General features: G+C 45.0%; 3 protein-coding genes across 3 annotated transcripts in view; 2 read left to right on the top strand and 1 right to left on the bottom strand.

Annotated features, from left to right (window-relative positions):
• gsap (gamma-secretase activating protein) overlaps window positions 1–12,588 on the top strand; it is a 36,234-nt gene extending 23,646 nt beyond the window's left edge. Inside the window, exons 25-33 of the mRNA XM_080022373.1 lie at window positions 779–874; window positions 3,982–4,052; window positions 5,036–5,130; window positions 5,670–5,789; window positions 7,090–7,151; window positions 7,662–7,739; window positions 9,619–9,723; window positions 12,015–12,111; window positions 12,415–12,588. Of these exons, the coding sequence (XP_079878499.1) occupies window positions 779–874; window positions 3,982–4,052; window positions 5,036–5,130; window positions 5,670–5,789; window positions 7,090–7,151; window positions 7,662–7,739; window positions 9,619–9,723; window positions 12,015–12,111; window positions 12,415–12,521 (831 nt within the window). The 3' untranslated portion in view covers window positions 12,522–12,588. The remainder of the gene's footprint in view (window positions 1–778; window positions 875–3,981; window positions 4,053–5,035; window positions 5,131–5,669; window positions 5,790–7,089; window positions 7,152–7,661; window positions 7,740–9,618; window positions 9,724–12,014; window positions 12,112–12,414) is intronic.
• A 6,255-nt stretch (window positions 12,589–18,843) lies between these two features.
• Window positions 18,844–51,598, bottom strand: ccdc146 (coiled-coil domain containing 146; the record flags this gene model as incomplete). Its single annotated transcript, XM_080022372.1, has 19 exons — window positions 18,844–19,044; window positions 21,718–21,840; window positions 22,936–23,030; window positions 23,366–23,402; window positions 24,150–24,278; window positions 33,893–34,121; window positions 35,146–35,294; window positions 36,778–36,904; window positions 37,527–37,615; window positions 37,765–37,929; window positions 38,477–38,572; window positions 40,045–40,141; window positions 40,579–40,668; window positions 40,803–41,030; window positions 44,692–44,765; window positions 46,309–46,390; window positions 47,295–47,377; window positions 48,237–48,294; window positions 51,369–51,598. The coding sequence occupies 19 exons, from the start codon at window positions 51,596–51,598 to the stop codon at window positions 18,844–18,846; spliced, it is 2,382 nt and encodes a 793-aa protein (XP_079878498.1).
• Window positions 51,599–59,775: 8,177 nt separating this feature from the next.
• On the top strand, window positions 59,776–71,729 carry fgl2a (fibrinogen-like 2a). The gene is made up of 5 exons (XM_080022371.1): window positions 59,776–60,682; window positions 61,464–61,668; window positions 67,313–67,532; window positions 68,564–68,734; window positions 69,310–71,729. The coding sequence occupies exons 1-5, from the start codon at window positions 59,894–59,896 to the stop codon at window positions 69,623–69,625; spliced, it is 1,701 nt and encodes a 566-aa protein (XP_079878497.1). The 5' UTR covers window positions 59,776–59,893; the 3' UTR covers window positions 69,626–71,729.
• Window positions 71,730–72,089: the final 360 nt, after the last annotated feature.

The following is a 72,089-nucleotide window of genomic DNA, read 5'->3' as shown; positions in this document are numbered from 1 at the left end:
TCTCATGTCCTTGGCGCCATCCCTCCTTCCGCTGCATCACTCCTGTTCTCTTCACTCCTTCCCTCCCACTCCTCTCTCTCGCTCCCTCTCTCATTTGTGCCGCTGCCTCTTCTCCTCTCCCTCCTCCGTCCTTCTTTCTTTCCTTCACCCTTTCCCACCCCTTTTCACAGCCTCTCTCCCTCACCCATTTTGTCTGTTATTTTGGTAGCTTCTATCACTCCATCACACATTGTCTTCTTCTCTCCTCCCCTTCATCTCTCTCCTCCTCCTCCTCCTCCTCCCTTCTCTTCTCCTCCTCCCCTGTCTTCCCCCATAGTCCACAGTTAATCTAATTTGGGACACGGTAGTCGAGGGAACCGTTGAGGTGGACCGGTTTTGACCTTGCTGAGTGCACTCAAGTGTTCCGTTAAACAGACACACACACACACACACAGACACACGCAAGCCTACAGTATGTGCATGTACACCACCCCAATTTTCACCTAAAGTGTCAGTTTACTCTCCACAGGGAGAAAGTATATAAAGTGTGTGTGTGTGTGTGTGTGTGTGTGTGTGTGTGTGTGTGTGTGTATGTATGTGTGTGTGTGTGTGTGTGTGTCTGCAGAACAACAAAAACTCTCCAGTATATACAAACTTTCATTTTCTGCTGATGAGATTCAAACACACACACACACACGATACACACACGCGCACACACACACACACACACACACACACACACACACACACACACACACACACACACACACACAATTAATGTTGTTGTCCAATGTTGTAGATGGTCGACAAACTGAGAGAGCATCTGAAAATACACCTTCCTCGCCTGGGAAAGAAGAAGATCGACTCTCTGGTGGTCAACTATGTGGCCAAACTGGTTGGTGTGCCATGTTTATGTGTGCGTGTGGGTGTGTTTTTGTTTGTGTGTGTGTGTGCAAACTGACAGCAGTTTATGTACATTTAACATAACAAATGTGGAAATGCAATGATTTACTCGTTTTATGTACAGACCTCTATTATAAATTCCCGTGCAGCAAAAAGACTCTACTAGAGGCCCTACTAAAGAGGCCCTACGAAAGAGAGGCCATTCATTAAGCCGATATTGAAAGAAATGTGATGTTTTAGCAGATTAAAGTGTCACCTTGTGGCATGATGGCTAAGGATGGTTAAGGAGGGCGCGTGGGTTTTCTTGTTTGATTCCGAAAGTTAATGAGCGGTCTCTGGAGCGAGGCAGACCATCTGACATCTGACAGGAGGAATCGGAGCTGGCTCTGTCTGTTGGGCTTTTCTATCAGATGGAGACATTAAGGTTACTGTCAAACTGTTATTTATTTAATTATTTTACTTAATTATTATTATTTTTTTCTTTACTTTATTTTTCAATCATTGGGAGTCGCCGGGAGCAATCGCGACCACGTAGGGTCAAATTAAAAATCTGATGCCAAACACTGGGGTTGACTCCCAACGATCAAATAATAAGGTCTAGGTAAAAAAAAAAAAAAGAGTGATTCAGCGCTTTAGTCCAGTGCCCTGAACTGAGCAGACACTAAAATACTGAATTTTGCTTGATTCATATTGGTGTTGCAAATGGTTGCATACCGATGTGCCAATGTGGCCATTCTGCTCCCGGCTTCCTCGCTCGAGGAGTTACCTCTGGTACATATGAAAGGCACGCGTGCTTTTCCTTTTCTTCCCACACTTTGATAAACGTCACACGGGTTTAAAAAGTGTGGGAAATTAAATGAAATGAGTTGAGCGTTCAATGGGAGCGGTGAGAGCGGCGTAGACACTCTTGTCAGAGTCGATTATGCCCCGGCACCGCGTAATCGCCGATGACTCCGGTTATTGTTGCCGAGCTCTTTATCCCCTTTTTGTGTCATTCCGAGAGGAACGTTCATTAAGACATTTCAGTCCACTGGAGCGGCTCGTCTGCGTTGTGTGTGCCGGCGCGGCGACCCCGTCCGCGCGTCACGCCGACTCACGCCGAGGCAACTCCGGGGCGGTTCTGTTTCAGAGGAAGGTTCGCTTGCTTTCCACAAACACCCAGAACATTTCTCCCTCCCCCTCCTCCTGCCCTTGTCGGTGCTCATTGAGACGGATGGTTGTGTTGACTCGGGGGAAGGGTTATGGCTAAAATAGATTACCGATTTTTTTAAGGAGCCGAGGAATTTGCGCTGCGATGGATCGCGTCTCCTAAGTGCGTTACCATCACAGCTATTTATTTCCTTCTCCCCCCCGGGGCTGTAGAGAAAGGGAGACGCTCTCTCTTTTCCCACACCCCAGCCAATGTCAGGGAGACGAGCGGAATGTGAATTATTATAAACGAGGGGCTGATATCGAAAGTGGAGAATTGACCGAAACAGTTTCTCGTCGTGCGGCGGAAGAAGTTAGGGCTGCGCCCAAGGTTGTTTGAACTCGTTCAGCCGGGGGATCCACGTTAAGCAAATTTTCTCCCGCCGCGGCGTGGGCCCCGAGCTCATTACGACGACTTGCCGGTGCCCACCTCCGCTTGTGGCGGAGGGTTGTGTGACGGTCTTGCTGCTCACGCTTTGAAAGCTCCCCCCGTCTGCCTCGCGTGTTTTATGTTTTTATATTTATTCCAGTCGCGCCTTTAGTTTTTGTCCTCCCTTCACCTGGGTTGTATCAGTGGGGACATAAACAGGAAACGGGGGCAGTTGAATGGGATACAAAACTGTTTATTTTGAACGGTGTGGTAACAAAACTAAACAATCTTCTGGTTTTACTTTTAGAAAAAAAGGGTGGGCAGGTGAGGGAAAAAGAACAAAAAAAAAACAAAAAACTTCCCGGGAGGTTATTTGTTATGTCTTTGTATTTTTAGGGATTGCGAGTTATGTAAGTGGGGCTAATTGAAATTCCCACTCTCGGGTCACCAGAGGACGTTATTGCAGTCAGTGAGAGGTTGGAGGGGGGCGGGGGGGCTGGCTAACGGAGGGTTTCCCGCTCGACCCGCTGAGCAGGATGGGAACGACGCAGATCCCCTTCCTGTTGTTCCACAGCTGAAAGGAAATGAGAGCGTAGTCATGCATGGAGTGTGTGTGTGTGTGTTTGTGTGTGTGTGTGTGTGTGTGTGCAGTGTCAGTTCCCCTACCCAGCAGGGCAGTTCATCGGAATCGACAGTATTCATTTTTAAATAAGCCAGTTGTAGTTAAGTGACGGATACAATATATCCTGCATGTGGTCAAATGACGTGTGTGTGTGTGTGTGTGTGTGTGTGTGTGTGTGTGTGTGTGTGTGAGAAAGTCTGCTCGCACATGCGTGAGCGGCGCACCGCTTACGTTGGACTTGTAAAGTAGAAACGAGAACTGAAAGTGAGTGAGAGGGGAAGTTGAGAGAGTTCGAAGCTGATATGTGCACAGTCAAGCCACAAATGACGACTGGTTCCCAGCAGTCGTACTTGTAAGAGTAAACCTGGAGTCGAGTGTTAGCCCTGCTAACCCTTCAAGATTCAAGAGGTTTATCTGTCACATGCATATACTGCACATACTTTCATACATACAGTATATGCAACATAATAGCTAACTTAATTGCTACCGAGCTGACTCACTGAAACCAGCTGATTACTAAAGCATAATGCAGTGAGTGAGTTGAATAATATAAAATAAAATAGAATAAAAGTAAAATAAGACTCAAAAAGGTAATACAGAGTGGGGGTACAAAATAGAAGTGAAGGGAATAGAGTTATGTATATGGGTTAGGCTATTTTTATATCCAGATACGTGCAGTAGAGAGCATGTGAATAAAGTGTGTGTGCAGATATGCAGTACAGTGTACGACAGTACGACACTAACACCGAACAACCAAGTTATCTGGTGTTGCGTCAGGAATGATTTCATGAAATCGTTTGAAAAGATTCCTGAGGCAACGCGAGATTGAGATGAATCGCAGCGCCCGTGTTCTAAGCAAGTTAGAATGTCAATTCTAAGCGCTAATGTACTTTGTCCGTGTGCGTGTGTGTGTGTGTAGCTGGAACTCATCAGACACTTGTTGGAGTACGTCTGGCTGAAGTACAATCTGGGCCCCTGCGTCTTGTGCCTGTGAGTAACACTCGCTCTCCTACTGTAAGTGTGGGTAATGTGTTATGACTTTATTCCCCTTTTTGTATTTTTTAATGCCCTTAACCCATAACCTGTGTGTTCCTCAGTTTCTCTATCATTAGTCAGTGTTTGAGATTGCGGTGATGGTGTCTGAGAACGTGAGCTGGGTGCCGATGCACTTTCACGTTGGTGAAAACAAGACTGTCCCTGACCCGTCGCTACGTTTTTTTTGTCAACGTTTCAAAGGAAAAAAATCCAAAATTTCTTAACTTGAACCTCTTTTTTGTTGTTGTTTTTTTTTTCAATCATTGGGAGTCAACCAGAGCGATCCGATTATTTTTAAATGGATCCAGTGTGGACTCTCATCGCATGAGTGCGGTGAGAGAATAGCGTCAGACGATTTGAAGCCTCAAGTTTGGGGTTGACGCTCTCCTGCATTGAGGTAGCGAGAGAAACTCACTAACCTCAACGCCCGAGAGGATGGGCGGAACACGCCCACCTGTCCGTCAAGGCAACCGCGCCCTGAAACGTATATAGCCCTCTAAGCCCTAACGTCCCCTTTACGGAACGATGCTTTTTATCAAAATCACAGCCAAGACATCCAGTCGGAACAGAAGTAACCGTAGACACTGAGACCCTAACGGCCATCATCTCAGCTGCAGTTTAAGTCAAGTCAAGTCAGTTCCACCTTAAAATTTGACGAGGCAGATCTAAGACACATCGTGTGAGCGTGTGCGCGCGTGTGCGCGCGTGTGCGCGCGTGCGCGCGTGTGAGATTAATCCGTGGTGTCAGTTGCGATGACCCTCACTGCAGAGTGGAAGCACTGACACGATGTGCGTCCGTCTTTTTCCGCATGTGTGCCCACCCTCCCCACACGCACTGCTGTGTGAGTGCACACATGTACGGATAGCAACAGATGTCTTCACACTCCTATTGCGTAACATTCCTATTCAACCCCTGCGTATGTGTGTGTGTGTTCCAGCACTCAGCGGGGCAGTCCGGCAGAGTGGACAGCGTTTTACTTCATGTGTCGGATCTTGGAAGCCACAAGGTGTCTCTGTTTGCCCTTACCATGTGGTAGGGAATGCGCACCCACGCACGCACGCACACGCACTCTTTTTACCTTTAACAAATATGCCATCTATCTATGCTTTTGCTTTTTTAGATGCATTAAATGCAGACACGCAAATGCATTTTTGACTGGCGGACACAAAGTCAGTTCTTCGTGCAGTATTATTAAATAGAGTGCAGGGCCTCCAGGGCCACGGGAATTGCGGCCCGCACTCTGAACCCCTGCTCCGTGCTCTCTCTCAAAAACAGAGATGACGTCAGTCCGGAGCTCTGCTAAAAGAACAGAGGTCACGGAGGGAGGGCAAAGCTCTCGATTCGCTTCCCGATCTGTCGACGCGAACACCCCCCACCTCCCTTATCTGTATCTCTCCTCTCACCATATTGGCAGGACATTTTCGCTTTCATAGAACAATAAATCAAGCGAGAGGAAAGACATGATATAACGATATGATAAACACATTGCACACCCCGACAGTATGTACAGTGTAAATGTCAAAAGGGCAATATTCATTCTCTCTCTCTCGCTCTCTCTCTCTCATATCCAGGCTTCCACACTCTGTTAGCGGTGTTGGGTGTGCGCTGTCTTCCTCAACACACCTTCCTCCAGTACTTAGACCACGGCCTCCTGCAGCTCACTGAGACCTTTGTGAGGCGGCTCATGGCAGGTACGCGCACGCACGCAAGCACACACACACTCACCAACTGCTCTTCAATTGTGTATAAATGGTGCTCGACGAGGGAGGAGCGATATATAAATATGATATCGGTGTCGTGATATGACACTAGATATCGTCTGGGATTTTGGTGATGGATATAATCACCAAATACCACCAGTCTAGTTATAGTTGTGTTCTACCTGCTTGGTCATTATATCCTTAATTACTAATAATTGATTCTCAAATATTTTTTGTGTGTAAATGTTTTGAAAGCATCGATAGTCATCGCAGAAATATCGTGAAATTATCAATGCCGAAGTATTGCTGAGAAAATAGTAATATTTGAGTTTGTCAATATCGCGCATCCCTAAGCTCGACTACTTTAGAGCTACACCCGAGATTTATCTAGTTTTGCGCAAGTGATTTTGATACGGAAGGGATTTTTGTGTCCTTTCTTGAATAATTCTTATATTGGGTTATTTTAATTCCAGGATGTGGTTTATAAATGAAAATCCTCTAATGTTACTTTCAAATGCCTCGCTGAATCCAAGCAGGAAACATTGTTCAAAAGGTCTTATATTTCCGACTCGGCAAACAATCGGAACCGAAATAGACCCCACCCGCCTCCCATGCGACTTCACCCCGCGTAAACATGTTTGTTTCGTGTCCTCCCCGAACCCGAGCGGGCCGCAATCTTCTCGATATGTAAAGGGGGATTTGGAAGAGCGCGGTGGAAACGCTTTGAGACTTCAAAGTGCGGGAGAAGGATGCTTGAGACTTTGAAGTCGGAGGCTGAGTGCGTCATTTTGCCCCGGGTATTAATCAAGCACCTATCTGGCTCCGCAAAAAAGAAAAAAAAAAAAAAATCCAACAGTACCTTTTTTATTTTTTATTTTTATTAACGTTGTCGTATTTTTCCGCCGAACCTCGGAGCTCGGCACGTCTTTCAGTGATGTTCGGTAGCGCGCTCGTACGTGCCGCCGACCCGAAGGGCGGCTTCAGTCGAGTAACAGCTCGATCGCTCACTTCCCCCCCGTCGGCGCTTTGGTGAAATCCCTCCGGTGCCTTGCTTCAAACAAGTTTGCGGTGGCGAGGCGATCGCATTGTAACCCCGGTTTCTTCTCGAATAATCTGGATGTCGTAACCAACAGCCAACAAACTAACCAACTAACCAATCTCAACATCACCTTCAAAGGTGTTTCAGTGAGGTGAAAGAGTATTTTAAAACCCGTGCGTCGTTTTGTTCTGTTTTTTTTTTTATTTTTATTTTTTATTAAAGTATAGTGTCCATATCTGTTTCACCGCTCAGATTTGGACAACAGTGACGTCAACGAGAAACTGAAGTTCAGCGTTTTGACGAGGCTCTCCGAGGTAAGACCTTAATGCCCGGGTCACCAAGGGGTGTGTAAATGACACTGGCGAGTGAAAGTCTTGGTGGAGAAGATGCAATTTAGTGGAGCGTGGTTGTCTCTCGTTTCTAAAATTCCCAACCTTGTTTGCAAGGAATTAAACAACATGACATGTGTTTAACAGTCGGAATTCTCCGGCGATTGTAAGAAAGTTTTATTTTCATGCTCCGTACTCCGTGTCTTGGCCTAGTTGAACTGAATTCAGGTTATTTATTTATTTATTTATTTATTTATTTATTTATTTATTTTTAACCACCTAACCGAAACCAGCCTATGGAAGATCAGCCTCCACGTTCTACAAAAAGCCAACGCCCGTTAATTATTGGTCGTTCAGCAGTTCAACCTCCCTCCTTTCCTCCCACCTGACCGATGCCTTCGATTTCAGAAATCCGTCAAATCATGGATGTTTGGGCGCTCTAAGCGTGGTTTCACGGTGTCTTCATGTGGATTTTCTCCCCAAACTCCCAATTAGGAGCTGGAAGTTATTTTAGGTTTCATCTCCCTCAAGCTTCCCTCAAGGCAAATCGCGCACGGCTCGTGTAACTGGCCGGTGAGCAGGCCCGTGCCCGTGTGTGTGTGTGTGCGCGCGTGTGTGTGTGTGTGTGCACATGTGTATTGTTAGAGCAGGAATGTTGTGTGTTTCGCATCTCTGCCTGCCAGCCACAGCACAGTCGGGTCAGTTTGGCAGGACAAACCAGGTACAATTAAAACACACACACACACACACACACACACACACACACACACACACACACACACACACACACACACACACACACACACACACACACACACACACAAACACACACACACACACACACGCGCTGTTTAGAGGACAAGGACACAGAACACGGTGATACCTGTGCACGAGGAGACCTCAACAACGACGGTTTAATAGAGTATATTTACGAGCCGCCGTAAAGCCAATCGGCATCCAAATGTCTAATAAACCATTTTTGTCTGATGCCGGCTGTGCTGTGTGTTTGTCCCGGCTCGCCGCCCTCTCTCCGTTGCACGTGCCCCGCCCCCGCTCTCGAATTTAAAAAGAGAAAGGGCAGAACACACGGCGGAGGTCGGCGAGGCGGCGCACTCCCCCATCGCAATGTGACCCACATTTTGTCCCTTGGACCAAGGTGTCTGCAGGTCCCTTAAAAAGACTTAAACTCAGTTTAACGCATATTAGGCCTTGAAAATCGTTAAGTAGTCTTAATTCTGTCTGTTTTATTTATCCATATATTTATTTTTCGGCAAAATAAGTCAAGTCCACATTTCGGTTGTTATAAAGCCTGAAACCTAGAATCGCCTCGCTCATAATCTTCCCTATTTCTACCGAATGCTTACTAACCATACCTTCTATTTACCTATTTTCTCTTATTTCCAAAGTGCTGTTGATCATTTAGCCATCCGGTCGCACAAAATTATTATTATTATGATTATACTATTAACCTTGGATAATAGTTTACTATAGGTGATATGACGTGATGTAGAAATGGTCATACATGTTCCCTCCTTCTGAGTCCTTCTGGATCAAAGCCTCAAATGTGATTTTGTTGTTTGCTTCCTTCCGACTGGCCGCAGCGACAGGAGATGAAGAAGTCAAGATGTGGACACAAAGTTACAAAAAAACGATCAATACAATTCCCCCCCCGTCCCGCGCTCCTAGCAAATCCTTTAGGCTTGGACGGCCAATCGATAACCGGCATCACCGCTCTGTGGTCTGAGGCTCGGGGAAGATCATTTAAGCTTTGCCGTTTATCTCGCCGGCCCCGCTGTTTGTAAAAATAAAAAATAAAAAATTGTGTAATGAGTTGAAGAATGAAACCCCTGCCGCTGCCCGATGTAAGCCATGTGTCTTGTAGTGCCTGTGTGTGTGTGTGTGTGTGTGTGCGCATGCGTGTGCGCGCGTGCCCAGGCCCCATTTATATTGTTACATATTTAATGGAAAGATGATTAAACTGCCCCTGCCAGAATTCTATTCAGGAAATTTTTTTGGGTGGAGATGGGGTGGGGGGGAAGAGACTAATTTAGAACCTCCTTGTTGATTTGCAGCCACCCTGCCAGACGCAGGGCTGCAGAGTGAACCGCTCTGATAGGCGGCTGGAGGACTTCCTTTCAGTGTGAGACCTGCACCGTGCGCTAATAAGCGCACGTCGTTTAGTGCACCGTGCATCGGGTAGCGGCGAACCAGAATGGTGGGTGGGGGGGGGGGGGTTCCGAAAATCCCCCTCCCTGTATGAGTCACACTTTCAAAAAAAAAATAAAAATAAAAAAATAAATAAAGTTCTGAATTCCATTTGGAAAAATTTAATCAGACAGATGTTATCACTCTCCAGGGATGGTCTGTCCTCGCTCTAAATGGCTCGAGATAACAGAGATATGTCTAAGATGGGGTGTGTGTGCGCGTGTGTGTGTGTGTGTGTGTGTGTTAGCCTATGGAACAGAGGATCTACCAGCTGTGGGACCACCCTGTCACGTCGGCGTCCATCTCCAGAGACTATGTGAAGACGGTGTTTGAAAAACTCAACAAAAAGAAGGTAAATCACACGCGCCCGCACCCACACAGACACTGCAGTGAGGAGCGTTTAAAGTAGCATCCTCGAAGACCTAAGTCCAGTAAAAATATAAGACCTGGCTCTGTTTTCTCCATTTCTTTCTGCATGTATGCAGTTTTCAATTGATTTGAAATTACTGGACAGAACCAGATTGTTTTAACCTTTCCTCCCACCTATGCCAGTCCTTCTTCCAGGTAATGGTGTCTGCAAAGCATTAAATGGTTCAATTACTTTTATACCTTTTATCTCAGCGTTTTGTTAAATGCCGATCTTAAATGACTCTCCTTCGGTTTTAACTATTTTTCTTATGACTGGTTTGACTTGTAACTCCAGGAGAACTCAGAACATTGTTAACAATGGCATTAAATCGATCTCCTGAAAGATCTTTGAAGGTGTCTCTCAAGGTTCTTTACTCGATCCATTATTATTAACATACACAATATATTTCCTTTCAAACCCAGCATTGTAAGATCTATTTCTATGCTGATGACACACCGGCTCCACCCTAAAATCAGGCCTCCTCCAGATAACATGGACTTAAACGAGCTACAGACCTTCTTTATCCCTCGTTAAATTCGTTTTTTAAACAGAAAAAGCTGTATGACATTTACAAGAGCTTGCACTGCAGACACTCCCACTCCCAGCCACGCTCTAAACGACGTTCAGATTCAGATCAGATTCAGTCTTATAAATACCTGGATGCAGACCGCCTTTAAAGCTCATGTGGAACACCTTGCCCATAAAATAGAAAATTAAATGTGGTTTATATACCAGAAATAAACCTTCCAGCTTGTCCTTCGAGCACAGAAAAAAAAAAAAGTCCAATCCGATGCTTTCCACTGTCTTCACTCTATATCACCGCATCGCTTTGTGGATCTTACTCAGGCCCACCATGAGGGTTATGTAGAAACGTCTGATTAATACCATCCAGAAGAAAACTGAATAACTCTGTGTTCATGAGGCCTACTGAACATTCTCAAGTTCAAAACAAACAAGCGTGTATTGTGAACATTTATTCTATAACGTGACCTGATTTGCTGCGTTTGAGATACCAGTGCATGCCCGTTCAAAATGTGAGACATTCTAAGACGTGTTAATAACGCAGTTTAAACAAAATGTCAGTGACTGAGTCCTCTGTTCCCCGACGGAAGATGAAACCGCTGGTTAAAGTGGTACACCGGGGGAAAGACGCTCTCTGTGACTCGGCCCCGCCCGCCGCCGGCTCGCTGTTCGCCGTTTATTGAAAGTTTATTAATATCACCCGTGTCGCTAGTCCAAATTGCACCAAATTCAACACGGCACGTCCTTGGGTCCCCAGCAACACGCCCGACAAGTGTGAAGTAGAGCGGATGGCCGGTTGTCGAGATAATCGAAGGACAGGCAGAGATTCCTTCCTTTATAGTTAGACAGAGAGACAGACAGACAGACAGATAGATATGCAGGCAGACAGATAGATTGATAAATAGATAGACAGGCAGGTTGCTTTATTCTTAAAAATGCCACTCAGACACTTGACGTGTCTTTTACAGTTTGGGATGCGGGGACATCGGTAGCGGGCGGACGGGGAGGACGAGAACGGGTGGAGAACGTTCCTTCTCCAGAGGCAGAGAGTGTAGGACAGGTCGAAAACGATCACAGTGATTTAATAACTTTGGGTCGAGGGTTATCGCGTCCGGGGGACGGGGGGCTCTGTCGGCGGAGGCAGGCGAGACCGTCCGGGAGGGGCAGGGAGACAGGGAGTGTAGCGCTGGTCGAAAAACAGATTCCGTTTCTCCCACGTGATATTAGATTCGCGCGAGCCTTGTGTAATGTATCCGTAACGGTTATTTATGTGGGAACAGACTCCATACGGAACTTCTCCATAAAGGAGGCCAATGTGGGAATGAGTACATGCTGCTTTTTCCGGATATTTTCCAGGCAATGTTACAGATTCCATGTGAGAAAGGGGCTAGACAGACCCCTTCCTTTAGATTAGAAGATTATATACAGTATGTATAGCAAAATGTCAAGGACATGCTGGATATGTGACATTTTGGTTTCACACTGAACTTCTCTCACAAAAGAGACAAACAAGAGGAAATGTGATGCCAGCGGTCGCCATTGACAAGCATCAGTCTGATGCACACATTCAGATATTCAGAAACTGTTTCCCTGGGCTGCTGCCGGTGTCGGCGCATGATCCGACTGTATATCGACTGCATCGTGTGCGTCATACATACACAAGTCTGCGGAATACAGACTTTGTGTTTTTCAAATCTTTTCTTTTCCACCAGGGATTTGTTTTCACCGGCAAAGAAAAGCCAGGCTTCAGACCCGACTTTCTGCCTCTCACCTACCTGACACAAATACTCTCTGATGTCGAGCAACAAGGTAGTGACCGTGTGTGTGTGTGTGTGTGTGTGTGTGTGTGTGTGTGTGTGTGTGTGTGTGTGTGTGTGTGTGTGTGTGTGTGTGCGTGCGCGTGTGTCTCCGTGTCTCCTTCCTGGTTAAGCTGCATGGATATTTGACGTGGGGTATCTGGAGTATCAGCAGGAATGTAGCCTTGTAGTGTGTGTACATGTGCACGATTGTATTTCTGATTTCTTTCACTCCGTTTGTGTGTGTGTGTGTGTGTGTGTGTGTGTGTGTGTGTGTCAGTCACACAGGAAAAAAACAGGCATATTTTTCTTTAAGTTTCAGCTCTGAACCCCTTCGAGGAGCAGGAGAACGTGGACGCCAGGTTTGTGGAGGAAACAGCTCTCAAACAGACACTCATCCTACTGGGCATCCAGGAGAAATGAAGGGGTTGATGGCTGCTGTGTAGAGCCTAAGAAGGTGTGTGTGTGTGTGTGTGTGTGTGTGTGTGTGCGTGTGAAGTTTATAGAAAATGTTTTCGAAAGGACGGGGGGGGGGGGGGGATCTAATTTTGCCGGGGTTTGAGGACGAGCGAGGGATGGATAGACGGATGGATGACCGTGGGGGCCATGAGTGGGAGCGGCGGGAGGGAAACGAGTCGGGAGAGAGAGAGAGAGAGAGAGAGAGAACTCCGGGGATGGAACTCATAAACGAGTTGCCCCCGCGAGTCACTCGGGACGAGAAAATGACGGATGATGGAGAGGAAAGCGGAGAGAGGAGGAGTGGAGGAAACGGCTGCGGGGACATAAACGTGGCAGGTGGGGAAATGAGGAGTCAAATTGCGGCGCCCCAGCCCCGCTCCGGGTTGGATGGTTACGGCCTCACCTGTGGTTAAAACGCACACCAGTCAGCAGCAATCGCTGTCTGTTTGTCAGAGAAATGACCGTCGGGAAGAAGTATTGCTAATTATAAAGAGACAAAAAAAAAAGGGTCTAATGTCTGGCAGATAATTTTGAAGATTTATTTTCCTGCACCTGATATAAACGATGCAATCATTTTTGGTCGTATTAGATATTGTGTTGAATTAGTACATATGCATCATAAAAAGGTTATGACACCCACAGTGAGTAATAACCACCGTGTTATGTAATACGTTATTACAAATGGAGGAAAAACGTATTAAGTGTTATCATTATTACATAATAAAGGTCACATTTATTACATTTTGGGAAGTTATCACACGTTATGATGTAATGTGTTGTCATACTTTGAGAAAATGTATATAAATGCTGAGAGCTATCGCTCCGCCCGAGTGGCAGTACTCTGCGACGACATCACACGCGCGCGCGCCCTTGTCTCCCACGTGAACACGGATCTCCACAATGTCAGACGATATGTAGAAATCAAAGCATCTACTTCATCCGGCCCCTGCGTCTGGTGATACGGTGCCACGTCCTGAGTACATGAAGAATTATGGGATGATGGGCGGGGGAATTATGAAGAATTCCCTCCCACTCGACTGGATTACAGGGACTGTACACGGAGGATGTGGCCGGCCGAGGTAAAGCGTGGCGTAACAAGTGATCTGTCGCCAGCAATTTGGCCGGATTGATGGTGATCCAAATGAGTCCTAATAAATTGCTTTGCGTATTGTTTCCCCGTTAAACACTCGGCGTAAGTTCACCGCGTCTTCGCCGGTGACGCCTCAGGCACCTTCGGCGTGAAACTTTTTCAATGCTCCCCACTTCTGTTGATGGAGAGAGCCAAGCCGAAGAAAAACAACGCGGGATCCACGAAAGCGTGCGGAGGGAAGGGTGAACCGGTTGTCTTCGCGTACGTCGATGCCTCGCCAGCGCCGTAAAAAAAAAAAGCTGTAGACACTTAAGGGCCGTGTGCAAATGCACCGTAAAAAGGGAACGGAACCTCGCACACGCCTCTTCCCCTTTGGTGGAGACGTTCGACGCGACACCTGGCGATCCGCAGCCGGTCGTACGTGTTTTCGCAAGCGTATCCGGTTGCGGTCGAACGCCGCCGCCTCTGTATATACCGCGGGATTTGAGGATTGACCAACATCGCGAGGGGACGTCTTTGGCCTCCCGCTGGGTTTCACGCGATGGAGGAGTTAAATAATCCTGATCGACGTTATGGAAACAGTGGTGGCTGAAGGCGGCGGGAAATAAGCACCAAAGCTGAAACGTCGAGGCATTTCATGTTGCTGGTATCAAATGGACACATTTCCAGATAACCATGATTCATTTCGGGGGACGGGACGGCGCACCTTATTCATTTCTTGGCTAGTTTCCCCGCACGCCGTTCGGCCGACAGACAGGCAGCTGGTTTGAATCCTCTCCCCTCCCTCTAATCCCACTGGTTCTGCAGCAGCGTGGGGCGTGATGAACGCCACACAAATTGTTTTCACAATTTTTTCCGGCTTCCACCGAACCCTCAACGCCCGACGGGGCTTCACACTGGGTCTGATTGGGTTCTGGCGGTACGCTTTGAATCCGGGAATTATTTGCTCCGCGGTTATTCACGGACGTTTGTGACTAACACAATGGTAGCGCCTAATCGTTACCGCACTCGTGGAAATAGGAACACTTTCCCAAAAAGTTAATTATGGATGCTGGTTCTGTAAAACGGCCATTATTAGAAGTATCGATGGCCTCCTACTACTCCTCAGAACCACATGGGATTCCAAATGTGTGACTGTCAGGGATTTTGAGGGACTCGCCCGGCTCTGAAAAAGGGATTTTTCTACCAGCTATGTTTGTGATTATCACCCGTGTTTTGTATGATGAATTGTAAATAAAGTTTTGTTTTCTTGATAAACAGCATCAACGCACTCTGTTCTTACTTTGGCTCCCTCTCGGGCCTTGATGTTTGGAGTAACTTACCATACCAAATACAACAGTCGGGTATTTCTCCATCGTAAACATATACTGTCGTAGAGTATCGAAAATATGTTATTTTAAACTTTTATTTTAACTTTTGATGATGAAATGAATAATAAATTGCGTCACAATTCCGTCACTTTCAATCATAAGGTTGGTCGATTCGATTTTCAATTTAAACATGTATTTTTTTCAGCACCGATGGCGATGCCGTCGTTAGACTATCAAGTCTTGATTTGTAAAGAAAATCATGTGTTTCTCAATAAGTAACTTTTATTTGAATAATGACAATTATAAATAAAACTAAAATATGAGAATTAAACAACACACTTCAACTGTTAAAAACTTAAAAAACAAAAACAAAACTAGACTTTAGAATAATAAACAATAAGTTACTTGTTACGCTACTTTTAAGCTACCCACTGAAATCAGCGTAGAAAAACGGATGCTGTTTTTGCCAGAGGGGAACACTGGTAGTAACAGGAAAATGGCTCCCTGCCTCTGGTCTTCTACGTGCACTACAACGCCATGGGCTCCGTCGTCAACGCTTGACTTGTGCGTCGGTAGAGATCAAGCAGGCGGGCGCGGCGCCGACCGCAGCTCAGCTCCCAATCAAATTTCGTGAAAGTCGGGTTTTCGTAGCCGGGCGGGCCCCAGCATGGCGACCATATCGGACAATAATTCCCCATTACACAAAAACACGGGGACCATCGTGAACCTGCTCGTGATTTCCAAGTTCGAAGTCGAACGCTCATTTCGATCGAGTATCGATTTCGAATCCGAATCGTGACACCCCTAATAAATTAATATTACACATTTTGTGTGCTGAGTCTACATCTTGACATTCATTTCAATATCAAATTAATTCAATAGAAATACTAATGTCAAGATTGACTCAGTCAGCGGAACGCTATTTTATTCGTTTCTGGACAAGGATTTTAATGAAATTGTCCCTCAGTGATAAATACTGTAAGTCATTACTGTTTCCAATTCATCACCAACTGATGAACTTTAAGGGATGTGAGCAGATCTTCAAGTGTAAGCCCTAATTCTAAAATAAATCAGACAGAGTGGGGACAGTGTGCGTCGCCCAAAACACTTTGTTCGATGGATTTTTGGGAGATAATTTGATTTCTTTTCATTTCCGGTCGACCCTAAATCTATTCGAATCGTGTCAGAGTGGTATAGTCTGATGACGATGTGTTGATTTAAAGGTTTGGCGTGAACCAACGCCGAACCCAGAGAGTGTATTTCGGCCAAAGAACTCGATCCGGCGGCTAAAGGAATCTGCGCTGTCAAGCTGCCCACAGAAGGAGCCGATTAGAGAAGCCACGGTGCCGGTTCCAGAGAAGGAAGGGAAATGAGCATTCGAGCCCGCTCTGCAGAATGTCTGATGTCAGAGCTTTTGGACAAAACCTCGGGCCGAGTAACAAGTGGAGGGTTTCAGCCGCTTCTCGGAAACGGCCGAGATCGTACAGGCACAAAATAATGGGATTCCGGAACACGTGGACGTTCCAGGACGCTTCAAATTGTTTCCATTCACTTCCACACACTGGAACCCTATACCTCAGCACACGGAAAAGGATTTAGAGGCAAACCTGACCCTAGATTATATACTGTGATAAATCATATGTATACAGATTTTACTACTTTGTACATTTATTTTACAAGTTAAATGTACACTTGACGCATTTTGGGACAAAGTCCATCACAGACATATCCATATTTCCATTGGTTATATAAAAACCGGGGTAAGCTCCGGGGGTAATTCCCTACTCAAATGTGGAAGAAGCGTCAGCCGTCTCCTTCAAATGGTTATGCAGTTAGTGCTGTGGTTTTGGCTAATCGGCGGCTGGTTAATCGGCCCTGAACAGTCAAGAGGCAAAGTCGAAGTGACAGCTCTCAGCGTAAGCCGACGACGGATGATCGCACACTCGGCGCACACCGGGAGCAACAGGTACACACTGTGCTCAACACTTTGAAAAGCATTTTCAAGGCAAAAAACTAAAAAAAACACCCACACGGGAGCACGTACCCACACTGTCCTACGGCAGAGCAGAGTACTCGGCATACCCTGAACTGAGGACACACACACACACACACACACACACACACACACACACACACACACACACACACACACACACACACACACACACACACACACACACACACACACACACACACACACACACACACAGTTTCTGGGCAACTGCAAACAATTAACCTGCACCGACCCCCCGGATCGGGGGGACGTCGGGTGTTCCGGTAACGCTTTGTTTTTCCACCTTCGGTTTCAAACCTCAACCTCCTCTCGAGCCCATGAGCTGCTCAGGTCTTCTCGCAGCCCTCCCGGCACAGCGCTCCTCTGTATTCGTCCCCCTTCTCTCTCTCTCTCTCTCTTTCTCCCCCCTCCCCCCCTCCCTCCCTCCCTCCCTCGTGGTACTAACGTTCCAGGAGATATTTCCTATCAAGACCGAAAAGTGTCAACTTTTTTTTACCTTGAATATCTCACTGGCGCCCACAGCTCGCAGTGTGATACCGTCGGCCCATTTCCCAAAAGGTTAGATTAGTCGTTTTTTTTTGGTTTTTTTTAGCTTTTCAACCTCCACACACCGTTCAAGGTTTCCGTCAGGCTTACTGAACCATCTTGAAGACGCATCCGTGGCCTAATGCGTATCGAATGGACATCAATATGAAAGGTATGAAGACTGAGATAGAGTGACACATGAAGATCCAAATTATTCCCGACCATTTAAAACAAGAGTGTTTATTTCATCTTAAATAATCCAGATTTGATTCCAACCTTCATCAGCGTTACAATACGCCCGGGTGGCATCGATGCCCCAAAATGTTGCTTCGTTGACGGAGGAGGAAGCCAACACAGAGTCTGGGACCAGAATGTGCCGGGAAAGCGGGTGAAGATTATTATTATTTTAAGAAAAATGCGGTGCCTCTTTCTCCTTCCCCCTGTTCCCCATTCCTCTTTCCTCCCGTCCCTCTCTTCAGTATTACTGCAGGTGAACTGCAAACAACCTTTGTTTAAAAAAAAAAAAAAAAAAAAAAAGGAGTAAATTACAACCAGACGCGGTGACACGCTCCACAAGCCGCCATCACGTGTGCACGCTGACACACATACAGATATTTACGACGAAACAACAAAGGCTCAATGCAACGTGCGCAGGCACGCACACAGGCACGCACGCACGCACGCAGGCAGGCAGGCGCACACACACACACACACACACACACACACACACACACACACACACACACACACACACACACACACACACACACACACACACACACACACACACACACACACACACACACACACACACACACAGACACACAGACACAAACCGGGGGGAAAAGGCATTGAAAAGGAATACTGATGAGAGCCTTGTTAAGCGCCAAGCTGCTTTTTAATGAGAATACCTTGTTTCCGTGTAGAATCACAATCTAATTCAGCGGTAAATAAACATCCGCCTGTCGGAGAGTGTTCGCACTTTAAGACGTCCTGTAATCGCAGGCGCGGTTTTAATTTTGTGTGCGACCGCGGAAACGCACCTCGTACGCTGTGTAGAGACATTTCTTTAATAACAGCGGTGTGGTGCGACAAAGTACAGTACAAGATGAATTAAACACAGACTATTTTAGATCTATGGCTGGATCAATTGACACATGTACATTTGCTATGCACTGGGAATCAAGTTAAAAGGGTTATAAATCATTTTTTATATATATATATATATATATATTATATAAGTGTGTGTGTGTGTGTGTGTGTGTCTTAAGGGTTTGAGTCTCGATGTTTGTCTATCTTTATTTGCACTCGTCTGGGTTTGCGTCTGCACCTGCGTTTCTCACATATCTAGACCTCCGTGGGCTTGGCTTTTGGCTTGCGGATGTGCCTGATGTTGGCGCCAGGCTCCGAGGGCTTGAACGGAGCCAGGGCACCGTAGGGTTTGGGCAGCGGCAGCGGGTCGTCCTGGGGGATGTAGGCGACGGGACGCGCCTCCGCCGTGGTGTGCACGCCGTTGGGCAACTGGCTCCACTCCTGCTCCTCGGCCAGCTGGGAGCGCACCAACAAACAAAAGGGTATCGACGGGTCAGCATTTGCACAACACCACCTTACTGTATACTTGGAGGAGATTCCCCGATTTGCTTGGGCTTTATGCGGTTAAAAAGGCGATCAACTAGTTTAGCTGGAGGACAAATGCTGGCGTATAAACTTAAAAAAAGACGGTCAAATAAGGAGTACATTGAATTGAATGAAGCTCTAAAAAGGCAATACTGTACCTCAGTCGACTGGTTCCCATGCCAGGGGCCGTTATTTTTATTTTGTTGTTTTTTTTTTTGTTGTTTTTTTTTTTTCTTTTACACGCAGTGACATGTTCCAGATTAACGTACGCCCTATTAGACCCTAGACGAGACTCAATTCCAGAGTGAGGAATTTAATGAGTTTAATTAGTATATTGATGTCAGATCAACCAGAGGGACCTGGAGGGTTGTTGGAGGTTTTGTACGCTATACCGCGAGCCACCTGTTCCGATTCTCCTTCCCTCGTCTTCTGCGTTTCAACCCCGCCGAGGCCCTCTTTTCAGGGCGCTTCCATCGCCTGCATTGCCCCCGACTCGGTTCCTTGTACCAGGTCACGTACATAGATAGGAGAGACCATGCGGTCTCAACGCTGGTGTCTGCAAGGAGACACCTTCTTCACTTACTTTCTGGCTTTGGCCGGTCTGTGGGTTCGGTTTATTCGATGAGCCGATTTTAATTTGAAGGGTCTTTTTTTCACAACCAAATCCCCGTTTTGGTTGGTGAAGCAGAAAATTGGTGGGTGGATGCCAGATTTGGCAAAAAGGTTCATCTACTGCAGTGTAGAATATGGAAGAAATATTGAAAAAAGAAAACAACATGGTTCCTCTGGAGTGAACATCTTCACTCCAGAGGATTCACAGGTGTCACACTCACCCCCTCCGACCTTCAAACGCCGCCTGACACGGCCTTCGCCAGTATGACAACACCTCAAAGACATTTGGAATTTCCTCATGAGTTTCGGCTGTTTATCCTCTGGCAGGTGATCAGAGCGATGCATAAATAATAACACAAATAAAGCTCAGAAAGACATGAGCCGCCAATGTAAACGACTTCTTCAAAAAGAAAACAAAATCAAAATGGAATTTGAAAGATTGCGTACTTGTCGTCCACAGCAATTTTTTATTTCTTCCTTTTGTGTTCCTACAAATAGTCGGTTTCTGAACACGTGAGGGGCGCGGCGGTCAAAAACACTGTCCTCCAATGAACCTTTTTCGGCTGCTTTCTTTGACTTTACATTTCCGTGCACCGTCGCCATTCGTCTATTTATAAGTCAGGTTGGGTAAGTGTGTGTCTGCAGCCTGCATATCCACGCGGTGTGGTGTCTTTCAGGCTAAGGACTGGGAAGAGACACAAACCTGCCGGAGAGAATACAGATCAGCCAGACAATGGCAAACTTTCCGATGGACGGATCCCATCCCTGTGCAAGAGAAAATGTGCGTGCGTGTGTGCGTGTGTGTGTGTGTGTGTGTGTGTGTGTGTGTGTGTGTGTGTGCGTGTGTGCGTATGAAAATAGCTTCTGCCTATCTGATTTGTACAGTATGGACAAAAAAAAATAGATTCCATCATTGGTTCCGCTTAAACATATATATTAAACCTAGGTTTCTTCCGATTTAAAATGCATTGTTATTTCTCAATTTTAGGTTGAAGAAACCTAAAATTGTAGATTTTGTGGAATCAATGACCAATTCTTTTCCAGGGTGGAGCTCTATCTCTCCTCTACTTTTCAGCCTGTACACCCATCAGCCACAATATTAAAACCACCACTAATAACCACTAACCCCTCGTGCCAAAACAGCTCTGACCCATCGAGGCATGGACTCCACAAGACCTCTGAAGGTGTCCTGTGGTGTCTGGCACCAAGACGTTAGCGGCAGATCCTTTAAGTCCTGTAAGATACGAGGTGGGGCCCCCATGGATCGGGCTTGTTGTTCCGGCACATCCCACAGATGCTCCATCGGATCTGACCCTAACCCCGCCCATCCACATGATGTAGAAGAAAACATGATTCATCAGACCAGGCCACCTTCCTCCATTGCTCCATGGTCCAGTTTTGATGCTCACGTGTCCATTGTAGGTGCTTTCAGTGGTGGTGGTGCAGAATGGGCACTCGCCGGTCCGCAGCTACGCAGCCCCATACACAGCAAGCTGTGATGTGTATGGGGATGTGTTCTGACACCTTTCTATCATAATGGGCACCCATGACCCTGTCGCCACTTTACCAGTTGTCCTTCCTTGGACCACCTTTGGTAGTTACTAACTACTGCATACTGGAAACACCCCACAAGACCTTTGGGTTTGGAGAAGCCGTACAGCAGTCGTCCAGCCATCATAATTTGGCCCTTGTCAAAGTGGCTCAGATCCTTACGCTTGTCCATTTTTCCTGCTTCCAAGACATCAACTTCAAGGACTGACTGTTGACTTGCTGCCTGATATATCCCACCTCTTGACAGGTGCCATTGGAACGAGATGAGCGATGTTATTCACTTCAACTGTCTTCGCCTGGTTTTAACGTATGGCTGATCAGTGTATGTTTGATTGTCGCTCAGCGCCTAAATTGATTCCTGCTCAATGTCCCTTTGCATGTGTGTGTGTGTGTGTGTGTGTGTGTGTGTGTGAGTGTGTTTGTGCCCTTGTGTAATTATACCCTTTCTTTTTCCTGTTTGTCTCTCTGCCTCCTCCTCTCCTCCCTGAGCGCTCTCCTCCACTCTTCCTCCATCTCCGGACAGGGCGGCAGGCCCTGCTCCAGCCGCCGCTGGCACGTCTCCACCTTGGGCAGGGCGGAGGGGGTTTCAGTGCTCAGTCATGATGCTCTATGGCACTCGCGGCTAAATTCACTTCAGCAAGGTTTAGCTCAGACTACTTTTCACGCCCCACTGTCGGAGTTCTAATTTATCCCCCTGGGTGTCTGGGTGATTTTGGGCCCTCCGGTGTGGAGGTGCAGCGTCGCTTGACCACACATTCACATAAGTGGTGCCCAGCAAATGTCAATCCAAAAGGACATTCCAAGGCTTATTGTAGTTTATAAGACACCTTGGACATTGATCAAAACCTTTGACATTTTGCCAAATTATAGGGCATCATGTGTACTACCATTGATGACTAGAACACTCTGATTTTTTTTTAATAAATTAATTCATGAAAATAAAAAAATGTGGCTTAATGTGTTGGATGAAATATATTGGATGAAAACATTTCAAAAAACAAAATTCCAGAAACTGGAGGACATATGACTTAGATATGAGCCAAATAGGGGTATTAGAGATATTTGTAGGAGAAATTATTTATTTTATAAAGAATTATTTATATGAATTAAGCTACGTTAAGACACATTTTTCTTTTTGTGGCAATGGACTATATATCAAATTTGCATCAGTGTGACCTGAAATTATTAAATCAAAATTTTTATTTAATCAACACTTTTAGGGAATTTACTTAGTTGTTGGCATTGGGTTGGGTCAAAAATCTTAAAATTTGTTTTGTTTTTATTCGTGAGTTTATTTTAATTATTTCAAATTTTATTCATAAGTTTATTCAATTAATTAAGCTTAATTAAAATAGTCCAGAAACAATGAGTTAAAATCATAAAAAAATATATATGTTTTATTATTATTATTATTATTATTATCATCATCATCTCAGTATCTCCAGCATAAAAAAAACGGAAAACTGTGATAAAAAAATATCTTTTTGTGGCTTTTTCTTTCGTTGCACCCGTGCTGCATTAATTCAGTCTAAACGAATAGAGATAATGGCGATACCGGGGAGGAAACGCGTTCTGGTGGAAGGTGACGGTGGTAAAGGTCTTAAAACCGTGTTGACGGTGTAGCACGCGGGTGCTGGAGCCCAATCTCTCCCCCCTGACCTGCAGCTCCTTCTCCCCGATCTCCCTCTGCAGACGCACGACCTCGGCCTGGTGCAAGGACAGCTCCGCCGAAATGGACTTCAGACGCCGGTCAGCTTTGCAATTACGAACATGGAGCTTATTCATCTGATATCAGAGGATAGACACACACACACATGCACGCACGCACGTTCAATGGTGCGGACAGGCACATAAATCACATAAAGCCACAAAGAACCTTAGAAAGACGTAGAAGAGTCTCATAAATGATGACACGCGGCTAAGCAGGAGAACATTATCAATCACGTTCATCATTATCGGTTTTATTTTACACTCCTCCGGTTCTATCATTTGTGACGCCTTGCTGTACCGGCACCTGGTGAGGTTATCTAAGCGTGTTGAAAGGATTTGCTACCGGGCGTTCGAGAGGGAGAGAGAGAGAGAGACGGACAGAGGGCTTTCAGGCACAGGGGCAGATAGACAGGGGACTGAAAGGAAAAAAGAGAGCAAGAGAAATGAACACGAGGACGACAAAGAGGCGGAGAGTTGTTGTACGTAATGCTCATGCATGCTTGAGTCTTAATGGACGGCGATACCTGCTTTGTTCCTCACATGGAGCCCACATGCGTGTGTGTGTGTGTGTGTGTGTGTACGCCCATGTACATGTGTGTGAGAAAGAGAGAGAGCAATATATGTGAAACTGAACAAACAGGTGAGTCAAACCTAGCGAGCATCTGGGTGCATGCGTAGACTGTAAATTATTGTGTGTTTATTCTGTATGTGTATGTTTGTTTGTGTCTGTGTGTGTGTGTGTGCGCTTCTTGCCTCCTTAGCTTGCGTGAGGCAATCCAGGTGGCCCTTCCCTTCCTCCTCTTTGATTTTGGCAGAGAGACGGGTCACCTGATCCAACAGAAGCTGCTTTTCCATCAGCTGCCTGTAGCAGTTTGCGATACGCGACTCCAGCTGCGCGCGCGCGCACACACACACACACACACACACACACACACACACACACACACACAGTGTGTATTACATGCCTCCATAATAACTATAAAAATTTATATAATAATTTATTATCAATTACTGCGTCTGAATGACTCCGTCCTTGACAAATGAGAACACTAAAAGCGTCATTCAACAAAGGGCACGGCGAGTTCAGAACAACCAGTCAGAATAGGACTGGATTTTAAATCTAAAAAGATGCACCCAGCCACTAAGGTAGGAAAAACTCGCACCTGCTCTATCTTCCCCAGCAGTTCTTGGGGTGTGGGGTCGGTGCCATCCAGTTCCCTGAATATGTTGTTGTGACTGAGGTCGTTCTCCAGCGTCTCCAGCACCAAACTCTGGTCCTGGGCCTCAGACAGCTGGAGAGAACAGAGATAAAAATAATAATAATAGAGAGATTGTGTTGATAAAATGTGCTGAGGAAACAACACACACACACACACACACACACACACACACACACACACACACACACACACACACACACACACACACACACACACACACACACACACACACACACACAAACACACACACGCACACGTCACTCCCTTGTACCTTCATAGTTGGTCTGTTAACAGTGTCGCGGAATATCTTTGCTGCGACAACGTTCCAGTATCGGAAAATAACATTTCTTTACAAAGATCAAATTAATAAGCAAACAAGTTTGGAATCAATCGTTTAGCAAGTAATAGTTGACAAACAAGCTCTTGGTTTCCTGCTATTATTCTCACGAATGCATCTAGAGAGAGCTGGTCAGATGCTTCTTTGAACTCAAGGACAACACACAGCGGGGTCAATAACAACAATCGTCAAGCAAACCCTGACGATAACACCTCACGATGACACTTCCGGTGCCCAGCTTCTGGTCACTCCCTGACCTCACCGATCTCATCAACGGTCTGTTCCAGTCACGGCAACACGAGAGTGGTTATAGTTCTAAATGGTGAAACGACACCTTAGGATATAGCGGAGATTCCACAACAGAAATCCACAAATTGCACGTCCCCGAGGTGTCCCAAAACAGCGCACAACACAAAACCTGCACACTCTCCATAAATATGCAAGCAACCGCTACAATACATGAAAGTCTGCAGTGGAGAGTTAGTAACAGCCAGCTGCCGGTTGCATCGCGCCCCCTGTGAGTATGTCCTTAGAAACATCTTGCACTGGAGGATTTAACCAATAACCGCCTACAGTATGAAGACATTCCTCGGCTAAATGTACTCCAAAAATAGAGTGTGTTTCTCGCTGGGTGACGAGTCCCTGAAACAGTGACGGACTGGGTTCAAAAAAGGGCCCCCCGCATTGGCAACAGAAAGGCCCCATCCTTAAACCCAACACCCGAACGTTAACATGAAAAGCTTTTGATAGCAGTTTAACAGATAAAACTGCGAGTGCCTCAGGGAAACTTCGGAGGGAAGCAGCCACTATGCGGTAAAATGTATGGTGGAAACGTCTTTGCTAAGGTCAGGGAAAGCTACTTTCAAAATAACACTACAGTGCGTGCCTGCCTGCACAGCACAAGTCGTGCACAACAGCGAGCACGGGCAGCACCACTGACAGGTTGTGACGCTTCGACTAATGAGCATTAGGGGCAGGTGACCCGCTGTAAATTATGAATGGCTAGAATGTTTAGAAAAATTGGCACAGCGGCCTATCAGTTCACGAGGGCACTCGGCGAGCCCTGCGCTCCGCCAAGTCATCAACAATGCACCCCATATGTCCAACTTCTTCACCCGCTCAGCTTCAGTTGATAATATGGCCAATCCACTATCGTGTCTATCCCGTCCCATCCTGCTCCCCAGATCGTTTTTAACCAACCCTGACATCAAGTACGAAGTCGCTCGAAAAGTGAAAAAGGGGGTTTCACCTGGGTGGTGGATAATTGTTTCCTGGCCGGAAAAGGTTAAAGGGGACGTATTGTGCTTCTTTTCAACGAGTTAATATAGGTCTCTGAGGTCCCCTAAACATGTTTTCAAACAGAAAGAGACACGCATTCTTACTTGCAAATACTTACATTTTCATCGCCTGCAGTTTTGTCACAGACAATTGGTATTAATTCCTCTTTCTTTTAAAAGACTTGTGCTGGACTGTGCAGCCAACAGAACAGAAGACCCCATGCTTAGCGCTTAGCTTAGATGCTAGCGGGTCCAAGCCGTGGGTGGAGTTACTCAGATGGGGGGGGCGGTTGCAAATCTACTGAGGCCCCCCTGTGACGTCCCAGGGGGAGACAATTCGGAACGGCCTGTTGAATCACATGTTTTCTTAAATAGACACCTCACAGCGAACTGACTGGGTTGTCTTATTTGACAGTTTGTGTGTGATTAGGCCCGTCAGAGACCCAAATGCATGTGCACAAGCACTAAAAAAGGGAGTTTTTCTTAATAGGTCCCCTATCTGATTCAACCCGGGTGGTCCACATATTTGGTTTACTGAAATCAAACTATAACTGACACGAAGATGAACTCCGAGCAGAATGTGGATGTGCAACTCATTTTCCAGTATAAGAACTTGACTTGACGGGTGAGGGATCAAGCTTACAATCCGTATGCAAGCATAGTCGAAGAGAAAATTGGCCAAACTCAAACGAAGGAGAAAAAAACACACACAAAAAAAAACAACAACATAGGTGCAGTGAAGGAACCTCAACCTGACTCAAAATTCCCGTCATTTTAGCTTACTTTTGGAAGGAAGGTGGAAGGTTCGGATGTGACACGTGAAGACCGGACAATTCACGTGACACTGATAACCCCATATTGGCGGAGAGAAAAATTCTATCTTCAATAACGGGAAGACCGTGGGGAGAGGCAGGAAATTCAAGCGTAGGATGGCTGTGTGGTCTAAAATCTTGTTTAACGGGGCCGGACACCATTTTTTTCAGACCGCAATCTGTTATCTAGGTCCCAAACTCTAACCTGCCCATTTACGCTGGATGAAAATAAGCATTTTGACCAACTTAGCTCAAAGTCATTTATGGTTCTTTTCGAACATCACAAAAAACGAACCTTAATGACTAAAAACGTTACAGGCAACAACAAAACAACGAAGCACTTCACAGCCTGCGGAAGACAAAAATAGGCATCTGAGAGGATGAGGACGGGAGCGAAAAATAAGCGAGTGGAAAAGATCAGAGAGACGTCGGAAGAAAGAGAGATGAGAAAACAGCAGACAACAGACAGCGGAGAACACAGAGTGGAAAAACGCTGGAGACAGGAGGTCTGACCTGGCATGACCGGGCTTACGAATTAACAGCTTCTCCTCATCCAACCATGTAGTGTTGGCTGTGCCGGTGTTTGTGTGTGTGTGTGTTTGTGCATGTGTGCATGTGTGCGTGTGTGTGTGTGTGTGTGTGTGTGTGTGTGTGTGTTTAAGGGTCAGTGGGCATGACAGACAGCATGGAACAAAGTGAAGATTCTCTCCCTTTATGGAAAAGTTTAATTCCAGTTCCTGGTGCAGACGGGGGAGATGGTCTGGGCCCTTATAAAGAGATCCTCTGCCCTTGATGTTACATGACTGACTTTAAATTTAGCGGCATGGGCCGATCATGTGATTCATCCGAAGTCTTTAGATCCGGGGGGACCGGCGGCATGTGTTTTAGAGCCGCCGCATTGCGATCTGACACGCCGGCGTGTTAAATTTGCACTCGTTTTTAAATTTTTTCTAATCTCTGATTGATTCAAGGGAAGGATCAAATTGTGCATGATCTCCACCATTAAGTTAAAATAATAAAACCAGCAGCAGACTGAAAAACGCCCGTCAGGGGTTGCGCAAATATAATGAGTTGGAACTGCTCGAATGCTCTACCTGTCAGGTCAGCTCAGCTAATTATGTGTGAGAACATCTTGACATGTATGAGTGGACCCGTTCTCCAAGACGGCGTTTAAATGCACTCAGCATATACAGGGGGGCTTGCACTGCAATTTACATTATTGAACAAAGAGATTTGAGAAGTAACTTGGACCGCAGCATGAAATTCACCATTAATATGTTATAGAATAAGGCGCTTGGCTATGCAAATGGTGATTTGTTATAGAAGATTTAAGAGAGAGTCTCAACTGTTGTGGGAGTACTGATCACTCCTGTCAACAAAAAACAAAAGCTGTTTCTTTTAAACAGCAACACCTTTTATAAATTTCCTGGACAAAATAAAAAAACAACATATTTTGAGATGAATACTTTGATAGATAATTTGACAATTTGATATGTTGGGGATGAAATTAGATTAGATTCAAGCGAAATGCATTTTTCCGCGTTTTACCCATCCTAGTAACCGACGTATCCAGGAGCAGTGGGCTGCCATGTAGCAAAACAAAACAAAAAAAGCAGCAGTTAGGGGGTTAAGTGTCTAAGCTCAAGGACACATCAGCGCGCTACCGGGAGAAGCCGGAGATCGAATCGCCAATTTTCTGATTACCAGATGACCCGCTCTACCTCCTGAGCCACTGCCCCCATAATTGGTACTTTCATAACATATTAATACACAATAAATAATTGAGAAACAATCTGATCAAAGCAGGTCGAGGCAATTGGTAACAACAGCGAGACCCATCTATGGAGTTCTGAAAATGGCATTACTTAAACTCAATCATGTATTAATTACAGCCTTTAAGACCAGGAATAGATCGTATTTGTCTCCAGACAGATATCTGGTCTCATATGACAATGCCGTTAGTACTATATTTAACCAGTTTATTACTGTATCACGACACATCGCCCAGCCCTACTCCTACTGTAGAAAACTTTAACCACTGAGATCTTTTCTCCATCCCCTTATGTACAAAAGAGTTTGCTGATGCAAAGTTATTTTATCAGCGGGACTATGATATTGTAATTTTTTCGTTATGGGATTGAGCTCCCAAAATATCCCCCAGCCTTCATGCGGTGGCACACTGGAGACGTGTGTAATGCTTTTAGTGGTCCGAAAAAATAAATAAATAAATAAATAAATAAATAAATGAAATAAATATTGCAAGCACACGCTGGAATTTCTTCTTTTAATATTTCATAATCGTTTTAAAGCGCCGGGGAATGTAGAACCGGGAGAGAGAGATGTTCGGCAGCCGCTCCATCTAGATGTGCCGTACCCTTAAGCATTAAGCGCCACCCTAAGCCGTTTAGAAACTCCCTGATGTATGGTCCATAGTGCATCTCTGTCACCTTCTTTCTCCTCTCCAACTGTCAATCAATCAATCTCTCCCTCTTACATTGTTCCCCGCCATGTTGATGTTTACCTTTGCCTCTATTCATCCATCTCCATGTCAATACCTCTCTAAGTGCATCCTCTTGTCTCCTCCCTGCATTTGTCCTTTCTGTCTACCCTTCTTCCCTAAATCCTGAGCACGCCTAACATTTGTGCGTGTGACGTCTCTGCCCTTTAATTGCCTTCATCTTTTCCTCTTGTTCTTTTTTTTTTTTTTATCTGATTCCGCCCGATCAGGTTCGCACGTCTAACTCTTTCTCTTTTCCTCCGCCAGTCACAGAGAGTGGTTTATTCATTCTATCGCAGAGCTGTTTAAACCACTGTACGCATGGCAGCGCCAAGCTGAATACAATTTTCATAATTTAGATCAAACTCCAATTAACTGCAATACAATGCAGCTTTTCAAAAAAAAAAGCCACATGCAGAGTGGACAACTCAAGCGTGCTCTGAAAGGCATCAACCTTTTCAGGGCGGTCACTTTTTTGCATCTTTAGAAATCTGGTCATGTGCGGCGCTGCACTCCTGTGATTGCGCTTGCTTCACCGACGGGCTCGGTCCAATTTCTTTGAAGGCCGAGTCAGATGGCCTGTTATTCTTTGGCGTTCAGGTGGGAGCTGGTCCGGGGGAAAAAGGTCCAATTTAAGAGGCGCGGTGCCAAATGACTGTGTGCACTCTTCAAGCCCTGTAGCAAGAGATGGAAGGTTGATGAGTTTGGATGACCTGCCCTGAGAGTAACCACTGTGGCATCGGCCAGCTTTCCTCTCTTTTACCCCTCTCTGTCCATCTGTCTGCCCCTCTTGACTGAGCTGGCAGTCTTCAAGGACTTTCTCTAGTCTTTTTAACACCTATTTGTCCTTCTCTCTCTCGGTCTATCTACCTCACACTACTGCGCAATTGGTAGCCATACGTGCGTCAGACTGTATTCGCTGTTGGATTACCCGTGCCCCAGGAAGGTTGGCGGGGATACAAGGAAACAATACATAAACAATGTGACTCCAGAGCACATGGACTGTGCACTTTCTGATGATCCCCACCATGCTGTACTGTAGCTCTGCCTGCATTTCTGCCTGAGAGTGTGTACATACAGTACTTCACAGTTCTTCACGCATTTGTTCCATGTGAGTCTATGTCTCCTTATAAATGTGTTGTTGTATACAGTATGTATGGTTAATATGTTTGGGTGTGCGTGTGTGTGTGTGTGTCTGTGTGTCTTCTTGTCTACCTGTGACATGCACGTGCCTCCTGGGGAGGTTTCTGCTGCAGCACCTCATAAACAGGCTGGTAAACCCACAATTGCCAACCTCTGTTTATTTGCGGAAATTAAAATTCATCTGAGCAAATGAAAGCAGCAGAGTATTGAACTTCAATAGTCCTGCAGATGGTCCGATCGGTCTTTGTCAAGATTTCCCCGTCAAACCGTGGCGCCCTCCTTCAAAGTAAGGATAAACCGGTCACAAATGAATACAAATACACAATATATATGTGAAGAATTGACGCCAGGGGAGCTGCACGGAGATGAAAATCCGCACGGAGAATGCATTTGCGCAGGGAATCGGTCGAGCTGACCGAGCCTTGTGCGATAAGACCATAATATCCAGTGATTCACTTTCTACTCCCACAGGGGCCAAGTGGCACAAGCAGCGAAAAAGCAATGCTAAAGCAGATCACTTGTCACAAATATAGAGACGAGAGCTGGGAAAGGCAGGCAGATGGATGGTTGAATGGATGAATGGTTACAATGATTAGGAATAATTAACTCGAGAGAAGTTGTGCATTCAGAGGGGGTATTCCAAAGATCTGCCAAGAATTTTCCAGTAACACCTATTAAACTACTACCATCTAATATCAACTGCCATGGGAGGCTAAGGAAAAGGAATACGGAAGAAAGGGGTGAAATCAAAAAGACGAATATAGTATAATAGCATCACTCAAACAATAGTTGGACTCAGCAGTTAGATAAAGAGGACCAGGGGTGTTTTTCCCAAAAGCAGCATGTGGTGTGGTCTGTTCCAGTTGTGTGTTCACCTCAGATGCAAGACGTTCTGTCCAACGGCGACTCAGAACCAGTCAACTCTGATCCAAAACAGAAACACACCCAGTCCCATGGCCCGGCCGCTGGCAGGGAAAAACGCCTCACGTGTATCCATCGAGCAGCTGCTTTTCTCCCTCTCCCTCTCTTTCCTTCTCTGTTTGTTTACACCGTATGTGAATCGTGCGCTAGTATCTGTATGTTACTGTGGCTCTGACAGTCATTTGGAACCAGTCAGTGGACACTTGAATGCCAAGTGTTTGCGTTGTGAGGACATTGTCGGTCTATAAACACTCACAATCCGACATAAATAACAAGGAGCTACTCCAGACACGAGTCACATATACCACAATATTTAAGGAACAATAGCATGGTTGGTTCACGGATTTGAGCCCAAAAAGAACAACAAACAGGGCTGTTCAATATTAACATTTTTGTGACGATACGCCCTGGAGAGAAAGAATAAGGAGTTGGGGGGAGGGGGAGAGAGAGAGAGAGAGAGAGAGAGAGAGACAGTGAGAGAGATTATCTCACTGTTCCACCAGAGAGAGAGAGAGATGGACATTTTTCATATTTATATTATATTATCTCACGGGACACACATCAACTTGTGAACGGTGTGTATTTTTGGTAAGAGAGCTGCCAAGAAATACATCTTTCTTCCTTTAGTCCTTGGTGAAAACGACTTTTCTCTTAATGCTGCCGTTGGTCCCTAGACTCAACAAAAATACATATTGAGATGGGATCGGTATCACGGGCCAACAGAGTTGAAGAAAAAATATTTTCACATTGTCCTTTTCTGGAGAGTGGTTTGAACGGCCACTTGCTACAGACAAGTGTGTTTTTTTTTTTTTTACAACATTTATTCCAGCAAATGACAGAGACAGACACAATTTCTGTTCAAATGGCAAACCTTGCTTTGGCGGAATGGCTCACAAATGAAAACACAGAGAGGCAGAACAAGATGGAAAAGTGGAAAAAAAATGTGACTATCTAGTAAGTCTGGTAAGTAAGAAGCAAGTGACACCACACAGACTTTTGAGGCAAAAGCAGCCATGGCTGCAAAGAACTTGTTAATATTCCTGTAGAGATTGGGACTGCTATCAATCGCATATCTTGTCTTGTACAAGATTAAAAACCAGATTGAAACCGCTCAGAACTAGATTGTCTGTATATAAACCAATCCTGTACTATACCTATAGGTTCAACATGGAAAGGGTGATACACATGCATTCTCTGCTTCATATATAATTTCAGTTAAAGTGTGTGTATTTTTGCGTGTTGGTACATGGATGTATACACCGATCATCCACAACATTAAAACCACTGACATGTGAAGTGAATAACATTGATCATCTCGTTCCAGTGGCACCTGTCAAGGGGTGGGATATATGAGGGGTGTTCCCAGTATGCAGTGGTTAGTAACTACTAAAAGTGGTCCAAGGAAGGTCAACCGGTGAACTGGTGACAGGGTCATGGGCGCCCATGGGCTCATTGATGCACGTGGGGAGTGAAGTCTAGCCCGTCTGGTTCAATCCCACAGAAGATCAACTGTAGCACAAATTTCTGAAATAGTTAATGCTGCTATTACAGAAAGGTGTCAGAACACACAGTGCATCACAGCTATATAGGGCTGCGTAGCTGCAGACCAATCAGAGTGCCCATGCTGAGCCCTCTCTACCGTCTAAAGTGCCTACAATGGACATGTGAGCCTCAGAACTGGATCATGGAGCAATGGAAGAAGGTGGCCTGGTCTGATGAATCCCGTTTTCTGCGTGTGCGTTGTTCACCTGTGGCTGAGATGGCACCAGGAAAGCACTATAGGAAGAAGGCAAGCCGCCGGAGGCAGTGTGATGCTCTGGGCAATGTTCTCCTGGGAAACCCTGGGTCTTGGCATTTATGTGGATGTTACTTTGACACGTACCACCTACCTAAACATTGTTGCAGACCAAATACACCCCTTCATGGCAATGGTGTTCCCTGATCGCAGCGGCCTCTTTCAGCAAGATAATGTGCCCTGCCACACTGCAAGAATTGTTCAGGAATGGTTTGAGGAAAATGACCAAGAGTTCAAGGTGTTGACATCGCCCTCCAAATTCCCCAGATCTCTAGCCGACGGAGCATCTGTGGGATGTGGTTGAACAACAAGTCCAATCCATGGGTGCCCCACCTCGCAACTTCCAGGATCTGCTGCTAACGTCTTGGTGCCAAATACCACAGGACTCCTTCTTGTCTTGTGGAGTCCATGCCTCAACAGACAGCTGTTTTGGCGGCACTAAGGTGACGCACAGAATATTAGGCAGGTGGTTTCAATGTTGTGGCTGTTCGGTTTATGTCTACACTAGGGATGCACAGGAAAGGGGAAAATATTTGTAAACCACTTATTTTACATTAAAATGTACACTTGAAAGAAAGTTTATCAATCAAAGTATAAAAAGGCTGTTTTTCTTATGTCTAATATTGACACATTTGTGCAGTTTATGCTTGCCCCCCCCCCCAAGATTAAAGAAAAAGTGAAGGACATGGCTGCACATTGAAGCTCAGTGTGTTCTCGGTGTGTTCTCTCAATTATGGATCAATTTAAAAGATTCCAGTGTCAATCATCCGGGTTGAATCCCAATAATCGAAAAAAAAGGTTTAGGAAAAACAACAACGACACGGTTTTACTTGAAGTAGTTTGTTAATACGATTGAGTGTTTTAAAGCCCATATGAGCGAGCCTTCAATTTGGGCTTCGGGTACCTGTATCTGAAGCACCGCGACCTCTCCTTCCAGATTCCTCCTGTCGGACAGCTGCTGCTTCTTCAGCTCCACCTGTCTGCGCTCCTCAGCGACGGCCGCCTGCAGGCTCTTCACTTCCTCCTCCAGAGCATCCAGCGCCACATTGCCCCTGGCGAGCGCCGACAACTGCCACTCTTGCTTCTCCTGGAGCGAACTTACCTCCTGCTCACACTCCACAAGCTGGTAGGTGCTGCGGGACCAACACACTTCAATTTGCACAGATGATTCCAAGGCAGCAAACAATCAACATGGCCATCTAGGACTGTCCCATTTCAGTCAAAAGCCTCGGAGACACCCGAGTTAAGCCCGTTTTCCACCGCGGGGAACCATTTGATGAACCGCAGACTCAAAATTTGTTCTGCTCGGATAGTTCCTGGTCCCCCAAACATTCAATATACGGGTATGCAGCTGCTTTCCCACACACTGCTTACTCATAGGACTCGCTTCCCCTCGCTCTTTGTGTTTTATAAAAGAAAGTGGAAAGCCAGGACCCAAAATACAGCAGCTAATGCGATCACCAAAATGACATATCACACCACCACTTCTCGTGTGACCCCCGGCACTCCACGGTTCCTCAGCGTAGTTGAAAAGCAACCATGAACTCTTATAGGGACTGCTAAGCTTCCTGTTTCAGAGTCCAGTGGTTGGACCAAAATGGTTCCTCATTTTTTACCTAGGTGGAAAAGTGGCTTTAAGTTCCTTTGATTTGACAATATTTCAGGGAATAAAGTGGCTCTATCAAGGTGTCAATGCGTTAGGAAGTGTCCCAAAGTGCTCCATTTTGTTCCCTACTGCTCATTCACACCCCAGTAAAATCTAGGCCTAAAAACTGAGGTTCAGTACAGAAATAAGTCAAAATCCAATTTTTCACTTTTCCCTGCTGTAGAATTGCTTTGAGTTTTGCGATATTTCCTCACTCTTCAACACATGTCGAGGTGCATTGTGGGTCATTTATAATTGAACATGTGTATGTGTATATCACTGTGTATGATTCCCAGTACAGTGCACTTAGCCTTGGTAAATGTTAGAGTGCTGGAGTTATGGGTCTATTCAACGTGAGCATAATTTCTTCGCCTTTGATACGATCAATACGATAACATCTCAGTTCCCCCTCCCATCCCCGTGCGCACACCCACACCCACACCCACACACACACGCACACACACACACACACACACACACACAGCCACACACGCCAAACCGGGCAGACGTACAGGTCGCTGCATGTCTGCGAAGCTGTATTCAGCTGCTTGGTCACGTCCAGCAGTGTCTGCTCGCTGCTGTTGATGAAGTCAGAGAGTTTGGCCAACTCCAGCTCGTTCTCCCCAAACTGATGATCCATCTCCAGGAGCCTCCAGGACGCCTGGCGGGGAGCGGACGCGCCAAAGACTGTTTGGCTTTGCACTGTGTATGTTTTCTGTTCATTGTCCAGCAGCTTCATTTGACATTAATGTTAGATAATAATGTATGATACGGTTTTTACACCAATACTAGGGGGTATATCCGGGTTTTTTAAGCACGGGTAAACCAGCTAAAATATGCGAGGGACCCGGTTTGGAGACTGGCTTGGGGTGGTGAGCGTGGGGGGTTCTTCGCTGTACTCTCCACATTTCATGGTCCCACATGCGGAAAAAAACTTAATCAACTTCTGATTTTAGTTTTGGATTCTAAATCGGATATGAAATATGATCCAACGATACACAGATATTCCTGACTATTAAGGTCAGTGTCCGTAACTTCAGAGCGTGTCCCATTGGGGTCAAATTTGTGCGTCGACCCGGGCGTCCTGTTTACATCAGAGCTGGTTTGACCCGGACTGAAACCCGGATGTTACCTTTCCCACTCATGACAAATGACAGACATAAAAGGTGTTACTGGGTTTTTGGCGCAGTGGGAAAAGGGTATAAGGCTCGGTTAAGAATAAAATAAATGGATTCTCCAATACGATTTATTTGTATTGTTTGATTTTTGGAATTGGTTTGAAAATTGTCATTTGAAGACTTTGTCTGGAAGTTATGCAACCGTTTTTGGGCTAAATGAAATACCACCATAATCACAAATTAAATGAAATATTGACTTTCTGTATTAGACCGAATTTGTTCAGTGAAATATTTTCGTCATGCAAGTCAGATCACTGAAAGGTTGGTAGCAATTATCATTTCATTGTCATTATGCATAAAATGTCAATATATCGTAAACTTACTTTGGAGATTTCGTTGCGCAGAGCTAAACTTATTTTGCTGCTGTACGAGTGCTTGAGTCGGGCCCTGGCCAGTTCTCTGGAACACACACACACACACACACACACACACACACACACACACACACACACACACACACACACACACACACACACACACACACACACACACACACACAAATTTGATTTATGTCTCAGATATGCTTGTAGATGATGAAAATGTTCCATTAATTAAGTGATGTGAGTGTTAAACAAGATGTAAAACTAGAAATTATATCATCAATTATAATAAATTAATTACAGCAGAATGTTCTGTTTCACAAGCCTACAATCCCTGTAGGAATCTATCTGAAGAATTGTTTTTTTATTCAGTAAAGTTAAACCAGCGTGCCATAGTGTGTGAAATGTTTGATTCTAGTATTGAAATTTAGTTTGGGGTTTCTCAGCAGACATAAAATACAAGACAGTGCTTGCATGCGAATAAACACACGCACGCACACACACACACACACACACACACACACACACACACACACACACACACACACACACACACACACACACACACACACACACACACACACACACACACACACACACACACACACCTATCCTTTCTGATCGCAGCAGTGTGGAGGATTTCAACGTCTTTGTCCGGGTTGTAAATCTTCGTCGCCATGTCGTTGATTCTCTCCGTGGCCTTGTGTTTCAGACCCACATATTTGTCTCGCTCCTCGCAGATGATGTCGTACATCTTGCTATACTTTGATATCCTAAGCGAAGACGGGAGATGCAGTGAGAGGGAGGGAAAGAAGAAGAAGAAGAGAGAAACACACAAAACAACAGTTAAAAATAAATCCCTTTCTTAGTTGGTTCATGAGAATGAAAAAAAAGAAAATAAATTAGTTGGTGAATGAGAATCCAGCTGAAGTGAGAGGTGCTGAGAGGTGGAGAAACCGAGACGCAGGTGCCTATCGACGAGGGTCGTCGCTGATTGGACGTACTGTCAGTCACGGTAAGAGCCTGAGAGGAATGAGAGTATCGTTCATGTGGCCAGAGGCCACACGAAGGAGAACACCAAAGATACTAGCGTAGGGGAATTACAGGAAAAATATGCGTGTCTTTTCTCTTTTGTTAATTTGATTTGCAATTTGTCGTTGTGTTTCGTTATTTGCCGCTGTGTTCTGTGAGTCGTCGTTGACATTTCCATTTCAGGGCCAGCGCAAGAGAGGGGCGGAGAGAGAGAGAGAGAGAGAGTGTGGGAGGGAGGAAGATGACGTCTGTCTAATTCATAAGTTCTAACCTTAAACGGGGTTGTATTGCTTTAGCCGATCTGGAAATGCACATTTAAGACACTTGTACACAACACACGCACACACGCGCACACACGCATACCTCAGCTGCAGGACAGCATATTGCTTCTTGAGATCCATGATGGTGAAGTCTTTCCCCCTCAGCTCCTGTTCAATGTGCTGCTTCATTTGCTGTGCAATGACACGGGGAATGCAGGAAAAAAAAATTACAGTGTACCACCTTTGTTTGTTTCTCTGTGCGTGTGTGTGTGTGTGTGTGTGTGTGTGTGTGTGTGTGTGTGTGTGCGTGAGCGCGCACACGCGTGTGTTAGCAGGACCACCTCGGCCTTGAGCAGCAAACGGTGTTTCTGGCCCCTCTCGTCGGCTTTGATCTGCATCAGACGGCCGAGGTTGCGGAGTTCCTCTCGGAGGCTATCCGACTCCCTCTGCAGCCTCCGCACCTCCTCCTGCTGCACCTCCAGCTCCTCCTTCTCCGCTAATTGGAGCTGTGGGCAGACAGAGCCCCTCACTGTGTGGTCCAACCGCCACATAACAAAAGCCCCTTTTCCACCGCGGGAACCATTTCAGGATCCAGGAACTTAGTTCCCCGTAACTAGGCCTTGCTCCTGGTCCCAAAAAAGTTCCACATACAGCAACCTTAGTGGTACCTTTCGGGGGAGTAGTTCTGAACAACGCCAATTAATCAAACGCAATCTGTGAAAGTAGTCAAGCACACCAACTGCGAATACCAAAATGAAGAAAATGGAAAGCCCGAAACCCAAAACACAGCAACCGCCGACATAAAGTCTTGAACCAGTCACACGTTTTGCGTCACTTCCTCCTGATCCCCACACTCCCTGGTTGTGGTGGGAAGGCAACAGAGGAGCCGTTCACAGACTGCTATGGTTCCAGTTCCAGTTTTCAGAGGGTTTGGGGTCTAAACGGTTCCTCGTCTAGTTCCTGTGCCTGGGTGAGAAACAGGCTAAAGGCTGACATGGGAAAGTTAAAAGAGGCATTACTGTCTACACGCACGCACGCACACACCGCACGCACCTGTTCTCCCAGGTCGACTTTGAGAGCCTCCACCTCGTTCTGGAACTTTGTCATTCTCTGCAAGCTGCTGTCTGCAGCGTCTCTCTGGCATTCCAGCTGTGGGTGGAGGGAATAGTTGTAAATCAGACCTTGGACTGGACCCATATTCTATTCTGATTGAGCTGGAATGTCGTCCTTAATTCAGGATGAACAGACTAAGTAGTTCCATTCCAAAACGCCGGTCTGCAATGAACATTAGCTCGATGCTGAGTTGCTGAGAGGAATTGGAAGCTCTCTATTGCTTGAGCGTATCTAAGATTTGTTGTATTTAATGGAATTACCGAACAAATGCTTTCAATTGCATGTGTTTATAATAGGATGGCAGTGGTCGTGTCACAGATACCATCAACAGATCAATCCTAGAAACAGGAACGCCCCTTTTTTCCTTTGGCAAGTAGCTACGGTATAAGAACTTCATGGACATCAACTCAATTCAAATTGTCATTGATATTGATATTCAATGTCATACTGTGCAATGATGAGAATTCAAACAGGGACTTTTCCACTCTGCAACCAGTATTATTACCCCCTGAGTAACCTATTGGAAGTTGCTGATCCTTAATTTGATGATGACCTCACCAGATGAACTTGTGATGGACAAAACAGCAGGTATCTGGTGCAGGGACACAAAACTTGAAGACTTATTCAGACGACGTGCTCGGTCAAGCTGTAATATTAATATTCAACACTGCATGTTAATGAATACTATCTATCAGTTCTTCCCTAAGGGGTCTTATAAAGGGCAGATCCTGGAACAGTTAAATAGTCAATTTAAAACTATGCGCCACAAAAAAAGGCCTGACGGCCATCCTTTAGAGTTTTGAGTCATTTTAATTTAATTCTCCAAAGTAAAAAAAACTTTAAAAAAAGTGTTTTTTTTTAAATAAAATGTCCCTTGGATAGCTTTGTAATAAAGTATTAAATACCGTCATTTCTCTGGTATTTATTAGTTCTTGAACCGAGGAATACTTGAGAAGGTTTTACAACGCAACGTGGTGGCTGAATATTAAACCCATTAATTCCATCCAACTGTGGCTTGGATGATGATGACTGATGCACCACAGCCAGTTCCCTTTATTTACATTTTTTTTTTTTTATGGCTTTGTGATATGTGCTGACACATTTCCTATCTCATGTCCCACTTTTGTGTTCCGTCGCAAAAAGTTTGTAAGAGAAGCAGCACAGAAGCGGGCTAAATCAGTGATATTAAGTCAACATATGAATAATGTATTCATCCATATTTGTGAAAAGCAAATGGTAATCTCAATCAAGAGTGTACATTTCTTTCAGGGAATTGAAACGGAGGGCAGGTATCAGATCGTTAAATATAATTTTTACATTTATTTTCTAAATGCATTTCAATAAAATGTAAGACAGATTTTTGGACAAATTGCCTCTCAAGTATGAGGTTCACTGGTAATTAATAACCAGAAATGTCGACCCTGATGCAGCAGAACTTAAAAATATTTATATATAATATTAGAAAACAGAATTTTAAGACATTTTAAGATGTTTTTTTTCCTCTGTACCTCTGTCTTGATGTTATTGTAGAGGGGCAGATCGTGCTCCAGGTGCCCATTGGCCAATTTAAGCAGGTGCTCCATTCTTTTCAGGGCCTTCATCTGCCTGAGGAGCAGCAGAGGTCTGGTGTTGATGCATGCGATCAATATTCACATAGCTGCGCTTCCTACAATTCACCGGCTTGGAACACAAGGTGAACCGAATTTAGGTCAGCGTGTGTCAGGCTCGATGAAAGCCAAAGTTTTGCAAAGTTTTTCATACCTTTTAGAATGCAGAAACGATGGCCTCACAACGCATACAATTGTCTCAGTACAACCCCATAAAATTGACAGTCTATCTGTCAACGGGAAGAAGTAATATCTTCAACCCTAGAGGCCATACAGTCTAGAAGTACAGTCCACTAGATCGTGAATTATGTATACCAAGAGTCTACACGCTGAGGAGGGGAATGTACTTCAGTCAAGCTACAGTGGGTTGTTTATTTTGAGAGGATGTATGTTTCGTGGGTGCATTCAGAGGTTATGGCTGTTTCCTTTTGATACCTGTCTTTCATCCTGATCTGTGCTACACATCTCTCGTTCGCGAGCTTGCCGTCGGTCTCTGCATCCGTCAGCCTCGTCTCCAGCAACCCCCTGCTCCGCGCACACAGTGGATTAGGAATACGTGCGAAGCAGCACCAGTTTATTTGAGAGTTTCCGCCCATTAACAACCATCTCGTTCACCAATTCAGATTTCGCCCCTCTCGCTGACATGGCTCGGCCCCTACCTCTCTCCCGCGAGGGCGAGGTGCGCCTCCTTGGTGCTCTCGTGCTCTTTCAGCAGGGCCCTGTGTTCCCTCTCGGAGGCCTCCACCTCGGCCCTGCGCCGCCGCTCCTCCTTCCTCTCGGCCGTGATCTCCTCCTCCAGGGCTCGGTTCCGCCGTCCGGCCTTGCTCAGCTGCTCCCTCCTCTCGGAGATCTCCTTGTCCAGGGCCGCAGCCTTCTTCTCTGCCTCTCTGACGAAAAGGGAATGACCAAAAAGACCAATCCCTTTATTTTGCTACAGATGCCGATTTTCAAGACTTAACTTTTAAGTCGACCTATTATGCTCCTTTTAACACAAGTTAATATATGGTCTCCGAGGTCCCCGAAACATGTTTTTGATTTTTTTTTCGCTGAAAATACCACTCTGATTATGCATTAGAGCCATTCCAACATACCTCTAAATCCATTGTGTTCCTGATGCTCTATTCAAATGGGAGGAGCCACCCTCCCGCGGCCCCTAGTTCTGTGATCCAATGGAGTTTGAGCATAAATTCCGGGTTCTGTGAGCTAATAGCGTTCGAGCATGGCTTCCAGGTTTCGTTCTATTTACTCCATAACTTTCACTGATTTCACCTTATCAGTCCACCAAAATCTGTTTCTGAACACATTTGAGGCGAGAAATAAGCAAACCAGTATCTGAATCTTCACTCATATCGGTACAGTAGCTACAAGGCCTCATTTAAAAGTCAGTTCTGACTGTGCTTGCCATGCTCTGACACCGCACCGGAACTCTCGCACGCGGGGGATTTTAGTGTTTCGTGTAAATGTGGGAAAATTAAATAATACAAAATAAATAAATACATCTACAATAAAAACACAATCTTTAGTGGTTTTGTTTAGAGAAAGGCACAGCGGATCGGTCAGAGCGGATGACCATTTTTAAGAAATCCATGACGAGCTGATGTCAGCTCGTGCAGAGAGTAGAAAAAAACCTTTGAAAACAGAGCGTTCAGAACCCTCAGCGTTTTGTTCATAGTGTAGACTGTCATTAATTTACCTCATTATTTGAGACTTTGGCCACGTCTGATATGAACATCCGACATTGTAAAATGATATATATGAAAGGAAAAGAATAATAGGTCCCTGTTAAGTATACTGTATGATCGCATCATTCACTGTTACTGGACAGTATTAATATGATGATTCAAGATGATTCTTTGTGTCAGAAAGATATCAAAGAAGTCACTGTTCTTTCTTCTTTCTAAAAATGCCTTTGCAAGCTTTCCCCTCAATGGGGCCAATTCGCCCCACCGAAGAACTTGGTTGTGATTGCCCCGGTGTGTGGCAGGCGGCTGAAGCTATTCCCTTAATTCAGTAAAAATGTAAAAGTTTCTGACGTCAATCACTCGGGTTGACCGCCAATTATCAAAAACTAAGGCTTAGGAAATACAAAAATGACTTTTCCCTTAAGCCTGTTATCTACAGTAGACGATTCCCGGTACCGATATCATTAGTGGTTCATGGCTTGGAGAAAGCAATAGCAGGGAAAGTAAGAAAGAGAGAAAGACAGCTAAGAGTGGACCAGGAGACGGGGGGAGGCAAAGTGGCAGAGAGTATCCCCCTCTGACACCTTCACGTTAAACTTTTAACAGTGCACCAAATGTGCATCCATCTTCTACATATTAAACAGCCTGACTGAAGCAAGGTTGAAGCCACTCATCAGAAACTACTCAGCTTTATGAATTTCAAATCCTGCGAATGCTCGCGGCCCATGTGGCACAGACACAGAACAGTGTGTGTTGCAACATTGCCGGCAAAGCCGCATTATGAAATAAACTGAAAGCATCCGGCGGTAGCACTGTTTGGTTTTTTGAGCCTTAATTGAGGCTTCGCCCTCGGTGCGCTTGGACGTGAACTTGAAGCCGCAAAATACGCAGTCCTCAACATTACACAGGGGGGGTAGAAATGAATAATTAAAACGATTACCAATGAATACACAATAGATTTCCAGAAAAAAAAAAGTAAACAAATAAAACCTGGATCGTTACAGACAGCACTGGTTTTGATGCCATTTGAATCGGTGCCTGGGCCTGAGATCGTGGGCCTGGCCTAGCACTCCAGACTTACAAATGACGCATTAAAAGCAACACGGAGATAGGAAAATTTGATGAGGAAGACAATGGCGGTGATATATGACGGTTCCTACCGCGGCTCGATTTCATGATACACTCACTGTGGAAAAACACTGCTTCAGGAGGAACCTTTGAATAAGAAATGCAGCAGAGCACTGACATTTGGATTCAGGGTTTTTGTTCTTCCTGCAGTTTGGGCACGCAGCGCTTGTTTTAAAAAAAGGTTTCGACCGCGTGTTTTCTCAGTCTGGCCTCGGTTGCACAGTTCATACGGTAAAACTGTCCGCCACGAGTTCAAGGCATGCATTTTTAAATGATCAACAAAAAGCATTGTGAATGAACTGAGGCCAATGCTGGTGTTGAGTATTCATCCAGTACCAGGTTCAAACAGGATACAGGCGTCAGGGAACACTCCTGATGCAAACAGTTGATACCAAGAGCCATATGAAATATTACTTATATCATAAGAAAAGTGACTTGATTTCCTTTTCACACATAGTCACATGTTATAAAGTCTTTAATGGAGAAAAATTGATTATTTATCAATTACTATTTTCTTGTTATCTCAAGCAATGGTCTTCACCGTTCTATAAGAATAAAGGATCAGGGCTGTACTTAGTATGGTAGTAGTTATTATTGCAAAAAACCTGAGAATTGAGGTACAATTGAGGCTCAATTAGACTTTTGATGAAATTCACAATTGAATATGAAAAAGTGTGTATTGACCATCCAAGAATAAAAGCTAATTGAGGCAACGGGATACTCATACAGAGCGCGAATAAGTACAAAATGTGCCACCAGCACACTTGGGTGGCAGAGAGACAATTACAAAGAATGGAGAAGGTGGGTCTGAGACGATGAATATTAGTTTTATTACCCACTGCAGATACATGATTTTACGGGCTACAGACTCCAGTCGGGGTGGTGTTCACCTAGATGAGATGTCTTATTTTTTAAACAATCTCACATCAGATCGCGTTGCCTCGCGACCTCCGAGTCAAGGGAACTGAGAGTATTTTTTTGTTGTGGCGACTGAACATTCTCACAGCAAAAACGACCGAAAGGAAGTGACAAATGTGGCGAAGAATGTAGTTACAGCCTAAGGAACAGCACATGCTATGGCATGAGTTTTACAGAGAGAGTATGATTATTGCAAGATTGAAAACCTTCATTGAGCAACAATTCAGCCAAGTCAAGAAGCTATCGGGAGGCCATAAACCAATGAGATCGGCCATAACCCAGTATCGGCTTTCAGTACTGCATCAACATGTAGTGGTTATCGACTAAAATATAAAAGCTTAGCTACTTGATATTAGTCACAACATGAATTTCCAATACCTAGAAGTAAGACCTGATTAGGTCGGGCTCACACATCGGCTGCAGTGCCTTTTTTTTTTTGGCTTATGTGGCTGAACGTGGAGGAACTTTCGATCCTCAGTGCGGAAAGTACCAAAACAAACCACAGGCAAGGGATCATAATCCCTTGGTTTCGCTGCAATGGGTGGAGTCATTTCAAGTTTTGGTACAGTAAATACGCCTGACATAGTTTTACAATGCAGTTTCACAAGACAGCAGACATTCACTGTGCGGTGTAGGCAGCAGCACTCAATGGTCTTCTTCAGGGTGAAATATTAAATCCTACGCGTTGTTCTGTGTTGAAATCAATGAAACCGAAAGGAATGTGTGGTGTGGTGGAATGTTTGGATGCATTATTTATTTATTCTTAATTAGACAGAGAACGTCAGCCGCTTCAAAAAAGGGTCGAACATACAGTACTTACGCCTTTCTAAGGCTGAATCTGTCAAACTGCCTTAATAGCTTCTCAGGTACAATTTGAAGTTTGGCCAACTCAGCCTGGAAAGAACACAGACAGACAGAGAAGACAGACACGCAAACAAAAGTAAGTACACTCGCATGTGCATACTCAAATAGACAAACGCAGTAAATAGGGATGGGCGAGCTCTTCATGTTTGTTATTTTTTGCATGATAAAATATCAATCCATAGGACTCATAATTAATAGATTTAAACATATTTCTATCTCAAATACATGAAAATAATTTAAAATAGCTATGATTCTGTTACACGAAGTGAAGTTTAGAAAATATTTAGTGAGGGATAAAACGCCTCAAGCTCACCCGATCGTCAACATACTGGTTTGGTGATTAATCATTTGCGAAATCTACGGAAATAGGAGGCGATATCCTGTTGCCCGAGTATGTTGACATGCTTATGGGACGTGGGCGTGCTATGGCGCAGTCGGGCCCGCGTGGCCAGTCCCCAGCCTGCTGAGCCCCTGCGGTGATCTGGTTGCGCTTCGCCTATCTCTCCCAGTGCCAAAACTCATACTCAGTACATACTGTACACCACACAATAGGCCGAGGGTTTGCGGGACGGGTGGGGTGCGAGCTATGTGGGTGGAGATGTGGCGGGCAGCTACGATCTTGCAATCGTGCTTCTCGTACTTCCTGAAATTTTAATCCCACTCATATTAGCCTAGAACACATACACTCGCACACCAATCCTACTCCGAACAACACTTCACCAGACCAGGGTCTGCGGGGCAGGAGGGGTGCGAGTGAATCGGGTTCGACTTGGGGGAGGGGCTCGGGGGGGGGGGGTTGCTTTGGGGCCCTTTCCGCTGCTTGGAGGCGCCACGACATAATACCGACCTTACACACCAGAAACGATTGGGACAAGTTCTGTACACTCATCGGTGGATACCACACACACACACACACACACACACACACACACACACACACACACACACACACACACACACACACACACACACACACACACACACACACACACACACCTGCTTTGAATGCACCCCAGCACCCTCCTTGTTACATTCCTCTCCTTTTCTTCCTCATTTACTGCCATAACTATGACAGGAAGAGACCACGTGCCCAATCGCTGTTCCAGTTTTCCTGGACCTTAACTCAGTTTTTTTCGATACATGTTGTCGTCCGATGTTTTTGTTTTTCCATATACAGTACATGTTGTTGTTTGTTTCTATGATCATGTTTTTCCGTGTGCATGTTGTTTGGTTCCATGTTTAATTGTCCCACCCGTGGTGAATCTCCCTCTCTTGGAGTAGTGATTAGTTGTTTATAGACCCAAACATGGTAAAATAGTCTCAAAAGAGGGGAGAGAGAAGTTTTTTCACATTGCCAATAGACCCACATTTATTCTTTATTTAACTTAAAAGCTGATCCCATGGAAACGGCGATGATAAACCTTGATATTTCTGATTTTGGGTTTCGTTTCAAGTGTTTTTTTAGTTTCATTTGATAATATTTCTGAAAATCTACAGTGAACAAGGCTATCTTTAATATAAATGGACACCCACACACACACCCACACCCACACACACACACACACACACACACCTGTTTTTTCTCTATGATTTCATTGTTGACCTCCAGCGCTTTCTGTTGCATCTTGTGGGTTTCCAAAGCCTCCGTCAGTCTCCTTCACAAGAGGAGAATAAGTGAGAGGTGCACACACCAACGGCAGAACCGGGGGCAGATGGAAATTATTCATCGCTCTTACAATTCGTTGATTAATTGTACATGATTGCTTTGGCGGTAGTGCATCGCATGCAGAAGACACATGTGAATGCGAAAGCAGTGGATCCGAATTGGATTGAACTGGTGGGGAGAGCGCGGTACTATAACAGTGGGAGCAAGCAGTTGTGGTGAATCATATTTATTAGCCACAGTAACTGGCCATGAATGAAAATGAAAACATGGATTCAGGCGTTTCCGCCAAGTGGGTGTGGAGGGGGGGAGAGTAGTACCACCATGGCATCTAAATGCGGGGGAAGGTTTTTTTTTTCTCTCCCTCTAATTATGGGTACAGCAGGGATGGGTTGCTAATGCGGCTGCAATTCTCCATGGAGGAGGGCTGCCAAAAACGACCCTACTAAGGAGACAAGCGAAAGAAACTTAGATACATTTTCAAAAAATAATTAATTAATCAGGTTATCGTTCCAGGGGCCGCTACCAGCGTCTGAAACTGTTCGTTTCTCATCCCTCTCCCTCGCCTGCAGTTCGTCTTTGTTCCTGCGGATGTCTCCCTCCTGTCTTCCTGGTTCCTGTCTCGTCCAGCTGTCGCCCATGCGTAATCACCCCCTTGTGTATTCATCCCCTTCGCTTAATGTGTCTTGTTGCTGGTTCGTCCTACCTCCATGCTTGTTTCTTGTCTGCATCTGGGTTCCACTACCATATCTCGAGAAGGCACTCGTTGATTCACCGGGACCGGTTGAGAATCACGGAGGCGCGACCAGTGTGATAGATGGCCACAATACTACTACCACTAGTACTACAACCACTGCCACTAGTACCACTACTGCTTATGGATTTAAAGTGAACACCTGACTTCCAGGTGTCCGTGCTCCACCTCCCTCCTCAGCTCCTCACACTGTTCGCTCAGGCTCTTCTCTCTGCTCTCCGTCTCCTGATGGACATGGACCACAGGGTGAATGTTAGACACGTGGAGAGTCTTTCTGCCGAGCGTCATTCACATGTTTCGATCGCATTAAAAGCCACGGGAAGGAGGGAAATTCTTCGTCAGTTGTTGAGTCAAGCGGAGTTGCAACATTCAGCATCATGTGGCCATAACAAAGCAGTACAAAGAATTTTTTTTAATTCTCCGCGTGAGTCATAGATTCTTCAAAAGGACAACGGCACAAAAACTGTTGTTTGCAAATCCTGAAGTGTGAAGGTAATAAACTGCAGGGAAACTGACTGTTTATAATTCAACGTCATTGGTATTTGTTGTTTATTCCCGGATCACATCAAGATGTGTATATATCATCCAAAGCTTCATCAGCACATGTGAATTTGGTGATGAGACACAGTAATGAGATGTGTAAGCATGCATGGTTATGTATCCGGTTGTGACGAAAAGACTGTTTACGTCTGCTCTCCGAGGCGCCCTTCGGGGTGGCATTAGAGCGAGTGCCGGAACCACGAAACGCTGCGAGGCCGCGTTGCTTTAGTAACGATGTGAGCGTGAATCCCATACAACTCAGAATTTGGCGGGGACTCTTCAGTGATTACAGAACAAACAAAACACTCTGCAGCCGAAAATGACAGAGAAAATGTAAATGTTTCGGTACTTTGAAAGCTGGAATGGAGAATGAGTTACTGGTTCTCCTCAATGAAACGAGCCGTTCTTATGTGTCTTGGATTGTTACATTTCCAATGATGATGTTAAAGTGGTAAAAAAAATATTCAATTAACAAACCCACTTTCTCGACAGTTGTGACCGTTGCTGTATTACGGCCTTCCTCCCATGATACAGTACAACTTACCAGAGGTTTGAACTGTGCCTTGTACTCCTTCTCCAAACACCGCTTCTCTTGAGAAAGACTGCGGAGAAGAGATGAGGTCAGATGGGAGAGGTGAAAATACACGCGAATGAAAACATGGCAAAGAAAAGAAAAAGAAACATCTCCGATGGAAAATCAACAAATACTGAACAAACAAACACTGAAAAGAAAATGGAGAAAATGATGATCGGCAGAAATGCAGGGTTTTCACTTTGCAGTACAGAAAGACGGGAAAGCATCACAGGGGCGGAAACTGAGAGCATTTTCTCAAAAAATATCAATCCGCAAGAGTCAGCATAAACGCAAATGATTCTAAGAATTTGCTTCTGGAGTGTTTCACAAAAACATATACATATATATATATATATATATATATATATATATATATATATATATATATATATATACACACAAGGAACGGGAGGCAGTGACCATATAGGTGGTGGGTAGGAAAATCAGGCCTGCAGGGGCAGGAAAGGAAAGTTGCTTGTGACCATATCCAATAGACCACTCTCCCCAAATGTCAGGCTATTAAGTGAAAGTCGGAGAGTTTGCTCGGCTGGTCGGAGCTGGGGGCATCAAAGTCTCTCCACCGTAACCAGTAAGCTCTGATATTACATTCCTGACAGATGGTGCATTGAAACCCAGCCCGATATTCCAAAAATAAAAAATAAAACATTCTCATACATAGACAATGCAACCTAGAGTGTGTATGTATTAAACAGTAATAAGCCCGCACGCATAATCCAAAATCTCCAAAACTTGCTGCAGTTCCGTTGTTTTCGAGTGGGGTTCTTCCACAAGGAGGAGACCTTATGCGAGCAGATATATTGTGCACGCATGGATAACTACTTCAATGATGAAAAATACAAACTGGGAAAAGTGCTGAATTCCTATGTATCTGTTTGGCTAAAGATGAAGGAGGAAACTCTGTTAAAGGCATATTTGCATCGTGACATCTGCCCGTCATATGCAGGGTGCTGGCTCAGTAGCCCGACGGCCCCGAGATGAAAGAAGGGAGCGAATGGAAGAAAGGGAAAAAGAAAGGGGAAAGAACAGATAAAGGGAACGATGAGACTTGGGAGACCAGAGGAGCTTGAGGGATTGAGGGGATGGATGGATGGAAAGGAGAGGAGGTGGAGTGGGAGGGCAAGATAAACAAGAGAATGACAATGTATCCAAATGCACGGATCAGATTTTGAGGGGATTGAGAGGCTTTCGAATTAAAGGCAAAATACAGAACCGAAGAGAGAGAAAGGGCGGGGGCAGCGGAGAGGGCGGGGAGTGTGAACCTCGCCAAAAGCTAACTGTCACGAATATGCACACTCATGGTCTTCTATACGACGGGAGACAGCCCTGTCTATTACGGCATCCTCAGAGAGCGCTCCGTAAGTGGCTTTCATTTAATATTTCAATTACCGCAAAGGCCCAAAAACTCTCAGCTCCGCTTATGTGTGCTCTGCATAAAAATCGCCGTCGTCTACAGATCATATCGCCGGCAATGGGGTGGCAAGTTGATGGGCTGCGAGCAGCTCCGCGGTGCTGAGACAACGCTACGTCAAAAGTAATTCACAGGAGATAAGGCTGCTGGGAGGCTTAAGAGGTTACTCAGGTGCCAGGTACATGAGATGTGCAAGCGCACATTTGTGGGTTTCTCTTTCTTCCTCTTGCTCGCTTTCCGGCAAACTGACTCTGTGCCCGGAGACGGCGCCGCTGACCAATAAACAGCCGGTGCAGTTATGGATAAACAAACCATTTTTCATTCCTGAGTGTTATCAGGTTGCTTAGCAATGTTCCAATGACCTTCTTATGGCCTTTTAGAAAAGTGTCTGTATGAAGCGAAGGGGAGAGGGAGAAGGAGAGAGAACGAGATAGAGAGGGCGAGAGAGAGAGGGAAAGAGAGAGAGGGAGAGAGAGAGAGAGAGAGGGCGAGAGGGGTAGCGAAAGAAAGAGGGAGACAGAGACAGAGGGGGGTGCAGATAGAGTGAGAGAGGAAAGCAAACAGGGAGAAGGGGAGGCAGAGAGAGAGAAACCGAGGGAGGGAGAGAGAGAGAGAGAGCAATACAGACAGAGTTTGTGTTTTTAAAACGCCTTTATTTAACACATGGGGTATCTACTGATTCCAGTGGCACAAGCACCAAGAACTGGAAGAAAATTCTATTGACAAAGCAATACATAAGTACATATTAGTAATAATGATATAGTAATACTATATATATATATATATATATATATATAAAAATAAACCACACAAGAAAAATAGGACAAGAAGAGAGAAAAAAATCCCCCATTTAAATCACCCCACCAAGGAATGAACCAAACACCACAGTGCAAAAGGTCACATTTCCCTCTATAACAGAGCATTGTATCAGCTCTGTTGTTTGAAATCCTGCTGAGAGACGGAGAGAGAGAGAGAGAGAGAGAGAGAGATATTGAAAGCGATTGCAGCGAGGTTGCTCCTCTCAATATTTTTGGATGTGTCTGACCTTTTGGACGGGAGGGTGAGTGTGTTGAGCGAGGAGGGAAACAGAGAGGACCGGGGGTGAACACGATGACAACACACGGAAAAATGGTGGAGAGAGAAACGAGAGAGAGAGAGAGAGAGCGAGAGAGAGAGAGAGAGAGAGAGAGAGAGAGAGAGAGAGAGAGAGAGAGAGAGAGAGAGAGAGAGGAAAACAGAGAGAATAAGGAATAACACGTTCAACAAAGAAACACACATGGATATTGTATTCATATCATGCACTTTCCCCAAAAACACTTTTGGCAGCGCAATAAGAGCCTAAGATCAGCATTTAGACAATGTGTCACCAAAGAGTCTTCGCTGGAACCAGCGCAGGCTAAATTCTTCTCGACAGTTTGTTGACCTCATATTCACTGGTAGTGGGAATCACTGCGTGTGTGTATGTGTGTGTGTGTGTGTGTGTGTGTGTGTGTGTGTATATTTTAATGTGTGTAGGCTCTTTCCCGGTTGTTAAATGATTTCAGTAGACACTCTCTTGGTCCATGACCCTCAAATCATGTCTGTGTGCGTAGACGCTGTACGTGTATGTGTGTGTGTGTGTGTGTGTGTGTGTGTGTGTGTGTGTGTGTGTGTGTGTGCATACACTTCCTCACCACTCGATTTGGAAGCCCATGGTGGACTTGCGGTCCTCGGCCACCTTGAAGTCGTTGTAGGCCTGGAGGAGCTGTTGTCTCAGCCGGCCGACCTCGGTGTTGGGCTCCGCCTGGGCCACCTGCTCCTCGGCGCCCTCCACCTGCGACTGCAGTGACTGCAGCGTCGCACGGCAGCGCTTGGCCTCCGCCAGGAGCCGGATCTCCGACTCCTGAGTTCTGTGGCGCGGCATTAAGCTATATTCTCAGATTATTTTCGGTCTGATTGGGTCAACTTGTGGAACAGATATTTGTGGGAATCAGAGCTGTCGCAATCATTATATAATCGCCTGATCACAGTTTTTGTCAAATTGAGATTCCACAATCATGTGTTTCCATTTAGATTTAAGAGGAGTATTAGAAATATCAAAGTAAGGAGAATGTAAATTAGGTGAGTTCCTATCAGTTGGGTTGAGGAAAGTTTAACGTCGACCTGATTTTTTATATAGAAGGCAAAAAATGAACTTAAATTGATGATCACAATTATTTCTATGGCAATTTATCATCAACACGTGAAAGCACGTGTTGATTACTGATTTTACATCCTAATAGATGCGTTATTCCTGACATACTTGTGATACCAGATATTTTGTCACATTTGTCATTTCGTTTTTTTGGGCTATCCTGTGCTGCGTTTTGCCCGGAAGCCTCCTAAAGGTACTGGACTCACGCATGGGCCGGCAATTATAGCGACAAGGAAAGCGAGGCGTAGAGCGGAATACTGACAGATACAAGACATTTAATTACACAGTACAAGAAACAACTGAAAGACAACAACTGATATTATTTCCTCCGCTAGACTTAAAAAAGATGATTGAATTGAATTTTGGTACATGAAGTGAAAAAAAACAAAAAAAAACCTTTTCAGGGTCTTTTGTAGCAATCTGAAGCCGCTCTTCAGTTTGGCTGCTTTTGTCGCGTTGATTTTGCCCATGGATAACAGCTGAAGAGGACAGGGTGGAAAACGTTATCCATTATAATTGTTTTTCTTCTCATTCACTACCAACACAAAACATGCATCATTGCACGATATACATTTTATTAGTAGCTGATTATGGATGACTATGACATAGAAGATAATAAAACAATCAAAGCGTTCATAAGTGAAACCAGAGCTTACCATGGTCCCAAGATAGTCTGATGGCCAAGGGTCCCGAACGTTTTTGCTTAGACCTTGTAATTCAAACCTGATCCATCAATCTGTGATCTCCCTATTTAAAAGATGCAATATGCGTATATATTTTTAATGAATTTATGAAATACCTGAAACTGCGGCGGCGGTGGTCATTTTTATCTGAAGAAGTTCTATTTTCACAGTAGAGAGAGCAGGACTTTAAGGGCATAAAATACATTATACGCTCATGTGGTTTTTGAACCGGTATTTCTACTATTAGGAAACATATGTCACCCATCATCCGAGGACCCGCGGCCCCGTCTGACGGGGCCCCCCAGGTCAGGAACCCCTGCTCCAGGCCACAGATATAGCACTACATTCGGCCAAGTTGTCCATCTGAGTGTTATTACATAAATGGAATTAATGCCGGTAAATGATTGTTGTGATTGTTGCCACAGTAACTGTAGTTTTTTGTTCATCAAGATAAAAGTAAATTACATCTGCATGCGCTAGCTGACACAAGCCGTAATCAACCCAAACTAAATATCAAAACACCCTGTCTTCACCCTTTCTTATCAACAGAGAAACAATCTTTCCCCCGCCGGTTATCTGGGAGTAAGCAGAGAAATATACTGAAATGGGGAACAGCTGAAAGTCCCAGAACCTGCCTAAAACTGGGCTCTTGGTTAACAATCCAATGAACACTGGCTTGATGTTGTTGTTCGAGATGTACACTAGAACTAGAACTAGAACTGTGAAGTGAAATATATGAGCATTTCTCTCATGAACCATATCGATCCTGCTCATATTAAAGTTTGAAATCGGCATTACAGAGAGTAAGTGTGGCTCAATGCCACCTAGTGCACCACTTTTAGTGTCTCTCTAGATCACACATTACAAAAAAAAGGTGCGGTCCAATCCCCACCGACGCTCATTTTCAAACTAACAATAAAACCTCACTGACAAACTCCAAACCACGACAAAACAAATGGAGAGGAGAAGGCAAGATGGAAAAACATCAGGTCAAGTGCGCTCGATATTAGCGCTCGGTCATGTCAACAGAGAGAGGAAAAATTATCTGCAAAACCGGCGGTGGGATCTCCCGGTGCTGTGTTTGCAGCTGTGATAGAGTAGAGGGCAGGTGTTGTTGCTCCCTTATCTGCGGAGCCAGGCTGCTGGAGGAGCAGTAATGAGGGATAGCCGGCCCTGTATCAAAGTGCTCCAGAAACCGCAGATATCTCAAATCATGGTCTGAAGCAGGTAGACTAATGGCACTGAAAACACACACACACACGCACGCACGCACGCACGCACGCACGCACGCACGCACGCACGCACACGAATCCCAGACCGCATCTTGAACTTGAACACGACCACATACACATATAGGTATATAAATATCTCCTGACTTCTTTTTCAAGAGGTATTCCAACAGGTACTAAAGCATTAAGGTTAATGGACAATGTATTAAGATTAACTTCATGTGCGGAGCATTCATTCACGACAGAAAGGCACAAAGGGCATTGCAAATGATGCAGTGTGGTGATGATATTTATTAAGTCTATGCAATATTCCATTAATCTCTGTTGTGAAGCTGCCTTCAGCTTTTTCTCTTTACAGTTAAGGGAAGTTCGGGAAGGAAAAATGAACGCAGTGCTTATCTCTGCAACGTGTTGCCTTGGTCAGCGGTGGTCAAGCTAGTTTATTACAATATTCCTTCTATTTGTGTGTCTTTCAGGAGGGGGCAGAAGAATGAACTCGGATCCGAAGCTTTCAGATGCAAAGCCATATGTGGGCATCGCAGGCAGGCTATTCATCAAGATATTGGCTATATATAGAGAGCACTGGCCATATCCCCAAACTGGGTGAACACGCATTACTGCCCAGATGGTTTCTAATTTCTGTCTGGCTTTTTCTTGTGTTTTGCAGCCAAATGACATAAATGGGACTGAACCGAGAACTTTATCTCCAAGTGGTCTTTGTTGCTCGGACCCTCAACTTCAACACTCCAACACCAACAAACAAAAGATCATTCAGGAATGCCGATGTTTGCTCTAATTACTCTCATAGAAGTTTAGAAATTATATGCTGACTTTACTGCTCTACCCTTTGCTGAAAATCTCTCTCTTCACAAGTAATTTATCTTTGGGTGGTTTTTTTTGCAAAGATAGCGAAATGTGATTGTGGGAGTCTCTGCCCACATGTACGGGTTAAGAGAGGGAGACCGAGTAATTCTGGCAGCGGGGCACCGACATGGCGAGAGTTTATTAGAGTTCACCAACAAAAAGGCTTGCTGGCCAAAAACGGGGAACAAAATGAAATGTCCGTGTTTCCTCGCTCATGGTCTGGCCCACAGGCGTTGCAGCCACCTGCACCACACGATCCCCAGTGAAGGGAAAACTCCCCAACTGGGTACAGCAATGCCGCCATGGTGAGAAGTCAGCACCGTCACCTACAGACCGTGGCTTGACCACGCCCTCGTCTGCCACAGTGATATTACAAAATGACAAGAAAAAATAACAAAAACATGAAATTTACTGAAACAAAGATGACGAATGCTTGATGTGAGAGAAGTAACGAAAAACAGTAGCCACCGATCTGAGGATGGAACAGCTTGAAGTGCTTTTGGGACAAGCTATGCATTTCTGGTGCCAGGGCTTTTCATCAGGACCATAGAAGACGGCTTTCGTTTGGTGGCAGCATGAGGACCGCATGTGGCGGACCATCTTTGAACTAAGTGAGATAGTAACAATCGCTCAAAGCCGCTTGTGCATGCAAACACGTAGAGCTGGACACATAGTTCTCCGAGTCTGTGTACTCACAAACAAAATAACTAAAACTTCCTTTGTATGGAATCAGGGCTCCAGACTAACTTCTTCTACTAGTAGCCCTGGTGCTACTGGAGCACCAACACAAATGTTAGGAGCACCACTGAAATCGATATGCAACGCTACACATTCATATTTTTTCCGTCTTAACTGCATTAATGATAAATGCCTGGTAATAAAAAGACAGTTTACTGAAATAACAATGTGCTGCACAAAGTGAAGAAGTGCTTTCATAGAAAAAAAACCCCAATTATTTAAATAGTGCTTTTTTAAACATAGACACCAAATAATAAATGAACAAATGTAAACATAAGGTATGTGATCAGTCATCATTAACAACCATGATGAAAGCCTCAGCTCTACTTCTCTCTCGAACTCTAACACACACGCACGCACGCACGCACGCACGCACGCACGCACGCACGCACGCACGCACGCACGCACGCACGCACGCACACACACACACACACACACACACACACACACACACACACACACACACACACACACACACACACACACACACACACACACTCTAAAACGACAGTTAGATATTGGAATATTATTCAAATTGTAAAAAGAAATTGTACATTGTACATTCAAATCTGAAAATTAACATTCCAAAAAAATATGCAATGTTTCAGCAGAAATCTTTTTTTTATATATATAAAAATGTTGCACACAATTTCTACATATATCATTTTTGTGCGTGCAAATGAATGAGCTTTGTCCGTGTGCTCTATTTTTTTATCCACCAGCTGAGCAGGTGCTGGGACAGCTTATGCTTTACCATTAAAAAATGGTTAAAAAACAAACAAACAAACAAACAAACAGACACATTGTTCTGGAAGAGGCTCGAACCAGGGAGCACCGGGTCTCACCAGGGGCCAGTGCGGAGGTTTGTTTTGATCAATCACTCAATTGGGCTTTTTTTTTTTTTTTTTTCCCTTTTCCATTTTTTGGGGCCACTTTCTGAAATCTCACAACAAAGGATAAAGAGCGAAGGAGCAAAATAAAAACACCAAACTGTGTAATTATCCCGGAGAAAGGAACATTTCCACCCCTCAGTCTAGATCTCTGCTCTCCCGAGGGAGCAGAGATCTGAGGTGGCTGGGGGCAGAGGAAGTGGCTGGGGGCCACGATTGGACGATTTAAATTTTGCACGATCGCCCAAGCCTAACGCGGAAAACAAACACACACACTTACACAAATTCTTGCTCCCTCCTTGTTTTTCACAGGATATATGATGATGAGTTGAAAAAAAAAATAATGGTATGCATATTTGCAAGTTGCGCTGGTGCTCCTAGTTATAAAATTTAGTAGCACTGTCTCCAAAAATGGTTGCAGTCTGGCGCCCTGGAAACGAATAACTTTCTCCACATTTTGCAGATTGCCAGAGCACAACATACACAGATCAGCAACAACATTAAAACCACTGACAGGTAAAGTGAATAAAACTGATCATCTTGTTCCAATAGCACCTGTCAAGGGGTGGGATATTAGGCAGTAAGTGAAAAGTCAGTTCTTGAAGTTGATGTGTTGGAAGCAGGAAAAATGGGCAAGCGTAAAGATCTGAGCGACTTTGACAAGGCCACATAGTGATGGCTAGATGACTGGGTCAGAGAATCTGCAAACCGGCCGGTCTTGTGGGGTGTTCCCGGTGTGCAGTGATCAGTACCTACCAAAAGTGGTTCAAGGAAGGATGACTTGTGAACTGGGGAAAGGGTCACGGGCACCCAAGGCTCATTGATGCATGTGGTCGGATCCTACAGAAGAGCTACTGTAGCACAAATTGCTGAAAAGGTTCATGCTGACAACATGCTTCTGGGGATGCGTAGCCGCAGACCGGTCAGAGTGCCCATGCTGACACCTTTCTACCGCCGAAAGTGCCTACAATGGGCACGTGAGCGTCAGAACTGGACCAATTGAAGAAGGTGGCCTGGTCTGATGAATCAGGTTTTCTTTTACATCACGTGGATGGCTGGGTGCATGTGCGTTCTTTGCCTGGGAAAAAGATGGCACCAACAAGCACTATGTGAAGAAGGCGGAGGAGGAGTGTGATGCTCTGGGCAATGTTCTGCTAGGAAACCCCGGGTCCTGGCATTCATGTGGATGATACATTGACACGTACCACCTACCTAAACATTGTTGCAGATTAAGTACACCACTTCATGACAACGATATTCCCTGATGGCAGTGGCCTCTTTCAGCAGGATAAAGTGCCCTGCCACACTGCAAAAAATGTTCAGGAATCATTTGAGGAACATGACCAAGAGTTCAAGGTGTTGACTTGGCCTCCAAATTCCCCAGATTTCAAATCGCTCGTGGGATGTGGTGGAACAACTGCGCGAGCACCACGTGTCGATTACGCACATTTGGGTATTTTTCGAGCTTATTGAGCTTGTGCGTAATCACCGGGTGTCATGACATTTCACTGCATATATGTACGACCGTATGTGTATGTACAGTATGTGACAAATAATCTCTTGAACTTGAACTTGAACAACAAGCCCGAACCACGGAAGCCCCACGGAACGGTAAGGATCTGCTGCTAATGTCTTGGTGCCAGATACCACAGGACACCTTCAGAGGTCTTGTGGAGTCCATGCCTCGACAAGTCAGAGCTGTTTTGATGGCACGAAGGGGAGCTACACAATGTTAGGAAGATGGTTTTAATATTGTGGCCGATCAGTGTACTGTATGAAAAGCTGTAATGCAAAAGAGTCTGCCTTTACTGATGGCAACAGAGAAGTAACGGTCATTTCTCCTTCTCAGTCCCTCCTTTGTCCTTGTCCACATCCCTTGTCCATTTCAGTGCAGAGTGGACGTGCAATGGAGGAGTTTTAATAAATCTCATAGCATTTAGGGAGGGATGCCCAGATCTTGGGAGAAGGCGGCTTATGTCAACTTAGTTTTGAAAGACGAGAATACCAACAACCCGCCTGACTGTAGAGAGCTTACACTCATGGGCAAGACGTTTACCTCATAGTTCCTCTACAAAGCAATGTATGTTTTCATTCAATTTAACAAAAAAAAAAACAAAAAAAAGAATTTGAAGTAATTCAACCCTAATTTTGTTGTCCTCTGAGAAGTGCTTATGCCTCCACCGTGCTGTCTTTAGTAATACCTTCCTGTTCCAGTGGCACTGAGGATAACACTGGGCCAAATTTGAATTGGCAATTTTGGCCCTGGGACTGATTATTTTCCTTAGTTGAGTTTTTTTTTTCACATCAGTGTGAAGGACCGCTAGATTAAATTTTTTTTTTCCAGAAACTCTCGAGAAATATGTCACAGGGATGAGACGGCTGAGAGCAAAATAAAATACAACAATATCTAATTACATGACCCGTACTGGTGAGTCATTCATTGTGCACAATAAGCCTACTACTGGCAGCGTGGCACGCTGACACATGATCAAAAACAGTGTTACGTAATTTAACCACACATTGGCACACCCATTTCGCAGAATTCATTTCTTTCTTCTTTCAGTCTAGGTCAGGGCTTTCAGATGGGAGAAAGAAGATGGGAGGGAGGTAGCTCACTCACCCAAATTTAGTAAAAATTACCTCACTGATTTAATCACTAATGCGTATGAACGTGATCCCCAAAACAACTTCAAATCGTAACCGGTGCAATCCATTATATGTGCTCAACCCTAATACGCTTATTGAGATTGACTTGTGTGTTCTGTTTGCCAAATTTCAATAATTAGATTACCACTACAAATTCATCACTTGTCAAAAGAGGGGAAGAGTTAACTGCATACAATCCTTTTACTGTACAAATAGGAGCACTTCAACTCAACGTCCCACAAAGTGAGCAATCCTTTTCTCCCCTGATGCCACATTATTCCCGTTGATTTCCTCTGCTGTGCAACGGAAACAAATCCAGGCTGGGATAAGATTTGATGGAAACGATTCTCGGCCACTTTTGTTTGAGCTGGACTTGGAGTTTTGTTGTGGTAAGTGTGACAGTGATAACTGCGTACTGAGTCATGTTTCTGGGGAAATGGGATGACTTATGGGCTGGGCAGCACCGTGCACTCACTGCAGGAAGGACAAGACATGGGCAGGTCTCTCTCTCTCTCTCTCTCTCTCTCTCTCTCTCTCTCTCTCTCTCTCTCTCTCTCTCTCTCTCTCTCTCTCTCTCTCTCTCTCTCTCTCTCTCTCTCTCTCTCTCTCTCTCTCTCTCTCTCTCTCTCTCTCTCTCTCTCTCTCTCTCTCTCTCTCTCTCTCTCTCTCTCTCTCTCTCGCCCCTCCCAAACCTCTAACTCAGAGCCCTCCCTCTTCCCTCCCTTCCCTCACTCTCTGTGCACCTATCTCGCTCCCCCTCCCTCTCGCTGTCCTGATATTAATGACACAGCTATCTGAGGCAGCGGCAGTTCCCCTGCGCGCTTTCCCTCCTGCAGGCTGGACTCACCAAACTCTCCTACACCAACTGCATACTGGATACACACACACACGCACACACTCTCATAATCACAGACAACTGCTTTTGTGGTCACACACTCATAGGGGCACAAGGACTCAAGGCAGAGGTAGTCCCGAATGGTCTCTGACTCAACACATACATCTTCTACTTTGTGCTCCACATTTGTAAAGATGAGCTCAGTCTCGCTGTTTGTTTGGGCTGCTCTACTACTGGCTGTAGCCGAGTTCCAACGAAGTGCCCAGGCAGCGGACTTTCCCTTCAACCAGCACCAGAGATGGGACGCCAAAGGATTCTTTGGATCAGGATCTGACTCCACCACCCTGCCGCCGTCCTCCTCCTCCTCCTCCTCCTCCTCCTCCTCCTCTTCTTCCTCCTCCTCCTCCTCCTCCAGTGGAGCCTGTGCCCTGAGGCTGAGACCATCGGGCCAGTGCGGAAGTTCTGGGGCCGGGAGCGAGGACGGCGAAGACTGCCCCTATCAGCTCACCCTGCCGCCACTCACCATCCATCTGCCCAAGCAGCTCCGGATGCTGGAGAAGACCATGAGAGAGCTGCAGAGCCTGAAGGAGATGGTCAACAAGATGAAGAGCAGCTGCCTGGAGTGCCGGGGTGGACGGGGCACCGGGGGGTTCGGCCAGCAGCAGCAGCAGCAGCAGCAGCAGCAGCAGCAGCAGCAGCAGCAGCAGCAGCAGCAGCAGGCTGACCAGGGACAGTTCCAGATCCCCATCCAGAGGGACAGTGGGGAGTTTGCAGGCTTGGATATAGACTTGGAGCAGCAGGCTGCATCCAGCAGAGAAGAAAGGGGAGATGGGGTGGCGACTGGGACTGGGGGGACAACTGGGGGACTGGGCCATGGATCTATAGGCGGGAAGATCCCACAGAGCCAGAGCAACATGGTGGAGATGCAGGTAAGGGGAACAGTTCATACTTTGACACAATCAAACTCAGACGGCTCTTGAACACCTTTCGAGGCAGCAGCTGTGGGTCTCTCCAAAGACAAAAATAATATGTTCCAGTGGTAAAAGTTAAATGAAGACTTAATTCAGGGAAAGTTAGTTCAGTTTAAATCTGAAAAAAAAACATTTGCACCACTTAAAATGGCTGATTTTAATATCCGATAATTCTTTTTTATTTAGTAGCATTGTCAATTACTATATTGACTGTTGTATTACAATATTACTTGTTTTTTTTAAACAACACAATTAAATAGCATTCAGAGCTTTAAGAGCATTCAGAGTTTACCAATTTGTGTAGTTGCACCATCACCATCTGGTTTGAATTTTTTCCAACAACAAGAAGATTCATTTTGATGTAAAATGATTTTGATTTAGAAATTTTCTAAATCAAAATCTTTCTTAAATAAAATGATGCTGCTCATCAAGATGTATTTTTGTGGAATGCAAATTGGGAAGAAATTATGTTGGGAAAGTCCAACATAGCAACACCGCTTGAGGGGCAAATTCCTTGAACCACAAACCGGGTCAGGAATTACTGTTGGCAATATCAGTTAATTTCACTGTTGGCTTGTACTGTTTCGTCTCTCCACCAGGCAAAGTGGAGGGTAGCCAACTTGCATTTGTGTAATCTGACATTGACAAATGGCCTGGACAAGCAGTAAATGTGAGGGGTTCATCTGGCAAAACGCACCAGCGACAAACAATCTGTTCCTTCCTTCTTTAACTGACACAGGAAAAAATGAGTCGCATGTCGGCCAGTCTGCGGAACGCACGGAAGCACATTTCGGCCCTGCAGGGTCGCTTAGAGGGAATGAACCTGCTCAACATGGACAACGTGGAGGCCATTGTGGACAGCAGGGTGGAGAACATCACCACGGTGGTCAACAAACTCAGCTCCACCTGTACCAGCCAGTGTGCGTTGCAGAGCACCCCTCAGTGTAAGGCGGATTCAACTATAATACGATTCAATTAATTAAACCCTAAATAGTACCTTTCTGCCATTATCCATTAGAATGTCTCTACACTAATGTCAATGTCTACTCTATTTACTGTTGAACCATGCGTCATCTTAATCTAATTTTCCCAAGATAGTAGAAAGTGGTAACCTCTAAACTGCCCACCTATAAATGATCTAATGTAGTGTTTTATCTTTCCGGAAGGCTGAAGTGTCTTACAGGCTTGCAATGACCTTGTCAACCACAATTCTTTTTCTGGACAAAGCATGCCCCCCCCCCCTTTTTTTTCACGTTGTCAGATATGAATATTTTTTTTGGGGGGGGGGGGATTAAGTGATTGGGCAGTGTCAGAGATACTGTTGTATTTTTCATTGACCTTTTAAAGATGGAGGGACATTTAATGTAAATCTGTATGTTGGCAGTGCATATAGAGGCCTGAGTCAATTAGCAGGCGTGTGGACAAAAACCATCACAGCAAAAAGCAGCTTAGACCTTCGCAGAGGGGGAAAACCAGGGTTGTTCATGCCCGGGCTGCACCTGATCTTATTATGCTTTGTTGTTGGCATCAACAGTGTAATTACCGTGTGCCTCGAAGAAAAACTTCAATAATTACTATATAACACCTTGTTTTTGTCCAATTAGGGCTGGATGTCGTTTAATTTGATGCGTAAAAGGTATCGCATCGCATTTGGATGCCCATCCCTACAACTAATATCTCGTAGACAAGTGTAGTCATGCCAAAGCAATCGCCAAATTGTTTAATGCTGAGATCATAATGTGCGTGAGGATGTGTCCTGACATTCCATTACTCCCCATATGGAGAACTTCAAGCTGGACAGGGGAGGGAAAAATAAAGATAGGTCCTTGGCTCCAATTCCCCTAAAGACAGTATATTTTCAATACAAGCTTAATGGCCAACATTTAAGTTGTCTGCACCAGCTCCTCAAAGAGAGGAATCTCCAGAGGATCTAGCGTTGTGGAGCAGAATCTCATGACTGACACATTATGGGAACTTTGTCAGGCTGTGGAAGGCAAACTCAGTGTGCACAACAAACACTCCACTTCAAACAGGAGCAAAAGCTATGCAGGCCAAGGACGCGGTTGAAAGACATTCATGCAGACGAGACCGCTCTCAAATTGAAGCAGAATAATTTCTCCATATTGCATGAGAGAGATAATGAGAATGCGGGGCTGTATCGCTGCCTTTATGTGAAAAACAGATGTGAGCGTGGGGCTTATTTCTAAGTAGATTAGGCAGGACAGCGGTGTGAAGGGGATTCCAGCTTTCTCCCCCCAATCTCTTTGTCTCCCCCCCCCCCCTCAAACCTGCCTGTATCTCGTTTCAGATTCCCCTCTCTTCCCCATACTCCCCATTTTGTCCTCTCTTTCTGTCTCATTTCTCGCGCTCCCTCTCTCTGCCTTTTCGTGTTTTTTTTGTTTTTTTTTGCTTTGCCCTTTCTACCATGCTGTCTTTCACTTTCCTTCACACTGTTCTTAACACTCTCCTTCACTCCACTTCACTTGCCCTTACTTTTCCTCTCCCATCCTGTCTCTCTCTCCCTCTTGCTCTCTCTCCCTCTCTGTGTCAGCATTCCTTACCTCGCTCTCTCGTTCTTTCTGCGCACCTGTCTCTTCTGCTGGAGGTTGTGCTCTTGAGCGCTCATTCCAGCGTGAAACAGCTAAGTCTCATTACATCTTGCCAGCAGCACAAGGTGTTGCAATATGGGCGGTCCTTCTAACATTAATCATGGCTTGTACATGGTACACAGGGTCAGAAGAGCTAGTCTCCGAACATCATTCTGCCCTGTTTGCCTCGAGGACTGGCAAACTAGACTGTTAGCCGGTGCCTGGTGATGCCTGTGTATGTTCAAATAAAGCAGGCTGGACTGGATGTGTTTACCATGGATATACAACTATCAGCCACAACATTAAAACCACTGACAGGCGAGGTGAATAACATTGATCATCTTGTTCCAATGGCACCTGTCAAGGGTCGGGATATATTAGGCAGAAAGTGAAGAGTCAAATCTGGAAGTTGATATTTTTGGAGGCAGGAAAGATGGGGATCTGAGCGACTTTGACAAGGGCCAAATTGTGATGGTTTGACAACTGGGTCAGAGCATCTCCAAAACGGCAGGTCTTGTGGGGTGTTCCCAGTATGCAGTGGTAAATACCTACCAACAGTGGTCCAAGGGAACCGGCGACAGGGTCATGGGTGCCCATGGGCTCAATGATGTGTGTGGGGAGCGGCTCGCCCGTCTGGTCTGATCCCACAGAAAAGCTACTGTAGCACAAATTGCTGAAAAATGCTAAGGCTAATGCTGCTAAGATAGAAAGGGGTCATAACACACTGTGCTTCGCAGCTTGCTGGGTATGGGGCTGGGTGGCCGCAGACCCGTCAGAGTGCCCATGCTGACCTCTGTCCACCCCAAAAGCGTCTACAATGAACACATGAGCGTCAGAACTGGACCATTAAGCAATGGAAGAAGGTGGCCTTGTCTGATGAATCACGTTTTCTTTGACATTATGTGGATGACTGGGGTTAGGATTTGATCAGATCGAGCATCTGTCGGATGTGCTGGAACAACAAGTCCGATCCACGGGGGCCCCACAACTTACTTAAAGGACTTAAAGGATCTGCTGCTAACGTCTTGGTACCAGATACCACAGCTAAGTTTAGTTGGGGAAGGTTAGCTGGGGAAGCTAAGGAAATTGAATATGACATATTTAGTAGGTAGGCAATAGGTTTCTAAATAGTTATAGGCTGTGGTCATTATCATCATTAGCACCCTCGTGTCAATAGTCGGTAAAATATGTGCAGTGTATTAAAAAAAGAAAAAAAAACTGAATGTATGGCTTTATTTTTTTTGTAGCTCAGTACATTTATTTGATTTGTCTTTGCAAATTCCAAACAATTGCTCTAGGCAATGATGTCCATTTTCAGGTCTGCAAAAGTTAAGGGGAATTAATTTGGCTTTAAGGTGAACAAAGAGCAATATGTGCTTGTGTTCTACTACATTACCTCAGTGATAAAAGAAATAACAAACACCTATCTAGCATGTAGAGGACTTCCTACAGGAAGAGGGTTTGTTTGTAATGAGAGTATGTTTCCATCAAAACTGAAATCATACATCCATTTGGGGAACTGTGATGGGAACACAGCTTATCACTTTGGAAGCACATTTCCCCATGTTATATCTCCAGCTGTTGGGAGAGTGTTGGCTATTAGCAGACACAGTGTACTGATAATGTCTGAGGTTTTCCTTTGCTGACAATCACCCATGTCGTCCTGACAAACTGTCAGGATAAGTCATTAGTCAGCCAGTCAGACAGCCAGACAAGAACCCATTGTTACCCATGGTGGCCGCTGCGGCTGCTTCTCCTTTGGACCTCTGCCGTGTGCTACTGCTGCCAGTCGGGAGAGGGCTGGTGCTGTGGCCGTCCGTTGACCTGCTGGTGGCTCCGGCGTGTCTTTGTCCGGCCCTTATGTGTCCCTTCCCTGTGCCGGGAGCCCCACATTGGGCGGCAGTGTGGCAGTTCCCCCGCCGCACGCCACTTGAGTGGCTTTTCTAGGGGCTCGCCAACACAGAGACACAGGCAATGATGGTTAAAACGCACCGGTTTATTGGGGAGCAGACGGACACACGTCATGACATGACGTGTGTGCGCGCGTGTGTCTGGGGAAGGGTGATTTTAACCTCTGTTCATCAATTGCTCTGATGAACAACAGGCCGCCCTTACTCTTAGGCCCACTTTCATTTGATGTTCCAACTCAAATGCCTCCTCTAGCAAGCATCTAGTTTAATACAAATGGCGGTGAAGTTAATATAAAAAAAAATAAAAAACTCATTCACAATGTGCTTTTATTGCATATGCTCCCATTCTATATCACGGGTGCATGTATTTTTTACCAATTAAATCTCTTTATCGCTAAGGAGGATGGGCTGAGCCTGAGCTGTCATGAAGGTACATGGTTCTAAGTTAACATAAGCGAACACATTCCCCCTCTTAATTAAACTCCCTGATTGGCCTGGTTTAGACTGTGCCTCCTCATGCAAGCCACTAAATAGCAAAAATAAGCATGATCCTGTTTTGGGAGGCACTGGGTTCCCTTCATCCCTGCTCCATTGTGGGCTTCTTGGCAACAGAAGCCGTTTAGCAGCTTGCTCAAAGGTTAGTCAGGACTGGAGTGCATCCTTGGAGGATCTCCCCATGTTCGGCACCACTGTGTCAGGACGATTTAGGCCCTGGGTCCCCAACTTTCTTGCTGGGGGGGGGGTGCGGGGTGGTAGGGGGCTTTAATCCCATTTTACACTTTCCCACGTTTTCACAAGTCTGTCACTTGTAATTGAGCAAACATGAAGTGACGGAGAGCTTATGGACTTTGGTCCCATTCAGACTGGAGGCAGCACAGTGGCCTGTGGTGCGGCGCAGGGGATGGGCGCAGAGGTTGAAGGAATGAGTGGACAGGTGACAAAGACAGAATGCAGACGAAAGGTTCCCCGGACACTGCAGAGTTGTGGAGCAGTGCAGCGTGCCGTCAGTGTGACACTAGGAAAATGGTCATCGACTAAGAGCCACAGGCCCCTGCACTGCGAAAAATCAGCGTCAAAATGCGGAAAAAAATTCCCCCAAAAAATGGGTTGGGTCAGGGTTGAATGAAGCAACATTTCTTAAAATAAATTTCCTACAGTTTCCTTGTGTAAGGAGAGTCCACAAAGCACTGCTTTCTTAACAGGAAATGTCTTTGATGAAAGTGTAGAGTGCCATGGGTGTGCTTATACTTATAGATGTACTTATTTAACTACCATTTAACTATTTCATTTTCGATAATCAATTCATTCAGAGAAAGGTATTTAAAGTTGTATTTTTACAAAGCTAAATAATCGTATATGCACAATTAGAGGCCAGTAAATGTATCAAAAAGGTTCATTTTATTTGGTTTAATGTCTTAATTAATAATTGACATTTCGCAGCCTGTGCCTCTTTTTCCTTTTAATCCAACGTCTTTTATACTTGTACTTCAGTTCCTTATCGCTTGTGCCTTTTCTTTTCTTTCAGATGCATGCATTCTTTAAACCACTAAGTCAGAGTGGAGGTTAGCAACTGGGATCTGTCTCTGTTCTAACCCTCTCCTAATCCAACCCCAAAGGACCCCTTACACAAGTTGTTGAAGAGTGGAGAAACAGGACAGAGTATCGCTTAAAAAAAAAATATGAAAGGACAACACTCAATAGAAGTAGCTTAAGCTGTAGTAGTACACTACTTTCTTATTGTATGGTAGCGGAACCACTACATTTTCGCCGCATTCATTTGAAGAAATGCTTTGTGATAATTCTGACGATTTTGCATCACCGCTGACTACAGTTTGTCGTGTAGGTTCTCCTGCAGAAGAAATAATTATCTGCATGCAGGAATGCGCCGAACTCCTAACTTCCAGCATGCTTACTTAATCTTGAATTTGGAGCCAAGACTCTTCCGCTTCCATCGCCAATCAACGCTCGCCCGCGGGGCTTATTCGAACCATGATAGTAAAGATGGGAAATGTGCTGGAATAGTGTGAAAAAGGGAATTAACATATTTCCTTTATTAGCATTGCCTTAAAATTCCACTCTTCTGTTTGCAGTTATCTTGGCACCCAGGGACTGCTCTGAGTACAACGTGTTGGAGGAGAGGAAAAACGGCGTGTACCACGTGACCCCGCACCCCCGTAACGGGACCTTCGAGGTGCAGTGCGACATGGAGTCCTTCGGAGGAGGGTGGACGGTCATACAGCAGCGCCTCAACGGCTCCGTCAGCTTCAACCGCACCTGGGCCGAGTACAAGAAGGGCTTCGGGAACCTCAGGTATTTGGGGCTGTATGGGTTCCTTGGTTGACGGCCTCAAAATGGCTTTCCTTGAAGCGATCGTGATGATTTAAATTTGACACCGCTTTTCCTTTCCAAGATGTTGATATCTTGAACATCTTCTGATACCGACACCAATCCAATATCTTAAACAACTAGTACCTCAAACAAAACAGCTCAAAAAACACTTAAATACCTTACAGGAAGAACTAAAAAAAATAGCCAACATGACTTGTATCAACACCGCTAGCTTTGTTTTATTCAGTTAAAACACTTAAAACAACAAAAAATATACGTTTAAATGCAAACGCCTGCAAAATGAGAGCATTAAAACGAAGATATATACTGTTAACTAACCAATATCAAAGTTGCAAAAAACGTCTCTGGGATATTTCAGGCAATTATGTGTAAGACTATCGAGTTTGATTTTTATTCATTTTTTCCCCCCACCTACTGTAGATCCATCTCTAAAATAAACACAAACCGCCATCCGGTAAATACTGAGCGGTGACTCAATATTGAGTCATATTGTATTGGGGGGGTAAAAAACATTAATGTGGTTGTTAAAACCTGAAATCATAATTTTAAACCGATTTCTTCCTGAAAAGCCAGAGGGGCTAGGAGGGTGTGGAGTTTACTTTGCCGTTGCACCGCGGCCACTCTCCCCGTGCTCGCTCTGCAGCGTGATGTTCCATTAGCGCCGAAGCCAAAATTCAGCTTCTTCCTAAATTGTCCCCTGCACTTCCTTCCGCGGGGCTGAATTCTGTCCAGTATATGATAAAGTCCCCCCCCCCCCCCCCTCATCCAACAGTAAAAAACGTTCTTTCCCCTTTAGTTTCGCTCCGCTTTCCCTCCTTCATCTTCTTTACTTTCCTCCTCCTCCTCTTGGTGTGTAACAACCGCATCCGATTGCAAATCAAGTCTGAGTGGACCGTACTGTTTCTTTTTTTATTTTTATTTTAATAAACTCTCCCTTTTTGTTCCATCCTCCCCCTCTCCCTCTTCCCTCCAATCCTCCCTCTGTGCTGCAGGGGTGAGTTCTGGCTGGGCAATGACCATATCCACTTGCTGAGCAAGGTGAAAGACATGGTGCTGCGTATCGAGCTGGAGGACTTCGAGGGAGTCAGGGAGTACGCCAAGTACGACCAGTTCTACGTGGCCAACGAATACCTACGCTACCGGCTGTCCGTCAGCGGATACAGGTGCGGCAAAAGTGGTTTCTTTGTTTGCGTCACCAAATTAATACTTTTCATCAATAAGTATTGGCTTTTTTTTTTTTTAAGCTCAGTAGATACTTCAGTAAGAATCCTTTCAGAACTAGAACCAAAGTCAAGGCAAGGGTGTCAGTACTGGTACCAAACATGTGGCAGCGACCCATCCCTGTAGCCTGGAAGAAAAAGTTCCATGTTTATATGCAATTACCTTTATTAATTAAATCAAAGCTTTGCTGTTAGTATTGGACTTGAAATTAAACCGTCCGTTTGGATTTGCAGATTCTTAGTGCAAGTGTAATAAGCAGTAATTAAAAGTGGAAGTGATGCGGTTTACAGCATATATTACAAATAACAGGGAGAGCCACTGTATGCTACGGTGGGAGGCATTGTCCTGCTGCTGAGAATACAAGGAAAATTAAAAGACAGGCCATTTGTATGGGAGTAATGCAGTAGTTGAAAAAAAAAATCATTTTTGGCATAAAGTACCGCAATGATAGAAATTGTCTTGACTTTTCAAGGCCATAGCACAGTCAAACCGCTCATTATTATCATCGTTGTTACAGCGGCACTGCTGGAAACGCCATCAGTTTCAACAAGAACTTCAACCACGACCAGCAGTTCTTCACCACGCCCGACCGCGACAACGACCGCTATCCCTCCGGAAACTGCGGCGCGTACTACAGCTCCGGCTGGTGGTTCGACGCCTGCATGTCGGCCAACCTCAACGGGAAGTACTACCACAAGAGGTACAAGGGCGTGAGGAACGGCATCTTCTGGGGCACCTGGCACAACATGTCCACGGAGTACTACCCCACCAACTACAGACAGGCCTTCAAGACCGTCAAGATGATGATAAGGCCGAAGAACTACGCGCCCTAAGGGGAAGCATGGGGAGGCGTGACCAGAGAGGGAGAGAGAGGGAGAGAGGGAGAACCGGTTAACAGGCTGATAAACACAGATAGACAGATAGAGGAATTTGACGGACCAATAGACATAGACGCTCATACGCATTAGCGCAGTCACGCATATGTACAGTATAGTAACACCACCGACACGTACACCTACACACAGGCGCACCCATGAACACATTTACTCTCTTCATCGAAAAATGGACCATGAGCTCTGACGACGATTCAGACGCATTAAGGATAGGAAATGGGGGGGGGGGAATCGCATCAATTGTTTGGTTTTGACCGCTTCATAAAGTGTAATTCAAAAAGTATATCATCAAAATTAGGGCCGACCGACATTTTATTATAAAAAATAATAATAATAATTCAGGAATACCTTGATATTGATAACTTGACGGAATTTGTGACTCTTGATGCTTTCATAAGTTAAATATATGAATTATTAGATTGATCTATTGGTCTATGAAGTTCACAAAAAATGCATTACTTCCCTGTAATGCAGCCTTAAAGACAACATTTTACTTCACAATATTAGGATAACAAAAAGACGACGTCTCGTCTCGCGTCACGATAGCGATATTATGTCCATATATATCAACGATATACCAACAAAATGTAGAAATATCACAATATTACGATAACGAAAACACCAAAGGTTATCTCGTCTCATATCACGAAACCGATATTATGCAGAGCTACCTCCCAGCCCTAGTTAAAATGATAATAATGTGCAGCAGACCATGGGAGGCGACAGATCGATAGAAATAGAAGAATATACATGAACGGCGTACGGCCGACCACCTCGAGGGCCTATAGGCACCATGGGGAAGATTGGGACGCGGGATTGTTCTATCTACTCTTTCAGTGACATTTCTGCACTTTCTGTCCCACGGCCGTGTGCTTGTAAGCTTCCCCACGTGCCTCCGGAACGACCGGGAGGAGAGTGCAGCACAATCTAATGAGCTGTTATTTTCACCGCTCTAAGCTGTTTCGCGGTTAATGGAAGCCACTGGAGTGAGCTTTACGAGAGCCGAGGAGACAAGCTCAAGCGTGGCTTGAAATCCGCTGTGAAAGCTCACAGACGGGGCAAAAGAATACCCGTCTCGATAAGTCATTTACAGCCGCTTTGAGTCGTGAAGACGTCTTTTTAATGAGATACATTACTAAATAACGCATTTCAATAGAAAACGATAATGTCATCGGGTTCCCATGCAATTGTGGAGTCACAACATGACTAAACGGCCACACAGAACCTTGAAAGAGCGATTTATTTTTGCTCGATTGAATATCCCACGTGTTTCTTTAAGAAAAACACACTAAAACATTGTACTGAGGTCATATTGAAACTCCTGCGGCAGATTGAAATTCATGTGGTAAGTCTTATGGGCAAGCAGTTTCTCACGCCAAACGTGCGTCATTCAACAAGATGGGAACTCTCTTCAGTTAACACTAAAGAGAGCCGTGGAAATCTATCGGGTCAGGAAATTTGAAAGCTTCGTAAATTAAGGAATCAGATGGTAATGTCGGCCAACCTTTTAAAACTCATCTCAGATCCAGATAACAAAAAAAAACGGCATATTTCTAACTCTATGAACAGCTCTGTACACTGCACATCTCTTACATGTCAACCACCTGTTTTCCAGGGTTAAAAAGTGGAGAAAAAAAAAAAAGTTGATACAAAACACATACAATACTTCCACTTGGTGGTGAAACATGGCATTGCATCATCATTATTATTTTTTTTTAATAATCAACAGCGGCTGAGAGTGGAAAGGAAAGGTTTAAACTACGGGACATGTACAGTATTTATTTTGCTTTCGTTGCGAGGTGTGACAGCTTTTTTGTATTATTATTGTGCGGGTTCAAAACAAGGAAAATTGATTGTTCACCAGTGAGGTATTCACTGAGGAGAGTGTGCGAGGAGAATCCCTCACGTAGACCGTCGTGTGTGTGTATATTACGAGCTTCGTGTTTGTACATAGTCAAGCTTTTCTATCATTCATATCCAAGCGCCATGCAAACGAAAAGATGCATTTTACTTTTTATATCAAACATGAATAAAGTTTCAACCACATGCCTGCGTCTCCGCCTTTTTCCCCGCCCCGACGTTTGAGCCCCGGGGGATCAAATGAATTTGTAAAGGCTTCCATGCCATTTTATTTTTATTTTGTTTTTAGAGATGGCATCTTTTCACCTTTATGTTTCCATGAAAAGGGTTACGCAGCTTGTTAAAGCATGTGACGTACGCCTCTATGAAGGTACTATCCCTGACTTTCACACGTAGTAAGTGCAGATAGGCTCCAGTGTGAACTACGTGGGTAGATTAAATGAACGGACACGTCGATGGATGTTTGAATGGACGGGTCATTATTCACACGTTTTTATCTGCTGCTAATAAACGGGCTTGTGATTTCACATTAGACTTAGGCCTC

Source organism: Zeus faber, assembly GCF_960531495.2.
Source record: "Zeus faber genome assembly, chromosome: 21".
Classification (NCBI taxonomy): domain Eukaryota; kingdom Metazoa; phylum Chordata; class Actinopteri; order Zeiformes; family Zeidae; genus Zeus; species Zeus faber.
The sequence above is the reverse complement of the archived record's forward strand: the minus strand, read 5'-3'. Positions and strand labels throughout refer to the sequence as shown.

What these genes read in the sequence shown, in the direction of transcription:
- fgl2a (XM_080022371.1), top strand. Translation starts at nt 59,894, where the DNA reads ATGGTCTCTGACTCAACACATACATCTTCTACTTTGTGCTCCACATTT. An exon ending in GCAACATGGTGGAGATGCAG is followed by an intron (nt 60,683 to 61,463) that starts GTAAGGGGAACA and finishes TAACTGACACAG; the next exon opens with GAAAAAATGAGTCGCATGTC. An exon ending in GTTGCAGAGCACCCCTCAGT is followed by an intron (nt 61,669 to 67,312) that starts GTAAGGCGGATT and finishes TTCTGTTTGCAG; the next exon opens with TTATCTTGGCACCCAGGGAC.